A 72,089-nucleotide genomic window follows, 5' to 3' on the forward strand; every position below is an offset into this window, starting at 1 on the left:
TTACGTAGACGTTCAACTGACGGTTGAGTTGTGTTTCCAACTATATACCTGTATAAAAAACACAAGGCGAGCTCTATAATTCATATAACCCTGCATAGAACAAAACCGTATTCGTTGTCCGAAATGAATGGGTCAAAATTTTGACAATTTGTCCGAATCCTTTTTTGACCCATTTCAACACGTCTACTTTCTATTGTTCTTAAAAATGATATTTTTGTGATGTGACTTAACCCAGTATATAAACTACACATAAAGTGCAAAGTGCAATAATATTAATAATATATTAAACACCCACAATAAGTTTATGTTTTAATAATGATTAGAAATGGTATTGTCCATCATTATAATGTATTATTCCTTACTGGTGTGTGAAAAGTATATAAGACATGCGCATAGGTTAACTCACCGAGTGTAAAGTGATCCATTTATTAATAGTGATGATTTAACCGGTAGATTTATTAAGGCCCCGGGGCTCATAAACTGATAATAGACAATAGCATTGTTCCTAGATACAGACAGGACCAACTGGATGCCTATTTATAAATCCTCGCTCAATCTTCAATTGTTCCCTCGGCTTCAAATAGAATCTCTTTGATAAAGCAAAGAATCGCTGCACAGATCAAAGCCGGGTTAATAGCATTACCGTGATGTCATCGTCCCGCACCGGGTATATGCTCATGTCCTGTTTTCTATAAATGTGGGGTTTTTTTTCTGTAAGTTGGTATTTAACTTATCCCCAAAGTACCTCTCTTGTATTGATAGAATTTTTCTTTAGGGGCTGTGGATGACCTCACAATCTGTATGTATTTAGCTAGTAAGATCGGCAGGGCTAATAGCCAACATTATCCGGTGTTTTGGACCTCAGGAGAACCTATATGAGAAGACTTTCAATACACACATTAACAAGCTGACCACAGGTAGTTGTGTCCCAGCTGGGGTGCTAGTTGCCCATTTCTGTCTTGTTTTAAATATTTTTGCATAAATTACACAGAATTACATAACTATCAATAGGTCATAAAGCAGGTCTTTGTTGAGCCCTGACAAAATAACACATCCAACACCCTGTCTCCCTCATAACATACAAGGGGGGTTTTCAGCCCTTAACCCATCCAGTTGTCATGATATCTCTCCAGTTTTATCGTAAGATCCCTCAAATCCCATATCACTATGACTGTCTCCGTTTCCCAAATACCACAACAGCCCCCCCTATCCCCTATCAGTTTATCCCGTTGACTCTTTATCCTCTCCTTGGCTTCAGTCTATACTGCGCTATCCAGGTTGCCATTCGCAACATGCCACCACTTTGCAATTTAATATATTTCACTTGGTTAATTCTATTGTTCTAGGCTACCATAAATGCCAGCCCCCAATTCTCTCAAATCCAAGAGGTACGGATGCCTAGAAAACCTTTGAATAAAATTTAGTAACATTGACCTACCGATAATATTAATTCAATTGGGTCATTTAACGTCTGAACCCTACCAAGGTCGATTCAATATGTTAGAGATGATAGCCACCACTAGCTAGGATGCGGCATCAAAGGTTTGTCTTTGGGAAGTTCGCTGGCAACATAAACTTCAGGTGAATTTTAACCCCATCCATTTCTTTCCATGTATCGTTTATGACGCTTATAGTAGTGGTTGGTGGGGGATAATTCAAGTGTTTATCTTGAGGGGTGGCTTGTCTGGTGGTGCAGAGAGGTGACCTTCTCTAACCGCCATACATTTCATAACTGAACACCATGAAAAAGAAGTTTGTGTGTAGAATATAAAAAAATATAAAAAATATATGCAGATCGCTCTGACAAAACGTCATTGATCATGGAGACTCTCCAGGGGAAGCCTGAAGACTTGAGATGTTTGGAGAGGCACTAATTGAGCAGACTATGCAAGTCATTCAGAACATGACATTACGGCTTACCCTTTACAGAGAGGTGCCTATTATACTAACACAATGCATGCTGATGACAATGCGCTAGATCATATATCATCCCTTCATGTTCTTCCAGACCCCGGACTATGTGGCAGACATACAAACGAGCAAAGTTAAACCCTTCTATATTGGAAAAGAAAATCACATGCTTGGTGAACATAGAGGATTTTTTCCCGTGTGGGCACCATGGTAACCTGGGCCATGTTCTGGTAGATGTGTATACACACGTGTAACATTCCCAGTATCATACACACATGCATATAAATATACACACACACACACACACACAAATACACTATGTTATACATTCAAAGACACGCACGGTCACTCGCAGTATCTGTGCTATTTACACTCATTTTGGCAAGGAAGCTTAAATCGGACCACAAATCCTTTTCTGGATATAATTTCTAATTACAGTAATATTCACATATTCTATTGACCCAAATGCTGGTTTTTGTACCCGCAAAATATGACATCGACTGTTTAAAGCCCGGTGAGCCCGTTCCGAAGTGGATAACCTTTATGCTTCAACACAACCCGCATATCAGGGGGCTCGAATCAGGGGGTCACAATACAAAGATCTAAAACTCCTTCTCAAGCTATACTACATTTCATCTTTCCAGCGCATTTAGGTCTCACCAGTTGGCCTCTGTATCTACCAATCCCTAAATCTCCTTCGACGATGTGTCCATGGTGCTCATAAGATACCTATGTGGATTCTATCTCCAGGGATTACACTCCATAAAAGCTGGCCCATGCAGACTGCTGGCATTGTTGTGTCCTACTGTTTTTCCATGACTTGATGGGCTTATAAAAGCGGACCTATAACAGGGACCTTATCTCTTTGACAGTTTTGGGAGCGAATCAAAAGTGTAGAACAACTGAGTGCTGAGTGTACATTCCTAACACGGCCGCACCAACATCAGACCTTAAGTTGCATCGGTGACGACACCATGCTGGACTCCCGTGTGTCAAAAAGGAAAATGTACCGTGAGAGAAGATGCTTTCCAATGATTTATCTACTGGAACGGAATCAATAGGGACCGGACGATTGAAGGCGTAAAGACTCATTGTAGAACAGCGGATGATAGCGGAGAGTATTCAGGCCACGGAGATGGTTGGGAGGCTGGGGAAGCCGCAGTAATTAAGCAATTATGGGTGGATTATTGTAACACAACTTGGGCTGATAGACTTTTCTCAGTAGGTGGAGGTGAAAAGGGAGATGTGTGTTTTCAGAGGACCTTTGGATGGAACTGGGTAGAGCATTGACCATGCTGGAGGGAGGTAATTTGAGGAAAAACATTAAAAAAAAGCAGAAGAACCATAAGGAAGTGTCTGGAGACAAGAGCAGAGATGTAGATAGGAGCAGGCATGGCAAGTGCTTTGTACATTACAGCCGTACCAGTCCAAAAGAAAATGGTGTCTTCAGATGAAGTTGGTACATTTGTGTTTTTTAAGTACTGTATAGTCACATAATCCTGAAGTATCGTTGCAGACACTGGAATCCACTAGGACTGACAAAGAGGGATGGGGTTGTATGAGGGATGAGTAAGAGAAGTAATACAGATTTATGTGAGGGCAGCTGAAGGTTTTGATAAATAAAATGTGGCATGATTAGGACACACATTACGGTGACGGACCATGAAGAGCGGGACAGAAAGTTACTGCCAGGGGGCCAGATCCCAGTAGATAGATGAAGCCATAGGTGGATACACAGAGGTAGTCCAGGATGACAGGCAGGTACACAGAACAGGTAGACAGCCAATGCCGGGGTTGGGTACACGGAGAAGGTAATAGAAAACAAAAAAAACACCTTCACGTGAAATAAATTAGTAGGTGAAATAATGTGGTAAGAAATAATAAATATACCCCTACACGTTCTGCAGCTCCCTGGAACAACACTCCTCACAAGTGTACAGCAACAGAATATCAGAAAGAGGGGCGCATAAACATGTGGACAAAAATAACAACACAATAGTGTAATACAATAATATGTAGTGATGTGATAAATGATATATTGCACTCACAAAAATGATAAGTAAAGAAGGCCCTTAGTCAGGAACAGTCAGCTACCTTACAGAGAGCAAATCAGAGAGTCTGGAGTCAGCAACAGAAAACTCCAAGACAAGAGTGATAGTATTCTGCATCTTAGGGCTTTTAAATTATGGCACGAGCCTCCCCTGTATCTCCCACTAGTGGACACCACAGGAGCTTCCCATGTTCTGCCCCAACATGGCGGCGCATAAGACGATCGGGTAAGCGAATATACCGCGTGTCTCTCGTGGTACTATTGAGAGCTAACTGTATACTAACTGTAGCCTGCCGTGAACAAAGTGTACGTGTGCAGGACCCTTACTTGGATTATTAAATGACATGAACATTTCTGAGAACGTAAACCATTACATTATACAGAAGTCTCTTACTGGTGCTTGCAGGACCTCTAGTGATCACGTACTGAACGACATGCACTCTGAAGCTGTATTATTATTATTATTATTATTATTATTATTGTAACAAGCTTACAAAACATTCAAAATATACTCTCTGAACATCCACATTATAAGCCACTGATACAATATATCCATGTGAACCAAAATAGAGCAGAACCATATCCCAAATATAATATAATATAATATAATGCCCAAGCCTCATAGAACATAAATCTGAGCCATATTTTCTACCCAACGTAAGACTTTAAATAATTCCTGGTCTCAAGTACAGCACAGCCATTGTCTATTTCATACTGGCTTAAATTCTCCCATTGCATTAAATTCTACCCCTTCTGCTGGATAACCTTTCCACTTGTCCACCACCCTCTTAGCGAAGTATTCCTTACATGACTTTTGATATTTTCTCTTGATATTTATTTTTTTTTTAACAGATTTTCCACGTCTGATGTGAACGCTTGAAGAAAAGTAAAAAGTACAGAATACCCATATGAGTTTATTCCGAGCTTACATTATAAATTAGACTGCAGGCTGATCTTCAAGGAGGACCCCACCGGGGGTATTTTCAGACCACGAAGGTGTCGGTCCAAGAGAAGAATGTTGGGATTGGAATGAAACAACGCACAATATGAACAACTTTACATTCATCGGTATTTGTGAGAGGGTCGCTTTCAAACAGCAATGGCATGGAAACATTATTCCAGACAGAGTACGGACGTCTATGCCCTATGCATTGGTCTTCGTAATGTTTTAAAATATACCCATCACACAAAGTGTCACGGTCTCGGAATTTACGTTAAAGTACTTTGTGAGTAACCGTAACCTTCTGTGTATTTTAATAAGCATTCTTCCAAAATGGGGAAAAACATAATAAAGACATAATTCCTGACACTGATTGGCTGCTTGAGGAAAACAGTCCCATTGAAATCAATAGGAGAACTTTCTGTGCCCTTGGGGGTCTTAAAGGACCCCGTGTTAGGTCTTCTCTGCTGCGCTAAGGCAGTATTTCACAAGCACGGAGATGCGTTTGGCTTTGGATTCATTACATACCTCCCAAGGGCTTTCGTCCCAGATGTCCCTTTTTCCTCCCCGATGTCCCTCTGTTATCTCTATTATCCATTGACCGGGTAGCCCTGGGTTTCTGCAGCCCTGAGCGTTACCATAATGTGTACACAAGGTGCAGGAAATGGTTCTAAATAACATTTTTCTTCTTGTAAATGTCCTGACTGGTCACCAAAATAACTATCTAAAGGTTACAAAGTCACATAAAAAGTGTTGGAACCCCCCCCCCCCCGAAACCAAAGTGCCCCTCTTTGGCCATTTAAACTGTTGGGAATAAGAGTCACTGCCCCTAGCGTCTTATGGCGTCACCAATGCCTACCTCTGGGTACAAACGCAAAGACACATGTGCTAAATAATCGCCTACAATGACGCAATTCAAGCCACATTATAACTAGAAATATTTCACGCTATATTTACTTGAAGTTGTACCTTACACCTGACTGGTTTACAGTATAAAACATTCAGAACAGTCCGGGCAACCGCATAGCGACGCGAATCATGAGGGAATGCACACACCGCTCGCGCTGATTGGCAGGCTAGTGGCCCCCTCACCCTCCTTGATTGCACAGTCACGGTGAATCGTGCCTTTACCCCAAAAGCCAATCAGTGCCCGTTATCCGTCTATGCCCTTTCCGCGTTTCAAACCTCGTTTTTGCTGACCAATCAGAACTGGCTTTTCATGGGCGGCAACGCCTCCTTGTAGTAAGACTTTCTGCACAGGTTGTATCGATTCGAGGGTCCCGGGAAGAGATTACCGAGCGGTTTGCTGTGAGAGATTCTGAGGTAAGAAGAGAGTCACATGATCATTGGGACATTATTATTATTATTATTATTATTTTATTATATGACAGACTTTATGGAATCAATTATGCGATTGGTAGGCAGGGTGCACCTTTACAGCTCCATGCTTTCCCATTACATGTGTTGTAGTGCAGTTAATATAAGGAACCCCTTCATATAGATCCATTGATGCACTTTTTAACTCCTAAGATTACTTTTAAAGGGAATTAACTTGTGGAATTCCACTAATCAAAGCACAATTTGATATTAATGGTGTTTTATATACACACAGTGTATGCATATATGCCTGCCTGTGTACGTATGTAAGTAAGTATATTATCTTTTCTTTTTATAGCGCCAACAAGTAACGCAGCGCTATATGTGTAACCGGCAATAATTTCACTTTTCAAACTTGCGCTGTAACTACTGATGTCCCGACAGCAGCATCTGTGATCATAAAGGGGTAGTAATTCCAGCCATTTGTTGAATGAATACATTGAATTGTGATCCATTTAAGATCCCGCTGGAAAAATCCCAACCAGAAACGGATCACGGACGCTTCTGACAGATGACGGACACACTAGGTCATAATACTGAACCAAGAAATTAAAGCTCTTGTGTTGACCCTAAGAAGCTTAAGGTCCTTTCCCAATAGAAGCTTTAACAGCTGAAAAATGTTATTCCATCATATTAAGCATTTTTGTATCTGTATGTCGTTTTTATTCATTGTACAGCGCTGTGGAATATGAGGGCGGTATATGACTCAATAAATAATAATATTAGACTTGTGCATTCCCATTGTATACTTTTTGTGGTTGTTGGGATGCCGTATCCTTGCTATAGGCAAACTACCTTACTGAAACGTTTCGGGGAAAGAAGACGTTATGAATAGCCTATGTATCATTATTTATAAACGCTCAGTATTTGTTATATTAACTGGAACAAAATATGTAAATAATAAACACACAGCTAGTATCTAGATGCTTGTAATCCAGACAAATACATTGTAATGCCGTTTATACAGAAAAATAAGTTCGGTCTCCAAAGACTCAATCAAAGTCGGTGAAGGTGGAGTATTTACTAAGATGCCAGAAAAAAATGGAGTTCCCTTTAATGACGAGGTTAGGTAGCTTAGACTAGCGTGTAAGCAGAAGTGATCATTCATACACTGCCAATGACCAAAAAGCAACAATTAAGCTTTATTTCCATGTCTTTTCCTGTAGATGAGTTACTGCACGCTGTCCTATGCTTGCACACGCTTATACCATGTTGTCCGCTTCTCCCAGTTGACTTGAGAACATGATGTCTGATGCATGATGTCTGATGCATGATGTCTGATGCAGATGGTCCCGCGTTATTGCTTATAGGAGAGCTATGATAAGAGTATAAATTGAACGAGATTATTACCAGCAGGGTTCGGACTCCTATTCCTTGTGGTGTTTTGGATACCGTGCATGGTAATTTGTGCGTTCCTGGTTACTCAAAATTAATGTATGTAAAATACCTATGAAAGACCAAGTAGCCGTACAGGATGAGTTGCTCGTGAGACTCGTATATGACATGAGTAGATTATACACCACTGTTATAACTGTCTCCGGTTATAGACGTGGCTCCTACTCCAAATGTGTGCAGGCTTTTATGGAACGTTATCTGTTATTGCCGATTAAATGCTTAAGATATGTAATAAAGCTCGACTTAGAAAACATTCTCGCTCGGTACCCACTGAGTTAAGCTCCAAATATTTCTAGGTTTTTGTGTCCACGTTTAATCTCGCCCTCGGCTTCCCTCGCGGGTCTCCTTACATGACATAAAAGTGAGAGACCAAGTTCTTTGCATAAAAAAGTACTTCTCATCCTGTAGACAGAGCTGTTTTCTAACTGGAATCGCTCACCCTCCAGTTCCCAAGATTTTCATAACCAGTGTCTGGAAGATGTATATCTATCGTGAACATAAACCACCACACCTGGAATTTGGGTGGCCTATCAGATAACATGTGGCCCAGTTATGGGAGGAAGAGTAGGAAGAGTTGTATTCAGAAGAGTAGAGTATGGATTTTGTAAACCAGCCACTCTTTCCTAAACATCTTGGATAGAGAGTATACATTTACCTGTGTTTAATAATAATAATAATAATAATAATAATAATATCTTAGCCGGGGGGCAGCCAGGAACAGGTTTTATAGCACAGGTATAGGTTGATATTTGTCGTCAATATAGAAGCATACAGTTTGATGGCAAATAAGCATACCTGGGAACTCTCGGGGTTTGACCCGGAGATCTCTGAGTGAAGCACCGCTTTTCCGGGTCTTGACACGCCTCTTTTAAATTGGGGGTGTTTCCTGCTGACATCAGTGGGCCCGCCCACCGGCATCACGGGCCCGCCCACCGGCGTCATTGGCCCGCCCACCGGCGTCATTGGCCCGCCCACCGGCGTCACGGGCCCGCCCACCGGGGCAGTCCTGGCCACATTCCGCAAGGGAAGGCTCCGGGTAGCCGGAGTGAAGAAGTTCCCAGGTATGTAGATAAGAACCATTTGGCCCTTCTAGTCTGCCCATTTTTCCTGATGCAAAGACTCCGACCTTAATCAGTCGTTGATCTCGTCTTGGGTTCGGGATAAACATGCATGCGACAGGCATAAAACTAATACCCTCACTGTATGAGCCTCTACCGCTTTTGATGGGAGGCAGTTCCATTTATCTACCTTTTAATCTACCATTACAACCTCCTTACATACATCTAAACCTCTGAGCCCCCAGTTTTAGACTATGGACTCTGGAGCAGGTTTTATGCTAATGACCTGCGATGGTCCTTACTGGAGCCTAGAACCGGCCTGCGTGAGTTTTTCTGAGCCGCTGCAGGGCTCTGACATTTGGGTCGATGCTGCGCACAGCCTGCCTGGCTGATCCTTTTTGTTGCTAACACCAGCTTTGTTAACCAACCTTCGGATCTTCTGCCTTTTGAATGCTTGTTTTCATCCATTGTTTGACCGCTGTTCGGATTTATGACTCTCGGCTGGTTGCCTGAAGAAACACATCCAGTTCATATGTTATTCTACGGCCCCTGTGCATAGAAACCTAGAATAACCAGTCTGCCCATTTGTCCTGATCTAGAGACTCGTGTGTGTGTGTGTGTGTGTGTATATATATATATATATATATATATATATATAATTAAATGCAAACACATATATCCCACTTCCCGCCCCCGCCTACCTCTCGCAGCTTTCCCTCTGGCTGCTCGCACTCCATGTGCAGGCTCCCGTCCCCAATACGCTCCTGTCTCCCCGTGATGGTTCAAAATAGATTAGAAAGGGCCCTTACGACCAGGATCGGTGCGGCGCTTTCTAAACAATTTTAAACCGGTATGAGGAGACAGGAAGAAGGGGTCGCAACGGGCCCCTGTAGTTACGCCAGTAAAATGAAAGTATGGCGTTTCACTTGGGGGGCGTAGCAGGATGGAGGGGAGCCATGCCCCCCCTCTGGCCCCCACCGGCCGACGAAACTGGACCCTCTAGTTTTAGACCATTCTCCTATGAAATAAACTTCTCTCGTGTACTTTTTCTATCACTTTTTTTGCATCACCTCTTTCCTTTCTTCCAAGCTATAAAGATGTTTTTTTTAACTCATTTTAATCTTACCTTTATCATAGATGACTGCACTTATTGTACCTCCCCATCATTATGCTTTAAACTATTAAGCACTATAAATAAAAGTATAGGTCTAGAACTTGACCAAGAGACTTCACGTAGAAGCCTATACCATAGCCTCTCATAATGCATTTCTACTGATCGCTTATAACGTGTTTCTCCTGTGACTGATCGCTTTTAATGTGTTTCTCCCGTGACTGATCGCTGATAACGTGTTTCTCCTGTGACTAATCGCTTTTAATGTGTTTCTCCCGTGACTGATCGCTGATAACGTGTTTCTCCTGTGACTAATCGCTTTTAATGTGTTTCTCCCGTGACTGATCGCTGATAACGTGTTTCTCCCGTGACTGATCGCTGATAACGTGTCTCTCCTGTAACTGATCGCTGATAACGTGTTTCTCCTGTGACTGATCGCTGATAACGTGTTTCTCCCGTGACGGATCGCTGATAACGTGTTTCTCCCGTGACTGATCGCTGATAACGTGTTTCTCCCGTGACTGATCGCTGATAACGAGTTTCTCCTATAACTGATCGCTTATAACGAGTTTCTCCTGTAACTGATCGCTGATAACGTGTTTCTCCTGTAACTGATCGCTGATAACGAGTTTCTCCTGTAACTGATCGCTGATAACGTGTTTCTCCCGTGACTGATCGCTGATAACGAGTTTCTCCTGTAACTGATCGCTGATAACGAGTTTCTCCTGTACCTGATCACTTATAACGAGTTTCTCCTGTACCTGATCGCTTATAACGAGTTTCTCCTGTACCTGATCGCTTATAACGAGTTTCTCCTGTACCTGATCGCTTATAACGAGTTTCTCCTGTACCTGATCGCTTATAACGAGTTTCTCCTGTGACTGATCGCTGATAACGAGTTTCTCCTGTACCTGATCGCTGATAACGTGTTTCTCCTGTAACTGATCACGGGAAATTTTATTGCATTTTCTCGCAAGCCGAGCATACGCAACCTTTGCACTTGCATCATTTTAATGTTTTATCTTATTTATTTATTGTGAATAAGGCCAAATATTCTTTGATTTATGTTGGGGTATCCAGATGTGTTACAATGTTTCTAATGCTGAATTTAGTTACAAAAGTATTAATTCACTCTCTCATCCTTTCAGCCTATTTTCTCCTGGTTTATGACTTCATCCCAACTGGTCTACATGGACTAAGTCTCTCCCCGGCCCTAAACCTCTGCATTGCCCTCCGATCTATTCTCTCCCCTTCTAATCTGTCTGACGTTGTTTGTTTTAATCCATATTGCTGAATTTGATGTCCCGTTACTGATAGTTATTAAGCATCCAGTATAACGGTGCTATAAAAGAAATGTAAGCAAATAAGTAACCTACAACTTCTGCGTTTTAACTTACAAATCATTTACTATACCTCCTACTGCTCCGCTTAGAATCAAATGATAAAAGCTGAGAACCTGTGGTATCATACCATCCACTGACATGTTTTTTGGTTGGCACAATAATTCCTGAAGCTGCTTTCTCACTTTTCTGCACCTTGTGGGTGTTTTTAGAGCTTTAGAAACCACCTTGAATTATTTTTGCTTCTGCTTTAGGTCTCCCTGCATCTTTTTTGAAAATGGCTGCTCTCTGGACTGACGTCTTCGCTGACCCACAGATCCTTGAAGAGTTGAGGCCCGTAGCCATCGACAAAGCTCTTCTTCAGGGAGTCCTCATGAGGACGAAGGATGACCCCAATTCATCAGAAGTAAGTGTGGCAAGAAGACCGTCTTCGCTGTTCTGTTTTGCAGGCATGACCTGGGATACGTGGCTGAGGACATCGTGGCAGGCCTTCAACCACCGTCCGCTGTCTTGCCCTGGACTTTGGGACAGACATCTCATTAACCACAAATGTCATCTAATGGAGCCTCTTGTGACAAATGCAGAACCAAATAGGCAGACGAATCTTACACTCTGTGAGAAGCATTTTTTTTTTTTTTATGTATCAGACTACTCTGTTTTTGTAATTAAAGTGTTAGCTTTAATTGAGTACGAGGCTGAATAATGTGAGGCCTGCGCTGTGGGACAGGAAAATATGGGCCAAATGGTCGTTGTGCTCCTATATTTACAGCACTTTGGCCCTTTAAAGAGTTTATTTAGTATTTAATGCTGGTCTCTTGTATTTTTGCCCCCCCCCCAGGTGGTGAATTTTGCCCCATTTACACTGCTTCCCTCTCCTGTGCCCAAAGCTCTCTTCGACCAAGCCAAGTCTGTCCAAGAGGATTTCAACCTCCTGGTTGATCGCATTAGCCAGGACGCCTTATTCTTGGAACAGACTCTTTCCAGGTTTGTAGTCCAGCTACTGGTAAAGTATTCTGGGTGATTGAGTACAGCTCCCTGCTTGGTCAGCCAGAGGTTGGCGGAAGACGGGAGAAGTCTAGTTTGGTGGAGAATGAGATGTTATCTTGTGATTACTTTGAATGCCGTAAAGGGACAGTCTAATGTCCCATACAACTCGTCCAAGTATGTGTCAGTAAAGTGAATGACGGTCGTTTCTAACTGATTACTGTTTGATTCACCGGAGTTAAAGGAAATACAGGTACATTTTAATCAGAGTAGGGCATCGTTGACTCCAAACAATTGGCATTGTCACCATCCCAAGATTGGTTATATGGAATATATTGCACTCCAATGTGTTCTGGACACACATGTAAAATTTATTTTTATCAGCAACCCCTGGGTCAATGCTGGGTTCGTAAATATTGGAGTCGGGTTTATACTAAATTATGTCTGATTTTAATTGCAGCACCATGAAGGTGGATGACTTCATAAAAAGACTTTTTGAGATCTACAGACATGTTCAGGATGAAGGGTTGGTTCAGGTACAGTGATATTTAATTTTAAATTTTAATTTAGATCGCTCCAGTGCTCTGCCGCAGAATGAATATATTCCAGATATATCGATGCCGGCGGTTACAGACAGGACCGGGGGTCTGGTGTAGAGGTTGTAAAACAGTTCCCAGCACGGTGGCTCTCGGGGTAAAACAATGGGAAATTCAAAAAAGGCCCATTCTAGCAAATATGATTTCCTTCGTCTGTTTTTTCCCCATTTTGGCTCGTATTACATGTAGAAAGGAAGATTGTTCTGTATTTGTAAGAGGAGGTACCTTGATTTTATATATTTCAGTGCCCCCAGCATACCGGTATAGATCAAAATGTATTTTGATTATAAAATTGATCTGTAACAAAGATTTTATATCTTTTTAAAACCAGCGCTGCAAATGTCTTGCATAGTGTTTCTTAGTTGTGTTAAGAGAAATTTTGCTTTAAAAAGTTAGTAACGAAGTTCAAAGTCATCCTGGTTAAAAAAGCTTCACAACTCAACTTCATTAACTCAACACCAGAATGCAGATAAATAATCAACAGGTTTAAATATTCATACAGGAGTAGGGACACTCCAGCCATATGTTTAATGCGTCGTCCCTTTAACATTTCTTGTGGTCTGTTTTGCAAATCACGGGGGGATTCTGCAGAATCCTCCAAATGCAATTGCCCCTTTCCCAAGTTAAATGCCCCGCAGGGAGTGCACTCGGCCGAATGCATCTCTCTCCTGTCAGATTGAGTGCTAGCTCTGTAGAACACTGAGTACAGTGGTCTGTTTAGACCCCACTGCCCATGTGTAAAGTTTTCCCATTAATTTCAATGGAAACCCTTTCCTCACACTGATTGGCTTCCTTAGCTGTCAATCAGTGAACATACTCCCATTGATTTCAGGTTTAGGGTACTTTAATATGCATTCCTTTATAGTGGGGTGTCGGGAACATTAGATCATCACACGCTTTTCAAAAAGGCTACGTATTGAAACATGGAAACTCCGGTGTTGTCCTTCTTGCTCAGAAGGCATAATTTAATTTTTTCCCCCTTTTTCCAGTCTGTGTTTTTAGGCATTAATCGCTCCGATTACATGTTTGACCGCCGAGAAAATGGGACATCATTGAAGCAAATAGAGATTAACACAATCGCGGCCAGCTTTGGGGGTCTGACCTCGAGGACCCCTGCAGTACATCAGTAAGAAACTGAGAATCCAGCTCCCCCCCGGATGTATTATGAAAACCTGTCACACGTAGCATCTCTTTCAAAGGCTGTGTGTCCAGAGCACCTTATATACAAAGGGTTATGATTCATATTTGATCTCAAAATAGGTCTAAAAGAGGATGATACAACTAAAACATGAATACCGTGTTACAGTGCAGATTGGCATCATTAAAATGCAATTTTATCAAATAGCAAGGAATTTAAATTTTTTTTCATAAGAATTGCTAGAAGATGCTGTAGAGTGGGACCTTTTGGAGGAAAGGGTGGGAGATGCATAGATTAGTGTCTCGGCAGAGGGGGTAGAGGAATTCTTGAATCGTTGCTGATGACATCAGTGATGACATCAGCAGGCTACGCTTTACTTGTTTTTATCTGGGTTGAACTACTAGCCTCCTGATACTCAGCTACTTGTTCTTTAGTTCACCTACAGCTGTCGGACTGCACTGCCCCAATCTCCTGAAGAACTAAATATTAATTTAGAAACAAGAATTCTTTTAATTATGGAACACGCAAACAAAATGAACCAGTTGGTTATTTTCTGTGATCATAGTCCCGTATTAGCATTAAAATGTTTCTGGTCATCAACTGCGTCTGCACGTTCCCATTAATCCCCGTGTCTCTTTTGTTCAGACATGTATTGAATACCTTGGGTAAGACGGAAGAGGCGTCTAAAATACTTCCGAACAATCCGTCGTTTGGGATCACCAGCGGTATTGCAAAAGCCTGGGAACTCTATGGCTCTGAAAAGTAGGTGGAATCAAAAGTCCTAAGGGAACTTTGCATGTTTGCCCCCCCCCCCAATGTTCAGGGGTTGACGGGCCTATGATACATTACTCTGTTCGTGGTATAGAAAGGTGTGGCACAAGGTATATCTGCCCTCTTGTCACCCGCTTTTCTTTTAATTCCTGCTTTTAATGGCCATCTTGCCGCCATACAATGATGTCATCGTCTGGGATAATACAATGGAGAGGAGTAGATCTTATTGGTACATCTATGAACTTTGACATACCAGTCTGTCATCCATATTATGCAGTTCTTAATGTATATGTGTATATTTTTTATTGTTCTCTTGGCATCTCCTATTTTATTACTGCAAAAATTACTAAAAAGGTAATCAACATTTTCAACACTTCTCTGCAAAGCCATTTGTTGTGGTCGTCTAATTAGGTCTTTGGTCTAATTGCCGTAATGTTATTTTCCTTCACGCAGGGCTGTTGTCATGTTTTTGGTTGAAACCACGCAGAGAAACATATTTGATCACCGATATATTGAAAATGAGCTTTGGAACAGGTACGTTTATCGTATTAGGATTAAGGGTTTCATGAGAGGTCTCTGTTGTAATTTTGCAAATGTATCTTTGATCTGATTGGAAAATATATTTAGAATGATGAAGTGATCATACAAAAGAGGCATCATTGGTTATGATTATTCTTTCAGTCTCCTATGGACGTATTTGTACGTCCTAAAAAAGCGTTCAAGAAAGGCCTTTTGGACGTACATATACGTCCTGACTTTTTCGCAGATGCAGGGACCTATCCCTGCCGCTACACTGGAAATCGGGCTGTCTTTTGATAGCCTGGACTCCCTCCTGTCAGCAGAAGCCAGCATCGATTGAACATTGAATTTGATGGCAGAATTATTCTGGCAATCTGGTCGGACCATTTTTCCTGATGCAAGACTTGGCCCTCGATCTTGGTCTAAGATTCAGGATAGATTTATCTCCATCCCATGCATGTTTAAATTATCTCACTGTATTTATTTCTACCGCTCTTGATGGGAGGCTGTTCCATTGATCTACCACCTTTTCTGAAAAGCTAAACTTGATTTAAAAAAAAAAGAAAATAGTTTTAAGCTTATAACCTCTTGTTAAATTACTTTTAAGTATATAAATGTTCCTATCACATCTCTTCTTTCCTCCAAGCCGTACGTATTGAGATCCCCTTTAGTCTTCTCTGATATTTTTGCTCTGCAAACCATTTACAATTTCAGTAGCGCTCCTCTGAACTCTCTCCAAAATATCTTTATCCTTCTCCACAACTGTACATAATACGCTAGGAGAGCCCTTAAAGTGGATCTGTCTCTTCTCACATTCCGCCGTTTCCAGTTCTATATAATGTGATTTACGTGTTAAGATTTAGGATTGGAAGTTAATTCTTGGATACCTGGTTCCCTTCAGTAAATTTTAATTGAATCTCTCTAAAGCGCTCGCATTTAAAGTGGTTTTAGTAAATAACCAGAGTAAAACAGTGACGCCCTTTGGCGTCTGAATAGGTTATTGGAATTGCCTAATAATCCCCAGCAGTGAGCTATTTCACCCATTAATATTTTACAGGAATATCCGGGTCATCAGGAGGCGTCTAAGAGATGTGTTTGAGAGAGGATCTTTAAATGCAGAGAGGTGCCTCTTCGTGTGAGTATACCCGCTCGTCTCAGGGGCCTTCCCATGGAATATTCAGTTGACTTAAGCTGAACAACTCAAAGCTTTATTTAATATGTCTAGAAAGTAGACGCTTCCCTGGGGTACCATTTTCTTGCATTCTTAACCTGCGTTATTTGTTAGCTTGTTTCTGTAAGTTGAATTGTTATGTTATATACTACTTATGTCCTGTCCACAGCGCTGCAGAATATGATGGCGCTGTATAAAACAATAAATAATGTGAACACAGAGTATGCTAGTGTTTTATACGTCTTAAGATTGTAAGCTTGCGAGCCGAGTCTCTCCACCTAATGTATCGGTTTGTCTTAGTCTGGCAATTCTCGTCTCGTCAGACCCCTTGTATATATGTATTGTATTAAGCGCTGCGTAGATTCTTGGCGCCATATAAATAAAAGATGATGATAATAATAATAATAATTAATAATAATATCCCCTGAAGCCTGAGTTTGCAGGAGAAGGCGAACGCTGGGAAAAGCCCGCAGTTTCTCGGATAAATCGCTTTCATTGCTGGGTTGGCATTGACTTTTGTTTCTCTTGTAGAGATGGATACGAGGTTGCAGTGGCTTATTTCAGAACTGGATACATGCCCCAAGATTACAATGAGCAGGTCTGTGTTGGCATCACTAAACAAATAGACCCTGTAGCTTGAAATAACGTAGTGTGCATGATGGCAATTCGGTGTTACCCCAGTGCAGGCATTACGTACCCAACGCGTTTTGGATGGAAAAGGTATTATCTTTTAATCGCTGGAAAGGGATACCTGGCAGTTGTAATGCAAGATGCCTCTTGTACTGAAACCCATATAATGATAATAATAATGATAATAATAAGCAACAGACGTGTATCCATTTTGTATTTTTAGTGGATCCAAATGTTCTATTCCTCGGATTTCAGAATGGTGATAAACGCACAATTATTTTAAAATTAAAATCGCAGGAACACCTTTCGTATTAGTTTGTACCTTGCGTTTTTGCACCCACTCTCTCTCATTGCCGTTAAATATGGAGAAATATCTTTTTGGGGTTTCGCAGTAAGTGCTATTTTGTATCGCTGTATCCTTAGCAAATATGTTTAGTGTCTTTATCAAACAGTATTGTGGCCAAGAGTCTATCGGACTGGACCTGGTTAGTATTTTATAAGCCGATAATGCTAATGGGAGGCTTCACGCCGTAATCAGACTTGTGTACGCCTTGTAGGATTGGGAAGCCCGTCTCCTGATGGAGAGATCCAAAGCTGTGAAGTGCCCGGATATTGCCACTCAGCTGGTTGGCACAAAAAAGGTCCAGCAGGAACTAAGCCGCCCGCTTACTCTGGAGAAATTCCTACCGGATCAACCGGAAGCAGTTGCCCGGATAAGAGAGACCTTTGCGGGGTTGTACACGTTGGATATTGTACGTATATAATGATTTAAGCCGCAGCACGGAAGTGTTCTCTGAAGGCCGTCGTTTGCTCCTAACTTTGGGTTGTATATTAGGACGCCCTAAAATAATGTCTCAGGTGCAGCCCTCAGGTAGATATAGACGCGTCCACCTGCTATTGAGATATAACTATATTACAGTAATAATTGCCATCGGGTAAGAATCATGTATGGGCCATCTACCTGTCGGCTGCCCCTCATTACTAACCTTGGGTAACGCAGAAGATCGAGTGTGAGCTGCACTGAAGGACTTTGCCCAAAGTAAGAGAAGGGGAGAGGGAGAGGAGACAAGTGTGTCAGTGAGTGAGAGTGTGATTGAGTGTGTGTGGATGTGTTATTGCGTAACGCGGTGTGTGCATTGTTATCTGACGTTGGTGTGTTTGTGTTACTGTATGGTGTTGGCGTGTGTGTATCGGCACAGTGTGTATGGTGTTAGGATGAGTGTGTGAGTGTGTATATTCGATGGTGGCGTGTGAGGCTGGAGGTAAAATATTTGGCTCGCTGCACAAAGCACAGCTCCTATTGGGCTTTAGCCTCAGATATTTCTGGAAGTATCTATATAAATGTAGATTGTAATTTTTTTTAGGAAGAGCGTAAGTGCAATAGCCTTGTCTAAGTAAGTCATTGTTGGTGTAAATGATAAATTGGTAGATGAATGATCTAAAAGAAGAAATATATATTAAAGTGGCGGGGATCGTAATTGATTGTAATCAGATAAATAAGGTAAATGTTGCTTATGGTTTTGTGACGCTGTGTTTTTTTTTTGTGAAATCCAACTTGTTTTTTCCTCTTGCATTTTGTCGTGTAAAATTTGTTGTCGTGTAAAATTTGTTGTCTTTTATAAAATAACGTTGTAGGGTGAAGAAGGAGATAAAACAGTGAAAATCGCTCTTTCGGACCCGGAACAGTTTGTGCTGAAGCCACAGAGAGAAGGTGGAGGTGAGTTTGGGGTATCTTATTTAACTTATATTAAATACCATGAAGGATTTATCAAGACAAACATGGATAACTTCGTATACAGACGCAATATTAGAGGCTTATTATTTGCCACTAATGTCAGCGTAGGTAAAGTTAGCGCGCCCCCTAAGTGTTTGAACTTTAATGTTATTTGGCATGCAGATAAGTAAAAAACCTAAACTTTGGTGAATCGTTGGTAGGACTTTCTTATGGTAGACAGACGGTTATTCTTCTGTGTTTCTCGGTGTCATTACCTGCTTTTACACAATATACTTTTATTAAGAGATTATCAACCCCTTAAGACCCAGAAAAAACAAAAGCACAGGTGCCAACCATCAAACTATTGTGTAAAATATGTTTTTTTGGCTTCTTCTCGTCCTAAGGGAACAATATCTACGGTGAGGAGATAAGAGAAGTGCTGGAAAAGGTTAAAGACAGCGTTGAGCGGACCTCCTATATTCTGATGGATAAAATCAAACCGCAGCCTGTAAAGAATTGCCTCCTGAAGGCCAATGGCCGGTTGCAGGTTTCCGAGTGCATCAGCGAGCTGGGCATGTTTGGCGTCTATGTGAGGTGAGTGTACCGGCGAGTGTGTGAATGAGACAAAGTTATCGTTCTTTTCAGTGGGGTTCCCTTCTATGCAGCGCCGTAACGCTGTGCCGGCCTTCCCACCGCGTACCGATAAAGGTGTTTCCCAGGTAGGATCCGGTTCCTATTAGGTACCCCTGGGGCATTCGTACCACTTGCTGAAACCTGCTGATGTAAAGGCTTCTCCTGCTTTGTGTTTTTTAATCCTATTATTATGTCGATTATTGGCGTCTATGAAAGGGAGTCTTGTCATCCATTTCTGATCACTCTTCTGGTTCAGGGTCATGTGACCTCGCCTTGCTCGGGTACTCATTTTGCCCCCTAGCTTGTCATTAGCCGTGTTCATTTAGCAAATGTAATTACATCAAATAACTTGTAAGAATGATAAATCTGTTTAGCTGTGGAGTATCTGCGTGTTGCTATTAACCCCGTGTATGACTTTGACCGCGTTTTGTGTAACGCGGCTGAATCTGCTCTCCGTTTAGGCACGGCAAAGAAACGGTCCTTAACGAAGGAGTCGGGCATCTTCTTCGGACCAAGGCTACAGAGCATGCGGACGGCGGCGTGGCAGCCGGAGTGGCCGTTCTGGACAACCCTTACCTTGTGTAACATTGGACTGGCTCGTGAACTTGCAAACGCTCCATGTGCCTATAATCCCCACGCTGGACCTTAAATGAAGTGAGAAGGGAGGCCCTGAACGTTATATGAAACCATTGATTAGAGTCTTTTATAGCTTCAGAGCTTGGAGTGCAGGATCGGTGGCGTGTAAGTAAGAGCCCCTGTGTAAGTAATACTTTCCTTGTGCGGGGTCGCTATTATTTCCCAACCGTACCTGGCGAATTTAGCCCATGTAGTAATTCCATAACTATGTGATCCATAATCCTCTTTTCCATAGCATTATTTTAGATAACTATACTATTTATTTTTTTCCCACCAAAATAACACACTTGACGGAAAATCTAAACATTTCTAGGCTTGATGGAGAATTAGTTTGACCGATCAGTCATTTATTTTATGGATAACCAAAAGATGGAATAAGATATTTTTGATCTTCTGTAAAAATAATTTGGATCTACTAATTTTATGTACCAGCGGCAATGCACGCCATGATGCTTAATGGACAATCCTTCATTAATAAGTGAATTTAAGGTGAATTCAGTCTATCCCCAGACGCTGCTATTATATATTTCAGATATGCTGCTGTCCCTGTGCTTTTAATACCCCCTTTAGGATAAATTATAATATATGGGTAAGCATGGGTCTGGCAATGACGATGATAAATATCTTTTTGTTTCTTATATGATTGGGTAGCTGTTTAGGAACTGAACTTAAAGTAATTAATCCTGTTAAACTTGAAACATAGCCTTAAAGTTCTGCATCTCGTTTTGGTGCCATTCGGAAAACATTCCCAGTATTTAAGTTTTACGATATTAGCCCAAAACCGTAACCGGTCGCTCGGTAGCCGAGAGCAACTGAGAAGATTTACCTTAGGACTGAACTGATATTTAAGTCTTTACAATATGTTTAATATTTTCAAGGGCTGGAAATCTAACCTTCTTTCTCCAAATGCACAATGATTTTATGTCTCTTTTGAATTTATTGTTCAGAAAAATGATATCTTTAAATATATTTTAAAATGTGTGTATTTTAATGATTTATTTTATTGGCAGTGACTTTATGGAGTTTATCCTTTTAATCTACAAGCACTATATGAAATGCAAGGACAATTTGTAGAACAGGTGCCCCCCCCCCCCCTTAATTTCTGGCATCATGTGGCACACTATACCATTGCATCATTCTGCATGGCCTCGTGGTGATGTCATAAACAGAGGACAGCCCACATTTCTCTACGATTTGGCTTGGAATTGTGTAAGCAAACCTTGCTTTAATGTAGAACGTAAGAAATAATACACGGGTTAAACAACAGTGTCCCTTTAATCCATCACTAGAAATCTCTAAGCAATCCGTGTAACAGCCAAGCCGATTGGAGAAAATACAGATTAAAAAGCAGACAAAAATAATCAGATTGCCCAATTCATCCGTAGGCATCATTCAAATAAATGTGAAATTCAAAGTACATGAATGAAAACAATTTATTACATTTGACTAACAGACATACGTGGGAAACCAGGTGCGTTTGATATTTTAGGACTGATCAACGCAAGTTTTCATGTCGTTAATTAGGAATCGAAACCAGAACAATAATTATTTATCTGAAGCCACAACAGGCCCCAATTTGTTAATCCCGCACGAAGCACAGGTAGATTAAAACATGGTGACTGCAGCCCGTACTCAAGGACAAATGTTAATCATCTACTCCCTAGGGCAGGAACGTTCTGGCAGCTCTTGAGTCTTGGTATGAGAGTACCTAGAACGCTAGTAATAGACACATATCCGCTGACATGTTCCGTTTTAACAACGTACAATTAGAGTGTTTTACATAGAACTGTTTTTAAAAAAAGGGAAAAAAAGTAGTTACCTATTTTTGGGGTAGTCGGTAATTTAGGTTGGAAAAATACCCCTCAAATTCAACCCTTCTACCTCTATCCAAAATGGCCGTACCAATAGTCCCTGAAGGATGGTTGTCTTATTAAGAGGCAGTGCTTCATTCTAGAAGAGTGTTAGAACAATTAACTATCCTTAAGGGACAAATGGTGCCGGTCCGTCTCTTGTTAAATATTAAGGCCAGCTTGCAAGAGGCTACAGGAAACCTCTTGATGCTCTTGTTTCATCAGTAGGTCTCTGGTTGCATATAGAATACAGGGCCTTTTGTATTATACTTCTATACAGTTTACAGGTCATAATTTAAGAGCTGCTGGTCTTGCTGTATTTAAAAGATATCTTACGATCCTAGGACTCTTATATACACTCTCACTACTGTTTAGAAGTTTGGGGTCACTTCACTGTTTCTGAAATTCCTCGCTGTAACATAATTGCAATTAATTAACCTTTTGAGCTGAAACTTGGATCAGCGGACACAACGTGCCATTGGAACACAAAGTAATCACAAACTTTGGAGCGGTACTCTCTGTGTGTATTTTCTGCCCACTGACTGCTTTATAGGAATAATGCCCTTAAGTCGTACAGCTTCGTTTATCTTCATAGCTTCTGGATAGGTATTTTTTTTTCTTTCCTGGTTCTATTAACAAAACAAGACAATCTGAACAGTTCAGTAGTATGCAGTCCTCCGGGGTCCCGGCCAGATAAATAAAACCGAGGAGCTGGAGGTAGATGCCATTGTTTAGCGTAAAAGACTGAGATAAAACACCAGATTCAAATATCCAATCCGTTTGCGTATATATTTTTCATTTTGAAAAGTTTGGAGTGTTTTTGGTTTTTTTTTTACACAAAATACAGTAAATTAACCTCCTCCTGGCAACATATTTGTTACAATGCTATTAGAAACATTAAAATAAAAGTTTATCTACTAAGATATACTTCCAGTTACATCGAGGGCATTTGCTAGAGAAAGGATACACAGTCTGCGGAAGACTCTGCTTAACATGGGCTAAAGGTAGGGTTTTGGTAATAAATTTAGATCTAATCTCCAACTCGCTCGTGTAGATTTCAGTAAGTAAGTCTCCATGGCCAAGTTTCTGTGAGTTGCCTCCAAGTTGATTAGCTTTGAATAAAACCCACCAATGGAAAGGCCAAGTTGTCCTTTAGAAGCATTAGTGAATACCCCAATATTAGCATTATCATCTTTTATATACCCGATTTATACCTGTGTCGCTTTTCTAGACAGCAAATTCATAACTTGATGAGACACAACAGGACACCATAGCAGTCACAAGACACGACAGGCATAATTGTAACAAATAACACACAATATCCCTTATTACGAAGTATATGGCTTAATGTTTCCGCTGTTGGGTTAACGCGGCGTTCTGTTTACCGTTGCCGGCGTTGGGCTCTAGTCCACGATCTGGCATCTGTTCTCAAATAGTTGATGTATGACTGATGTATCTGCAAGGGTAGAAATATCACCCAAGTCGTGGTCGTTCTTGGCAATTTTTCTTAATACCCGTCTCATGATTTTACCTGCAATGACAAGGGAAAAAAAAAAAAAAACGCACAGGGTGAAGAACGCCGCCTTACGTACACCGCTGATGTGATATAAATGATGAATGTCGCTGTGCAAACACGGAGAACGTATGGGGTTTTATTGACTAAACTGTGGGTTCTTGATGTGCTGAAAGATTTAGGCCACGGATATTATTGATGCATCACATAAAGGGCCTGCACGGCAGAGGTCCTCGTCGCTGCTATTCCAGTCTATTGCCAAAAGAAGAGAATAAAACCTTAGCTCTTACCTGATCGTGTTTTTGGAAGACCAGGAGCGTTTTGGATATAATCTGGAGTGGCAATGGGTCCAATCTTCTCCCTTACTGGAGAATAAAACACAACGAGTAATGTAATACGGTCCGCACTGCGGGGTTCGGGGTTCTGCCGGTGACCGCTTTGCTCTACGGATTTTATTTCAGACGGGCACCAGATGGTGAAATAATTACCTAGTATCTTGAGTTGGTCAGTCAGCGTTTTTGTGAACTCGTGTCCGTCCCGTAACGTCACGAAACAATATAGACATTCCCCTTTGACGGGATGAGGATGGCTTACTACTGCCGCCTCTGCCACCGAGGCGTGCTCAACGAGCGCCGACTCCACTTCGGCCGTGCTCAACAAATGGCCTGCGATCGGGGAGAAATCAGAAACTGAAGACAGAGATAACAAATCTATCTAATTACGCCCAAAACAACAAAGGGCAATGTTATGCTCACACTGAACTACTTTGTGAGACAGAGATGGTGTCCGCAAGGGGGGGCACGTTCCACTACCCCCCCCCCCATTACATGCTCTCGCTGCATTCAGGTGACATCAGTGCCGCACAGAAATGCCTTTTAACCCTCTATACGCCACTCTGCCTCCTGAAATGCCTTATACCTCCCTATATGCCATTTAACCCCTAAATATCAGAGTAGCATATAGAGGTATAAGGCATTTGTGGAGGCAGAGTGGCACATAGGGGGTCAAAAGGCATCATGGAGCACAGTGGCATTTAGAGGGTTAAAAGGCATATCATGGGGCACAGTGGCATATAGGGGGTATAAGGCATTTCTGGGGCAGTTGTGCATAACTGGGGGGGCAGGTTGGAAAATAAAAGGAAACAAAATAAATATTTTTCTCAATCATAGCTTTTATTTTAAAAAAAAAAAATAGTTTACATGAATTAACATTTACTGGTAAAACTTTTTTCCCCTATAGGGTCGTCTTATATTCAGGCTTTTTTTTATTTTTTTTTTTTTATAATTAATATTCAGATTTGGGGGGGGGGGGGTCGTCTTATAATCGAGCAAATACGGTAATAACATTACCCGGAAGGGGACTTACCGGAAACATTAAGCATGTCATCGATGCGGCCGGTGATCCAGTAGTATCCATCCTTGTCCCTCCTACAACCTGAAGATAAGTCATCTTAGCTGGCTTTATGAAGACTTAAGTACACGCCGTCAATCGACAGGAATTCTACTTCCATACGCGTCGGGCAAGTAAACGTTTTAATTGAACTGTGTATGAAAGTCATTCTATGTTCTAGTGGAGACGGGCCTGGATTTAATCAGCTACCAAGGCTCAAGGAAATAATGTTCGCAAAACATACTTAATAAACTTGTTAAGTTAAAATGCTCATAACTATTTATTTTATGTCCCTTTACCGCTGGAAAGTAATGAGTTTACCGTCTCCTGTTACATAATATCCAGGGAACTTCTTGAAGTAGGTGGTTTCAAACCGCTGGCGATTCCCATACACCGTGCGCATAATTGCTGGCCAGGGCTGTTTGAAAACCTGCAAGATAAGGGGTATATAGGTGTGTTTTATGGCACATATAGATCTATACATACGCTATATGACCGAACGCATGTGGGTGTTTCAGCCACATCCATTCCTAGCAGGTGCATAAAACCAAGCACATAGGCGCGATGGTCAGACGGCCACGTACTTTTGGTCATATGGTGTATATTACACATTGCATGCAGCAGGATTTCTTGAATTATAATGACTAACGTGATATCGAGACACATAAGGCAGAGGCAGGGGAAAATGTGGAACAGAGGAAAGAAACGGGCACAGACTTAAAAAAATAACTAATATGGGTGTATCGGCAAGGCACGCTCCTTTGATACTGAGGTTTACAATGAACACCCAACATGCATCTCATATTATCATTAATTACGCAAAAACAGCATAGATCTCAGTCGGACCTCGTAGTTTTTGCTGTTTAATCATCATTCCTCATGGACTCGCACGCACCGGGCATGCTGGAAGATTGCTAATAAGCTATAAGAAGCTTTATGTACCACTATGAACACATCGGAACATATATTGTATATATCGTGATGCCCCAATCGTTATCAAGACCAGAATAACGAATTGGTTTCCCATCCTTACCAAATATCCTTCGGCTTCTCCCTCCAGCTCTTCCCCGGACTCGTTGAGAATAGCAGGCACAACACCGAAAAACGGGAACGTCTTGATAAAATAAAAGGAGACATAAAGATGCGTTATGTTATAAAACATTAAACGAGCAGCCAGTGTGGAAGTTGGATGTACGCTGGGATATAAATCACCTTTCAGCTGCAGATAATAAAGTGAAAATCTTCAGTTACGTTTATCATAAAACGGCCATTTGGCGTGTTACATAAATAACACAACACGTACGCACATTTAATGCAATATTTTTAACGTATATAAGTAAAAAAATACACAAACTAAGGCCGAGGCTGGCATGGATCTTACATGGCACAGACGCTGCCAGTCTCAATGCCTATGCACATGCGGTGGGTAAGAGGGGGGAAAGCCTTCTGTATGATGCGATATGTGAGTTTAGTTAAATGTAGCATATTAGAGCTTACAGCTGACCCCGGCTTGGTGACTGTGGCTCCTGGGAGAGGAGTCAAGACGTGACCTCCCTGCACATAAGAACAGAGAAAAACATGTTTGCAGAAATTACAATTTTCTATTTAAAAAAAAAAAAAAAAAGGGCTCCCTCTAATTCTCTTTTTCATAGGATGTGCCCCGGCCCTCTCTGCCTCCTCCTGCCCCCTCTTGCATCCTCCTGCCCCCTCTTGCATCCTCCTGCCCCCTCTTGCATCCTCCTGCCCCCTCTTGGCTCACGGCGCATCCCCATGGCCTCTCTGTCACCATGCGCCCTCTGTCTGCTGCACTGTAGACCGTGGTCGTGTTCTCCTGCCTAAACCGTCACATTGTCCATTTGACACCCTGTCTTACTGTTTCCTACAACACTTAATTGTACCTAATATAACGACTGCTTCTTACAGCTTTCCCCTCTCACCTGCCCACTACAAGCTACTACTTACCGTCTCCGTTTGCCAAAACGTATCCACAATCGGACATCTCTTCTCTCCCACGACGTTGTAATACCAGAGCCAGGCTTCAGGATTAATCGGCTCGCCGACTGTTCCTAATATCTTCAGGGACTTTCTGCTATGCCTGCCAAAGAGAACCCACGGGGGTCATCGCTTCTATGTCTATACATCACAAGTATCTCCACCTGTTTACATTTGCAGCTCCAGTCTTTCCAATACGCAACATTGTATCTCCACTTTCAAATAAATAAATATAGAACATAAGGATGTGTTTATTAAAACAATTCTATGAAACATTTTGATTACATTTAATAAGAATGCATTAATTAGGAGTATTCTGGATTTTTTACAATCCTTTGCTTTAAGTGATAGGGAAAGTTCTAGAACAGAGTGGAAAATGTGAAAGATTCTCTTATTGACAGCACGATGTGGCTCCGTCCACCAAGTACCTTTTGACCGGTTCCTCCCCGTATTTCATCAGCAGGCGGATGGCGGTGGGGGCCGTGTAGAATTTGCTCACGTTATACTTATCGATGATCTGCCACATCCTGGAAATGTCTGGGTAGATGGGAAGACCTTCAAACTGGAAAAATAAGAGGCGCTGGGTCATCAAAGTCCATACTCCGAGAGCTTCTTCTCTTGGATCTCTCAAAAGAGCATTCGTCTTTCCCTTAACCTAAATCTTTCTTTTTACAGCATTGGGATTGGGTCTGGCTGGCGGCTACGATTTCAGTGTTTGCCATTTTCTTATTTTGTAAGACCCGACAGACGACTTGTTTGTTCGAATCGTCGGCAGGGAAGATCTTTCCTTCACATTTGCCGAAGGGATGCTATCAGTGAATCCCCATCCCAACGTAGGCCTAATGCGGAGTCCGTAAAACTTACTAAAACACTGGTTGCTCCGTTGGCCAGCGGTCCATAGGTGAGGTACGAGTGTCCTGTGATCCAGCCGATGTCAGCCGTGCACCAGTACACGTCATCCCCATGATAATCAAACACATACTTAAAAGTGGTGGCTGTGAATATCATGTATCCTCCTACCGTGTGAACGACTCCCTGTAAAAGAGCAAATAGGGGTTAATGAGAACGACCCGCGCAGGGACACCTCAATGAGCAGAAAGCGACGGTACTCCACAGACTTAAGGGTAACAACCTGCAGTAGTCAGTGTCCGGCCTATTCACTAAGGAAGAATTAGAACAAAAATAGAATTGAGATCTTGTTTTAAGGTTTGCAAGTTCAACTCACATTTCTTTCAATGATAGCTCAAACCATAAAGGGAGCTATCATGCGTTACTGAGCATACTTAAGTATGCTGCCTGCCTTTACAGAAGGGGCAGGAGGAAAATGACATGGATTTACTTTTCTAACTCCCATACGAACACACGCTGGTTTCCAGTTGTAAAATCCACTGGATCTGATGTACGATTCACTCCGAATTGAATTAAAAAAAGTATATAACACATTTTTGAGACTGGACTGTCCTCCTGTGACCATTTAGTACATCGTCCACTAAAGGCGATGCTGGCAAGAACGACGACAACAATCCTGGACAACTCCCGGAGGATAAATAAAGCTCGGCGGTGAATTCAACGGGCATCTCCATCAATGACTTCCCACGAAGCAGATGCTAAACCCCAACAAGCTGCATCGGGACTTTCCTTCAAGTTTATTCTGAGCTCAAACTACTGAAAATCAATAATACCCCAGACGTACGCCATTAATATATAATATAATATATAATATAAAATATTAATTTATTTATTAATAAAAGCCGCTGACCTTTCACACAGCTTTGTTTCTTTCATAAAAGCACAAAATATCATGACTATTAATTATTTATAACAATATCGGACTGTTCCAAGACGTTTTCTCATGGTACCTACAGCACGAAAATCACTAATTCGGGGTAGGCAGCTTGCACACAAGAAAACATTCATTAAAAACATGACATTTAAATGTATTTTTCTTTATAACAGATATTTTTTACAATGTTGTTTGAAAAAGAAAACAGATTACATCATCAACCTCTCTGAAGTCATTCAAATAATTATTGACTGAATGACTGATCGTTTCGGTGAGTTTCGGTTACCTTGGGCTTCCCAGTAGAACCGCTGGTGTAAAGAATGAAAAGTTCATCCTCGGCGTCGCACCACTCAGGCTCGCACTCCGTGCTGGCATCCTTCACCAGGTCGTGCCACCAAAGGTCCCTGGATGGGTTCCATGACGTCTGCAGAAAGAGAAGATAACATTTTGATCGCTTTTAATGGCTTAGCCAGCCCATAGAGTAACACAGAGTAACACAGAGTAACAATTACACCACGGTTTTGTCTGCCTTCACATTCAGCCGTTTTTTAACGGTATTTACTGGGTTTCGACCTAATCTTAGGGCTCAGCAGCCCCTCCTGCCCCACAGATGCCTCATCATCGGTGTTCAGAGAAGACTTTTAAGTCTTAAGAAAATTAGAGAGGTATTAACTTCTTAATGTCCTAAATGCTTAGTAACGAAGTCACTCATTGTAACAATTTACCAATAATTGAAATCCGGACTGCTACTGGAAATATTCCAGTTTGATGATAAACCCAAACCGCCACCAGACAAGACTACGTTCACCGGCCAAGGGGAACCCAAACAGTTCCACATTCCGAAAATGATCCTTTCGATACTCACGTTTCACTCGTGGGCAGGGCCGGCCCAAGGCAAAATGCCGCCTGGGGCGAATTTTAAAATGCTGCCCCCCTCCCTTATCTACCCTTCCTCTCCCTCCGTCCCTGCCACCCCCCCCCATTATCTACCTTTCCTCTCCCTCCGTCCCTGCCGCCCCCCCCCCCCCCCTTGTACTTACCTTTCAGCAGTCCTGCGGCGAGTCTCCCTGTTCGGTCTCGGTGCCGGCTTGTAATGCTGAGCGCCGGCCCTCAGCATTACAAGCCGGCACCGAGACCGAACAGGAAGACTCGCCGCAGAGAGAGAGAGAGGGGCGCCGAGCGCGTACTGACAGCTTGGTAAGCGAAAACCACTCGGCGCCCCTTTCTCTCTTTCGCTTTAAAAAAAAAAAAAGGGCTTGGGGCGGCAAAGGTTGCCCCACTCGGCTCCATTGTCGGGCCGGCCCTGCTCGTGGGGATAAATGGGAGTTTTGCGTAGGACAGCACTTTTTTCCCCCAAATTCAGACAATAAATAATAACGACGGTATGTGAGGAAATGAAAACGGGGTGTGTGACATCACACAAAAACGATCGTACTTTCCAACGCATGTCCACCAAGACTCAAGGCATCTGACGGAAGAATTTGTGCCGCGCTGCGATCCGGTAAGTGTAGAATAATAAAGAATAATATTTAAAGAAAACCACGCCGACATTCCCCCCGTTATAGACACACGCCGGACGTAGACAGACAGACAGTCAGTCGCTGTGCAGTTAGTTAGACACCACAGATTAGAAAGAGGACAGCGGGGAGGTAATACCTGCGTGGGATTTCTCTTTGCTTTTTCTTGCTTTTTTCCCTGTTAAAAACCCAGACACACAGATGCGTTCAGACCAAAAAGGAAAAAAAAAAAACTCATTTTACATGCCTACCCCCAAAATCAGCTTCCTGGCGTGAAACGATCCATTTTATTAGGACCGAGAAACGGGATTAAAATGAATTATTACACAATTTTCGAAGGACTATTGAGTGCTTGTACCGAGGTCACATCCCATGTGCCGTGACGGAGGAAAATGCGGAATCGTGACGTCAGGCACCCTATGGATTATGAATTCACTGAATTATACGGGAAACTTCCATTTAATCCAATAATTAACACTAAACTGATGTGTTTTTAACGGGAAATAGCATACATTGGATCAGGAGACGGACCCTGGGGGTCTTGGTCAATGAAATGCTTCTTGTGCTAAGTCACCCATGGCTTGCGGATGGTAAGGAGAACCCTGTTTTGGCATAAAGGGTTAATCCGGTACGAGAGGCTAAGCCGCTGACTTCAGTTATACGGATACAGTTAGGAATACAAAAGGAAAATGTGAATTTGATGACATCATTTCATGAACCCAACGTAAGCCTTTTTGAGGTAGAGGATCCCCCCCCCCTTTTTACCTGCACATCCGCACACAGCCTCTTGCAGGGGGGCGACGTTTTCTTCATTCCGTCGCACGTTACTTCATCTCTTCCCAAGTGCTTCAGCACAATGCATCTCTCCACGTGATAATTCCTACAAGGGTAACAGGACGGCCGGATTAACGCCGGAGGCCAGCAGCGCAGCGAGAGCACCAGATGCCAAGAGTCGTCTTAATCTTCAGCTCCGTTATGTCCGCGCTTTACATTTTTGGCCACTTACTTCTCTGCGCATTTCTTGAGAGCTTCGTCGGCAATCTGCTTCAAGTTAATCAGCTTGTCTCCGCGGAAAAAGCCATCTACAAAAAAAAAATAAAGGAAGGCAGAGAATTATCCGCTGCTTGCGTGAGGAGCACCGGTCAGATGCCACCGGCTTCCCAGGACGAAACGGGCAACAGAACCCAAAACAAACAAACTGCCGCGTCAAAAAACGTTAAAGAAATACTAAAACCTCCTCAGGAACAATAGTTTAATCAGATAAACGTTTGTTTCATTCATATTTTTGTAGGGAATGCTCAATCGTCACGTGACTCACAAGCAGATGGTGATTGGCTGTTGCCATAAATTGAAAAGACTTCGTCTTGTTGTTTGACAGGGGTGTCCAACCTGCTGCCCTCCAGCTGCTGCAGGACTACATCTCCCATGCTCCTCAGCCAGCCCCTTAGCTGAGCATAAGAGCATTATGGGAGATGTAGTCCTGCAGCAGCTGGAGGGTCGCAGGTTGGACGCCCCTGATCGATGATCAGGGAAACCCATTAAATTAGCAAAAAGCTTCGTGTCTGAAGGAGACGAGCGTTACCTGCCGTGATGAGGAGCGAGCAGTTGGAGTCCAGGATCCGTTCACACAGAGACTCGGCAGAGAAGCCTGCAAACTGACAGCAGAAGACACAACGTCAGACTACAGCGTGCGGCAACGAACCCAGACTCAAAAGGCAGATCTAGGAAGACGTTATTACTGGCTGGGGGATATCCCTCGGCATCCCAACTCAAACCATCGTGAGACCTGCCAGAAGAAACGTACAGCGAGGGCCAAGTACTGCTTTTATTAACAACCCAATGCGATAATCACCCCACAGTCCTCCAGCTACATTATGCACATTTTGGTCCAAGGAAGGACATTAAAACATCCGATGACATCATAAGCTGCGCTTTGTATAGAATTAGTTGAAGGATGACGTCTTACCACTATGGAATGGATAGCTCCGATCCTGGCGCAAGCCAGCATAGCCACTACCAGCTCGATCACCATGGGCATATAGATGGACACGCGGTCGCCCTTCGTGACTCCTGGAACACAAGGGACAATTCGGGATACGCATCAGCGACTGGGAATGAGGACCCCATCGTTTACTTGCTGAACCCACTTTTCCAGCATCAAATGATCCATCTTTACCCCTCCTCCATCAGACGCCTCCTAAGCCTTCTCACCAACGCATCACCCCGCACTCCTCCCTGACATCACGTATTTATTTGGGGTTCACCTCTAACCGTAACTCTCCTTACGATTCCCTCAGACTTCTCCCCAGCTGTACAGACCCCCTCGCTTCACAGATCTATTAGAAAGAACTGCAACAGAGGGCTGGGGAGAGGAGATTTCCAAGGCCAGTGCATACAGAAGCTAAACGCACACACATTATATACATTATATACATTATATTATATTATATACATTATATATTATATATATTATATACATTATATTATATTATATACATTATATATTATATACATTATATACATTATATTATATTATATACCGGCAAATACGTGAAAACCAAACGAAAAATATAGATTGTAAGCTCACGAGAGCGGGGGTCTCTTCTCCTTCGATGTTAACGTTCTATAAACTCTCCCCGTACCCTCAATAAAATTACGAATACAGTGGAGTTTGGTAAATTTCATTTTATGTGGATATCCCCAGGGGAAGAAGCTTTATATAAATATCAATAAAGTCAACTTTTCCTGAAGACCTCATGACAAAAATCCCTGACCTGGGCCTGCAGCCAAAGGCATTGAGCCGGAATATCGGTAGCTATTAATACAGCGATAGGTGATCTGATCGTGTGATCAGGGCCGGCCTTAGGGGTGTGCGACCTGTGCGACCGCACGGGGCGCCATGGTTGCAGGGGCGCCTGACCGGGACTTAGATTAAAGCATCGGGGTTTTTTTTGTGTTTTTTTTAAAACTTTATTTAACATCATTCATGTTAAATAAAGTTTAAAAAAAAAAAAAACGATGCTTAAATCTAAGTCCCGGTCAGGGGCGCCGAGCGGTTGCTCGTGAAGTTCTCGGCAACCGCTCGGCGCCCCTTACTCTCCGTGACTCCGTCGCTGTGCCGGCATCTCATGTTGAGCGCCGGACTATTCCGGCTCTCAACATGAAATGCCGGCACCGCGGCAGAGCGAGAAGACGATGCCTCCCGCTCTCACCGCAGGACTCCGGCAACAAGGTGGGGGGGGGGTGTAGTTTGAAGGGGCAGAGGTGTAGTTTGAAGGGGCAGAGGTGTAGTTTGAAGGGGCAGAGGTGTAGTTTGAAGGGGCAGAGGTGTAGTTTGAAGGGGCAGAGGGGGGGGTGTAGTTTGAAGGGGCAGACGGGAAGGGGTAGTTTGAGGGGCGGTAGTTTGAAGGGGCATGGGGGGGTAGTTTGAAGGGGCAGAGAGGGGGGGTAGTGAGGGGGGGGCGCCAGAGGAGTAGTCCGCACAGGGCGCCACAACGCCTAAGGCCAGCTCTGCGTGTGATCTACTATCGGGTTAGTTCGTGATTTAGGTTGAGATGCCCATCGAGCTGAACCCTTCTCCCTATCCGTCCTCCTTCGAGCGACGGTCGTGTCCTTTACCTTGGCTTCGCAGGACATTCGCAAACCGGCAGACCTTCTTCAGGAGTTGGGAGTAGGTGACGGACGTGGATTCTCCAGGTTCGTTGCCCTCCCTACAACAAAAAGAAAAGGTTTAAAGCCGTAGAGGCGGCTCGGTCCGTTTCCATTCAAAGCCCGAGAGGTTCCTTTAGATTAAAAATCCACGTTTTCTTCGCGTTTATTCTTTTTTTCTTGCCGCTGGCTCTTTTCAGGCGATGGCGTCGGTCACGGAAGCGTTGGGGTACAATGTGACGGCAGCGTATTAACCCATTCATTACGCCATCCCCCCCAAACGATCCAATGAATGAAGGAGGAACGACATTACGTTAAAGGGGCCGTTTAATGCCCCCGACAGCCCCACTGAAGAAGAACGTACTCTGTTAGTACTTTAATATAAAGTCTTCAAAACGGAGCTCCCCTTCTCCTCTGTGGTCCAACAATCCTTGCCACTGATTGGCTGCTTCAAGAATTCCCACTGAAGTCAATGGCAGGGCTTTCCGCGCATGTGCACAGCGGTCTGAACAGATCCCGAACCCTGGAGTCCGTATATAACGCCAGTATATAACACACAGGGAGACGTGTTTGCGTGAAGAATAGCTGGGGCAAGAGAAGGGGTAATTCCTTATGCAGAAACCCCCCATGCATTTAAAAAAAAGGCACAAGGGCAATTTAAAAGGACTTCCCAACTATGCATGAAGAGACGTACGAAGAGACTACGCACGAAGAGACGTACGACGAGACTACGCATGAAGAGACGTACGACGAGACTACGCACGAAGAGACGTACGACGAGACTACGCATGAAGAGACGTACGACGAGACTACGCACGAAGAGACGTCCGACGAGACTACGCACGAAGAGACGTACGACGAGACTACGCACGAAGAGACGTCCGATGAGACTACGCACGAAGAGACGTACGATGAGACTACGCATGAAGAGACGTACGACGAGACTACGCACGAAGAGACGTCCGATGAGACTACGTATGAAGAGACATACGATGAGACTACGCACGAAGAGACGTCCGATGAGACTACGCATGAAGAGACGTCCGACGAGACTACGCACGAAGAGACATACGATGAGACTACGCATAAAGAGACATACGATGGCTGGAATACCCCGGGGGAATATTTTATTAGCTGAGATGTGTAAACACGTCTGTGCGCCGTAAACATAAAGTTACTTTTCTCCAGATGTTTACTTTACAGAACGTTCTATGTTTTTAGACATAAAAGGGCCATAACGGGCTAGACCGGAATAAACGTAAACGGGAAGATGCGATGTAAACATTTACTTGGCCGGTTTGGTAAACACCTGGAGAAAACTTCAGGTTACCTTTCTAGGCATTTTGCCCACTATCAGCCGGAACGCGACAGACGTAGAGAATTACAGGACACTCGGGGCTCTTCGTGGAGGACGCCGAAAGCTGAGTTTTCTTTACAAACACAAAAACTCATTGTTTAGGTCCCACGAGCACCGACAGGGATTCCTGAGAACTCCGACACCTGACTGCCCTCCAAACCAAGGTCGCTCCGGATTGTTCTGCACTTTATGTTTTGGGACAACAAAAAAAATAGCAAAAAAAACAGAACAAGGGCGCGAGCTGCTGAAAGAATATCCGTGGCTGCGACGTTCGGTGCGGCCCTCGGACCCCACAGACAGATTATATTTGGGGCGCGCGCTGGACCGGTGTATGAAGGATATGATGTATTACGCTCTCCAGCACCACGCCACATTATTTCATATTTCAGGTGCTGCCGTTCCTTTAAGGCAGGAGGATTGTAAAATCGATCCGGTTCAGTGACTTGGTCAGAGGGCCGACTGTACTATGCCTTTCAGAAACATAGAATATGATGGCAGATCGGCCCCCATTCGGCCCCCCGTCTAGTCTGCCCATTGTTCCTGACGTAAAGACTCAGACCTTAATCAGTCCTTGGTCTGCTCTTTCATTCTGTATAGCTTCATACCTACCCCATGCAAGTTTAAGTTCTGTTTTACCCTCTGCCACTTCCGCTGGGAGGACATTCCTTTTATATACCACCTTCTCAGTGAGCAAAACGTTCTTACATCATATCTATGACCCTCTAGTTTTAGATTACGACCCCCTGTTCTAATAAGAAAGCAATTAGCATTTGGACCATGTCAAGATCTTCTTTCTGTTGGCTGCTGCAGTCTGAGATCTCTGAGCTCTTCCAATATTTCTACTCAAATTAAATAACACCTCTTTCCTAACGAAGTCCCCCTTTTTAAAGCCCATTGGCCTCGGTCTGTGTAACGGGCGGCCGTGCTGGAACGCCACCAGAAACCCAACGCGATTACATACTAGCAGACCGAGGTAATCAAATCAGAGGCCTCCATCAAGGCCTGAGGAAGCGATAGCTGATTGAATATGACAGATGTATGATGTCACGCGGATGACACACAGTCGTTCCCATTAGGGCGATTAATAGAATGTTTGGGAACAGAGAGGCAAAGCAAGCGCGCTCAAGGACGATGTCGCTCTGTGAGTAAGCGCTGCTTGCAGGCAACCCTCCACTAAAATAAGGAATGACAAAAATGGACACAAAATATTTTACCAGAATTCCTAAAACACAACGTTTCAAACGTGGCAACTTATATGTAAATAAGGCAACCGCTTTGAAGCAGGAGGCCTGACAAGGTCCCATCAGATCACAAACAATTTCTGGACAGGAATTATTGTTTTTCAATCTACACTTCTCCCAATTGTCACAATTCTCATGGGGCAGTCCTGGTGCCCCCACCAGCAAAAGGAGGCTCCACGCGGGGAGAACGTCTGTAAAAAGTCTTGTTGTGGAGCATCTACCATTTTCCGCAAAATGTCTAGAGCTGGACGTCCGACTTCAAAGGAGATTCGACCAAAAAAAGGACAATTTGGGCACCTGAGCTACTGCAAGTTTTGAGGGGCATCATTGGTGTCTGATGTACCAATAGAGACAGCTGAAATACCCCAGAAAAATGACCATTTCTGGGTTATTCCTCAACCCTACAGGTTCTACAGTCATTCCAGGCTTCTGTAACCCACCGGAACTTACAACACCTAGAACCAAAAGAAGGACTTCATTTCATAGAATCCAAGGGTGACCAATGTTTGTTGAACCTGCACGAGAAGTTATGGCCTACAACCGAGTTCCTACAAACACAAATCCATCATCAGTAAAGACCTACGGAAGATCTTCCAAGAACGGAACTTCAGAGGTCCAGCAGACCAGAACAATCTCTCCAAACCAAGCAAGTAAAAGTTATTTGTTACAATGAAAGAACGCGATGCTCACCAGTAGAAGGCCACCTTGTCCCCCAGCTTCTTCTCATGGATGATTCTGTCCAGGACGTTGTAGCAGATGTTGGTGACGCCGCCTTTCATCCACTCGATGAAAATCTTCCCCTTAGTTACGTCAAAGTTGTATCTCAGAAGCGGCTGCGGGGGGGGGACTCTCCAGTAGAAGTCATTCGCGATTTCACCCCAAAACGCTGCATAAGGAACAGGAAAGAAAACGATGATCAGCGATCACCTTTGCCAGGAACGAAGACTTCATCTCGCTGCCTCGGAGCCGAGAAAACCCTCTACATTTAATCCCGAGTCTGACCGCAAATTCCCAACGTTGGCCCGTAGGAGATGCCTGCAGATCCATCGTTTAAAGGAGCAGATTTTGTGGCAAAATCTGCCCACCCAGAGAACCCGCGGCCCATCCAGAGAACCTGCGGCCCACCCAGAGAACCACACGGCCCACCCAGAGCACCCGCGGTCCACCCAGAGCGCCCGCGGCCCACCCAGAGCGCCCGCGGCCCACCCAGAGAACCCCGCGGCCCACCCAGAGAACCCGCAGCCGTGCTACTAAGTTCTATTAGGAGATAAGAACCATCCGGCTCATCCGGTTCTTCCTGATATTAAAGCTCAGACGTTAATCGGTCCTCGGTCTCCGGTTAGACTGAGGAGTCAGATTCCTTTATTGTATTAACCTCTACCACTTCTGCTAGGAGACAGTTCCACTTATCTACTGCGCTCTCAGTAAAGTAAAAATCACTACATTACATGAAAGCCTTTGACCCTCTAATTTTAGATTCTAACCTCTTGTCCTAACTTTATTCACTGAAGTGCAGCCGAGGGGTGAATTATGGGGGACCTTAAGTGAGTAAATGCCAGGCTCTCCCGTGGCAGTGCGTGCGTTATGTCACCGCTCATCTTCGCGATCCGCCTCTCGGGAGAGGCGGCAGGTCAATGAAATGCCGGCACCGGCCGTTAGACGAGACGCCCGCAGCCGCTCACCGTTGGGTTCCTGCACCGACCGCTCGTGCAGCTCTTTGTACTTCTCGTGAGAATCGATGTGAGCGCCCGCCGAGACCTCTGGGGCAGGAGGGCAAACATCTGGAGAGGACATCGCAGCCGCGCGACAGCTGGAAGAGTCAGAAAAGAGGAAGAACTGAAACCGAGCCGGCGTCAGCACCTCGGACGACATCACAACATTCTGACATCATCACACAACTGGACACAAAATGTCACACAGAACGCAACACCTGGGGAGGGACATGCAAGGGGTTAACGATAACACAAACAGAGAGCGCGTGCAATAAACAGAGATCCGGAAAGATCCAGAACTCACATATCCAGAAATCGGGGGGGGGGGGGGGGTGATCTATTCCAATATAACGCGGAAAAATCCCATTCAAAGGCAGAGGGGAGGAAAAAAAAGGGGATTTCCTGCTTCAGGAGCCAAAAGTGGATGGAAGTTATTGCGTTAATCGCAGCCACTGCCAGACACGCTGAGGAGCTACAGGTACAGCACCGTACACACGGGCATCAAAGGGCTCGGAGTCAACCAATCCAAAGAGGGGAAACTCCAGCCTGATCGGTGCTTAAAACGGGGCTAAAAGAGACAAAAAAAAGAATAAAAGGCGCAGGAGGAGCGCCGGGGGAGAGCCGCGGGATGCCAGGTCACGGAGTGTCCTCTGGGAGAGACTGCTGCGACCTGCTGCGCACAGGAGCTGCCCCTCCCCCCACACGGTGTGACCCGAGGCAGGAGGGACCTTGCGCTGGGCGGAAGGCACAGGAAGGACTACGGCTGCCGCCGACACCCGCCCCAAGACGGCCCCAAGACTGCTCCCAGCTGCCCTCTGCCGGCTGGAGGGCGAACTGCACCGCATCGGTAACTGCAGCGCGTTATGGATCGGGTGCTGTTCCAAGGAGCTAACACTCCACTAGTAAGCAGGCCTGCACCTTGCACTAAATACCCCATAGTGACTTCCACGTATTCCACGTGTGATTGTCACTTGAAGGGTTAAATGCCCAAGCTTTCTGGGGCAAATAGCGGCCGTCTGGACTCTTCTTTGGGGTAAATGTTTGGTAAAAGCCCCGGCAATCACCGGATTCTCCAGGCTCCGCCCAGTCCGGGTTTATTTATTTGTAAACAGAGTGTAGCAGAGTTGTGGTTTTTTTTATTTGTTTTGTTTGTAACGTTTTATTTATTATTTTTCATGGATATTGCGGAAAGAAACGTATTCGGCGGGGTGCTCGTTATTTCAATGGGCAGCCCCGTGCGCTGTATACAGTAATGGATGCCGGCGTTGGGATTGCGTAATGTACCCGGCAGCCTCGCCGAAGAAGAATATATATTCATTTTGTTGGTATTTAAGCTAATGTTGGTTTTTGGCATCATTCCAGCGCCATTTCATTAATTATCTCTCTCTGCATTAAAAGCCGGCCCCCGGGGGCCGTTCAAAAATTTATGGCTGAAAACCATTAAGAAAATGAAATCCGTCCTCGTAAAAGAAACGCGCATTGATTTTACTGTAACCGGCGCCGCGTTCTGAATTTAAAGAGACCATTAAAGTGATCGAGAACCTCAGGCATTTAAACCGGTCGTCCGAGAGGGCATTTGAAGGGCGTTGGGTTTGACGACGCTGATTACATCTTCTCTCTATTACAGGTTTAACCCCTTAATGACAAAGGCCGTATATGTACGGGCTCAAAATGTATTGTTTTCAATGGGTTTAGGGAGCGCCCATTGTCCTTAACGGGTTAATAGAACTGCATCTTTACAAATATCCGCTAAGTTATGGCAAGTTCTCCCGTCTGAGGTTTGTCATGGATCCCTATACCCAGGGATCGGAGGATTGCCCCCCCCCCCCTCGAAGCTCAGCCACCATGCCTGGATCCACCTGCCCCATCGTTCTCTGGTTATTTTTTATTTTATCTCCTTCTTTAGGGAATTATATTTGCAAACGTTTTAGATTCAGTTTTTGTCCATAGACGTTTGGGAGCCAGATGTGGCTTGGCGTGACCTGACCCAGTGGCCAAGTGCGGCCGAGGGACACTCCGGCTAACACTCCTCGTCTTGAGCCAAGACGAGCCCAAACCAGTTTGCCCAGTTCATCGTCTACTCGAGTTTTCAGTTCCCAGTCTCAGATTATTTCTGTCTCACTGGTGGGCCACGGACCTGATTATTTGCCTCCAGTGGCCTTTGTATCATAAATTTGATTGCCTATGGCCCCCCCACCCATAGGCAATAGTGATGACGAAGCTCGGTTTTGTTATTTTAAGAATACGACGCGTTTCATTTCTGCAGTTATTCCATCTGAATATCGAGAATCTATGCTGCCGCCCGGCACCCGCCACCCTTCCTCGTCAGCTCTGAACTTCAATTGGATTCATTACAGCATCCAATCCGCAGCCTTTACTGCACTCATACTCACGAGGTCAGCGGCCGCTATAATTTGTGATGTCATGAGATTGAGAACATCTCACCGCTTCTGCCAGCCAATGGAGGAGAGGAGAGGAGAGCGCTCGCTCATCTGGGTGTTCTTAATACCGAGCAGTATAGCCATTCGTGTAACTACTAAATTATGCACCCTCGGCGGGGTTAATCTGCCCCCGCAATACTCATTCCCAATCACCAATGCACTGACGTTTTACCCTGAGACCCTGCCAAGGGGCAGATCCCCCTTTCATTCACATCCCATTATCATTGCTATTGCTGCGGGTGCATGAGACCCAGGCATTCTATAACCAAGGCGCTCAGCGGGGCCACAAAACGCATGACTACAGGAGAGATAGAGAATGTGTCTGCGCATGCAAATACGTGAAAGCATATGGTGTTAAAGTGTGTGTGTATCTGTGTGTATTTGTGTGTATGTATGTGTATGGTGTTAAAGTGTGTGTGTATCTGTGTGTATTTGTGTGTATGTATGTGTATGGTGTTAAAGTGTGTGTGTGTATTTGTGTGTATGGTGTTAAAGTGTGTGTATCTGTGTGTATTTGTGTGTATGTACGTGTATGGTGTTAAAGTGTGTGTATCTGTGTGTATTTGTGTGTATGTATGTGTATGTGTATGGTGTTAGTGTGTGTATCTGTGTGTATCTGTGTGTATTTGTGTGTATGGTGTTAAAGTGTGTGTATCTGTGTGTATTTGTGTGTATGTACGTGTATGGTGTTAAAGTGTGTGTATCTGTGTGTATTTGTGTGTATGTATGTGTACGTGTATGGTGTTAGTGTGTGTATCTGTGTGTATTTGTGTGTATGGTGTTAAAGTGTGTGTCTCTGTGTGTATGTATGTGTATGGTGTTAAAGTGTGTGTGTATCTGTGTGTATTTGTGTGTATGTATGTGTATGGTGTTAAAGTGTGTGTGTATCTGTGTGTATTTGTGTGTATGTATGTGTATGGTGTTAAAGTGTGTGTGTATCTGTGTGTATTTGTGTGTATGTATGTGTACGTGTATGGTGTTAGTGTGTGTATCTGTGTGTATTTGTGTGTATGGTGTTAAAGTGTGTGTGTCTCTGTGTGTATGTATGTGTATGGTGTTAAAGTGTGTGTGTATTTGTGTGTATGTATGTGTATGGTGTTAAAGTGTGTGTGTATCTGTGTGTATTTGTGTGTATGTATGTGTATGGTGTTAAAGTGTGTGTGTGTATTTGTGTGTATGGTGTTAAAGTGTGTGTATCTGTGTGTATTTGTGTGTATGTACGTGTATGGTGTTAAAGTGTGTGTATCTGTGTGTATTTGTGTGTATGTATGTGTATGGTGTTAAAGTGTGTGTGTATTTGTGTGTATGTATGTGTATGGTGTTAAAGTGTGTGTATAGCAGATATTATCGGTGATGGGGTAATTTAGCAAGTATTCTGAAAGTCATGTGACCGAGACGTTTTCATTTCTGATTGGGATTCCTGATGATTTTGCGGTTTAATTGTTAGCTTCTCTGACGCTGAGTTTCTTCAGTCCAGCGATGCCCTCTAGTGGCTAATACCAAAAATACAGCTGTCCACGGAGCGAGTAAAGCAAATAAACCTTAGCAGATCTGTCACTTTATTCTTTGAAGGGTTAATCTTATGAAACAATAACAATAGTTTTTGGGAAGTTTTATGATTCAATGACAACAGGTTATCCGTGCGAGCCGGTCACACAATTATACAGATATACAGAATTACGGATGCGGCAGTTAAGGTCTCGTCTAGGATCCAGGAGCCTAATGCCTAAAACCCCCTGCTGTATTAGCCTCTAACACTTCTGCTGGGAGTCAGTTCCATTTATCTCCCTCCCTCTCGGTAAAGTAAAAACAAAACAAATTCGTTGTATAAATTGACACAATCCCAGAATACAGACCCTTATTCATACTTTTGTGATTGTGACGCCTTTATACCCAACGTCCATTAAATGTAACTCCATACCGTGGCAGCATCGCTTCATGGGTGTCGGGTCATCATTTTACACCGTGCACCGTTTGCCGTGAGATGCACTAAAGCGGCTTTGCCTAATATATCGGTTTTATCAGACGCTTTGAATGCACGGACTGTAAGAAGCGCCGAGTACATTGTTGGCACTAAATAAATAAAATAATAAGTTTGCCCCACGCCCTTTTTCAGCCTTTTCTATTGGATGGGGTTTATACAGCAGAATACTGTAAGGTTTTTTTCCCAGTCAAATTAGTAAAAAAAAATAAAAAAAAATAAAGTAATAGTTTCATATTCAGGTAACCATGGAAACATTCTGTGTGATACAAAAATATTTAGAGGAATATATTGCATTTTAATTGTGTGCTGTATCTAGCCTGTGTTCACTGATGTATGGCTGCTGTCTGTCTCCATGGCAACTACTTCACTTGTTTCTATAGCAACAGGCGAGCTCTCTGGGTACCAGTAATAACGGCTATGAAATGTCTTGTTTTTTTAACATACAGATTGGACTATTTATACTAATACAGGCTTTGCTGTAATATATACCGTATATATATATATATATATATATATTACACAGGAAATTGTATATACCTAGTTTTAGTCCGCATGTAACTTAGTTACTTATATTAATCTTTTATTAGGTTCTAGATAACTGGATGAATAAATATTTGCCATTCCACATAAACCGGTTTTACTCCGAGAGTCTATAATAATATCCATCAATAACGCGACTGCCACGTCTTTCAGTAGCCGCAGATCCGTCTGTGGACTTATATTTTCTGAAGGTCAAAGCGGGGTCCATGGTGATTTCTGCCTATGGCCCCTCACTCGATGTATGACTTTTTGAAGGCACGGAGCCTACAGCAATCTAGTTTTTTTTATTGGGGTGTAAAGGCGAAGCCTGAAGTACGTGAGACCAAGGACGTAACGTTTGAGGGTTTTTACAGGAGGAAAAAAAAAAAGGCAAACTAAATGGGTTCTTATCTGCTGTCAAATTGTGTTTTTAAACAAAAAACCACAAAAAACAACATATCTGTTCACAAGAGCTTCCTTTTAATGTCTCCGTTGGTCCGAGAAATTATTTATTTTTTTTCCGGGAAGCCTCAAAACGAGAAAGTAAATATCGGTGGTTATTTGTAACTCACAGAACGCAGGAAGTCCCCTCCTTTCCTTTTCGCTATCGTGGAGCCTGAGAAGTAATGAACGTCACGGCAAATACACGGGGAGAGTTTGTCACGCAAACTACACGGCGAGGCGGACTAAACGTCACTCCACCGGGGCCTTCATTAACATTAAGCCGGTAATACATCCGGAATAAAACTTTTACCCAAACCAAGACCGTCCGGCTTACCTTCCTCTTTTTTTTGTGGGGTTTATTAATTATTCAATAGAAACTTAATTAGAAAAACGGTTTCTAATCGGTCCGTTAATGAACAGCATATACAATTCCAGGTACGCAGCGAAATAACGCAGCTGGTTGGATTAGCGGAAGAATCATGCACTCTCGCGTGTGAGAATGAGATCTCATTCACACTCATATTGTCCGATTCTAGATGGAGGACTCCAAATCTTGAAAGCACATTTCTTGCAAATGAGAAGCGACCATTTAAAATAACTAAATAAATATCTATAATTAATAACAAAGGACTAACACGCTGCAGAATATACACTCATACTTTATACGTATAAATCCTCACCGGTTAAGATAACATTTCGCAAATGTGACTTCTTGCTCCGCATGGAATCCAACCATCCAAAGTATATTTGATTATGAAATAATAAGCGAGACTACATTTATTTATTCTTTTTAAATTTTAATTTAAGGAAATTGAATCCAAACTGACAAACAGTTACAAGGACATAACTGTAACAAAATGTATGAAAAAGATAACATTTTAAACTTAAAGCATCTGAAAAGACATCTGTAAGCCCGTCACTTGCAACAACTTTATTACATTTATTATCTAAATGAATGCAATGAAAGGGTTATTCGGATTAGAATATATCATCCTTTTCTTGAACAATTTTTGAAACAGGCAGACGGCCGGTAAGAATGAACTTTGTTGTTTTTTTACATTTGTTTTTTTGATTGCACTTCAATTTAATTAAATCGCAATTTAAGAAAGACAAATTTCGTTTATATATATATACAAATTCACAAATTGTTAAAAGTCATTGGTATAAAGGAGAAAGAATCTAAAAGTTTGAACATTGCAGTTAAAAAAAGGTGGAAAATGATGAAAAAAAGCATTAAAAAAAACCCAATAAAAACAGATATTTACATAAAAAGTTCTAGATTCACAAACCTCATATAGTAAGTTCTAGGTCATGCAAAAAAAAAAAAAAAAGGTGACTTTTTTAAATCGTGTTTAAACTTCGTACTTCGTAAAAATGACGCAAAACGGCCTAAGTCCCTCTAGTTATTAAGAACGGCTCTAAACCAGAAACGAAAAAAACAAAAACATTTTAAAAAAATGCGTTAAGAAATAAATATATTTTTAAATAAAAATGTGTTTAACGGTTATAACGACACGAACAATTAGGAATGTTTCCAATGTAAAATATATAATTGAACGTCTTAGAGGCCAAATTCATATTAACCCCTTAATGACAACACCCGTACATGCATTGTTTTCCATGGGTTTAGGGACCGCCCATTGTCCTTAAGGGGTTAAGAGCTGATGCCATTAGGATTTTTATACCAAGTAGAAGTGACAACATCAACAGAGCCATAGTCCACAGTATAGCGGCTATTAAACCAGTCTTCACCCCCCCCCGTTATATATACAGTTCCACGCGGTGACAGGCAGGGTGCAAAGTGTTATGGGGGCTGCGACGCGCATCCTCGAGCCAGCAATATAGAGGAGGCTCCATTATAGGGGTAATAGAGAGGGGCAATTTAACATGGAGGAAGTGCTGAATGAGAATCCCCTACAATAACAAGAACGAGGGGGGCACAACGGCAGTGTTCTGTGTAACGAGGGTCCGCAAAGGGGGTACAGAATAAGTGATTTATCCTTCTTCATATGTGTTCTGTGCATCGCAGCAATCTGCAGCCCGGGTAATATTAGTTTTATTGCTTCAGTAAGTAATTAGTTTCATTATTTTACATATTTATATGAACAGTTTATCATAGCATATCAGGGTACCTTCCAAAAAAACACGTGTCACCTAAACAGCGCAACGAATAGAGCAGGGGAGGGGCGCCTCCTGAAATCGAATGAACCGAACCCGTCAATAATCCAGCTCTAAAACATTACAGAGGAGGCGAAAGTCACGTAATGGGAATACCGGGCGGACAGAAGTGGTCTTGGTGTAATGAACATATATATATAAAAAAAAAATAAAAAAAAATATAAAGTTTATAAAAAACAAACAAACCAGAATGCAAGTAGATTTAATAAAATTATTAAACACTTAAAAAAAACAGTGCATTTTACAATGAAAGAAAACGTACTCTCTAAGTAAGGAAGTTGTAAATGTATAGATGCACAAGATATACAAAAAGATTCGTCTACGTAACCGAATGGTTTTTATTTTTATTTACAAAAATGTTTTACGACAGCTGTGTTTTCTGGTATTTTGGCTGAAATTTCATTGTGATCACTCCCATTCCCATAAACCTCCAATAAGAGAATGCGATATCACTCCAACATCAGCCGACGACCGGCACTCCATCCATCCACCCATCAATCAATGTCAAGAGCCAGCCCTACAAACAGCTGTAATATGAATTAAAATAACTATTTAATAGTGGCTGAAAACGCTGAAGTCCGATACACAAAAAAGAAAATAAAACGAATATAAACCCCCCGTTTTTGTTTTTTTTTACTAAATAAATAATGTTGAATATTATAAGCCAGTGTTTAAGGTCAACGTCAAGTCTGTTAAATATTTTTTCTCTATACAGAAAACAAATTCATTTAGCTTTGCTCCCTTGGCGTTTGCCTTTTTTTTGCCTAATTTTTGCGCGATATTCACTTTAATAAGAAACTGGCCGCCATTTTGGTTGAATTGTCCGTTTGAAACGCTGGCACGTGGCTAGCTGTACAGCTGGGGTATCGGCTTTGCGGTTACCGCTGGGTTTAGGGCCGGCATTGAGGTTTATTCGTGAAACCATTAACAAGGTCCGATACCAATATTCATTGTATTGTAAGTCGCTGTTTAGTTGATAAACCCCGGTGCCCTTGAAGAACGTACTGTAATATCAGTACAGGCTACACATCGAGCTCATGAACAAACCTATACATATATATATATATATATATATATATATATATATATATATATAAAAACATATACTTGGTGTCAAAGGGCTAAGTGCTGGAGTGCTAGTAACTGTTAGGTTACTAAGTGATATGATATTCATCGTGAATCGGTGCGCAGAATATTTCAATTATTAAATATTATAATAATTCTAACAAAACACATATATTGTAAAGAGAGTAAGAGAATTGGAACATCTTCGTGTGTAAACGCGTACGGCCGTGTGCGTGTCTTTAGAAACACATATACTCAGGTATAAATCACGTTGGTCGATTCAGGTCCGGATTCAGGCGCTGCGTTGTACTTGGGGTCCATTTGCTGCCGCCTTGGGTTGGTTTACCAGGAGAGATCTCTTCCCTGCCGGGAACGGTCGTTTCGCAGACCGCGATGGACGGCGTGGACCCACCGAGGCCTCATCAGTTGCACAAAGGACTGGCTTTCTCCTCGGGCTGGCTTGGCTCCGGATGGAGGTGGCATTTCAGGTGGGCTTGGCGGGCGTGGGGTCGGGACGGCCTGGAAAAGCAAGATGTGGGCGCCTGGGAGGTGCAGTCGCAAGCGTAGTCCTGCGGGCAGAGATAGGAGAGAAGGAAATAGAGATGGCTTTAATACATCATAAAACTCAAACGCTACGGGACAATGATGCGATCTCTACCGTTCAGACAAGAAATCCTTTATCTTAACATGAAATGCCTTTATCCTGTAACGTTAAAGGACGCCTGTAAAGAATAAAAAGACCCCCCGTCTGGCAACGTCATTAGAAAGAAATAAGATCAAAGAAAAAAATATATATAGTAAAAGGAAAACTGAATTTAATTTGAATTTCAAACTTGGAAACCGTTAAATCTACTGAAGTTGAAGGCAAATTAAAATCTAAAGGATGCAGGCAGCTTCTATGACCCTGAAGCGAAACGTCGTGGAGCAGCTGCCACTCGGTGGATCTTTTGATCACCATTTGTTTGTGAACCGAGACGCTTAAACAACGGAAATTCCTGACGGTACACGGATAAAGATATTATTAACCGGGATGAATGATTTATTTGAGAGTATTTATACCGCATGTTTAACTCCGTGTATGTCTGCAGCTTTCTGCGTTTTTGTTTCTTTCACACATCGGTATATTGACGACACGGCTCCTAATTTCACTACGGGCAGCTCTGGCCCGAGATCCTTAGTGACCGTCTTATAACATCTCAAAAGGTTTGGCGTGCATTACTAACCATTACTAACCCAGCTAAATGACGACCAATGGGTATTTAGGAATGGCGATCAACCTCCACATAATCATCAACTGTATTAGGATACCATGAAGACCAGCCCAGGAGTCCATATTGTAACAGTTTGTTAGGAAAGATAACTGGAAACAAATCCTTAAGTGTACCCATTATGGCGCCATTACTTTTTCCCTGCCATGCAAACGCCATTGTAAGGATTCGGGGCTTCTGCATGAACTACGTTCCAGACACATCGAGGGACATTATTTGTGCCCACGCTACACAATAAAATAGAACTTTCGCTCATGGGGTCATTAAGCAGCATCGAACGACACATCTGTGAAGTGAGTTCCATAAGTAAAAGCCAATATATTAAAGAGAATTTCCTCTCCAATAGGTCTTGTGGTACCGTTAACATGCAATACCCTTTGAAGTATAATGTATGTGACAAACGAAACACAGATTACCATGAGAAATAACTTACTGCGTTAGCAGCGGTTGGAATGACGTCATTGTCCTTTGAATGCCCGTCTTTGCTACCTTGGGTTAAAACCTGAGGTTTCTGTTCATCATTCTGATGTTGCCTTGACGTCTTTCTGCTCAGTAGTTTAGATACATTGTGGGATGGGTGGCAGACGGCTGAAGAACAATGGTCATGGTTATCAGGCCTTTTGTTATTGTCATCCAAGTCCTTCTTGTCAGCCAGAGTATTGGAGCTCTGACCTGACCGTCCGCAGACATTTCTAAAGAATTCCTGTACAATGCCATACTTGGGGGCATCTGCTTTGTTTCTGTTTTCAGGGAGACTTGTTTTGTACAAGGATTCTGTGCTGCCGGCATGATCCACCACATTAAACAGGCTGGATGATCCATCGTTAACGTTGCTTAAGACAGGGCTATCTCGAGTTGTGGTGGACCTTGCCCACGCTGAACCATTTTTTTGGCTCTGGTGAAGGTTCCACAAGCTTCGGTCCTTGGAGCCATCCAGTTTTGAAGAGGATCTTCTCTGCAGCTTTGGGGAGCCATACTTGGGAGAACAACATGGCCGTTCAACCCGAGAGTGGACTTTATCCAAAGAGGTTGAAATGTGTTTGCTTCTCGTAGACAACAGAGCAGAACCCCTTGGTGACCAACTCTTTGTATGAAGACTTGTCCTTGGTATATCTGTTTGAAGACCAACGCTTACCATTTGGACAGTCTGAATACCTACACTGGAGAGTCCCGCGGTTTGGCTTGATGTATTTTTCAGTTTCCTTTCCTGAGAGCTAGAACGGATTGCCTGTCTAACGCAATTAGTGATCTCCTTCATGTCATCGCTCATGTTTCCCGATATCTCAAAATCCTCCAGTGAAGGGGGGAAGCCAGGAACGGCCGAAGAGGCGTCTTTTACAACATCATTTTCCAATAAATCCTTGTGCTTTTTTGAGAAATTACACAGCCACTGGCTACATGTATTCCCAGAAAAGTGGTCAGACGTTTCTAGTTCATTAGGCTTGGCCATCGTGAACAAGAAGCCAGGTTCCACCACAAGTTTTTCTTTGTTTTGAACTAAAGGAATATCCCACCTCCTCATAACTGGCGGGCTGTAGTAAATCCGAATACCCGTCTTGTCCGGGGCAGTGTAACTTCGCTGTACATGCTTCTGTCCAGGTTCCGGGTTCTGTCCACCTGCAGTCTTGACCATTGAATAATCCCAAGATGAGATACTCTGGTCATTCTTTAGAAGGTGCTCAAACAGGTCCTTCTCTTTACTGAGATACGTACAATGACTCTTATTAACGTCCGAGTCAATGCAACCATTGGTAAGCAGCCCAGAAGCCAGTAGACATCTACTCTCTTTGCTATTCTCGGTTTTGGATGTTTTGCCAGAGAGATAAGGGGATCCGTCGAGTAAACTTTCAAATTCAGACATAGAAGATACAGACTTGGCCCTGGAGAATAACATAAATGTTCAAAATTTAGAAATGAAATACAGACATGGCGCAATATCGGGTAGTTGATTAGACATAAATACTCTGTTCTATATGTATTGGTAACCACTGAACAAAATGTAAAGTACCTCTGTTATTAATTAGTAATTAGCAAAGAAAATGCAAAGTCAGTGAAGTGGAATAGCAGGTGACGGGACAAGCCTTACCTTTTTAAGCCAGTGTGGCTTACGTCCGTGTCACAGTCTATATCTTTGTCTTGTAGTTTGTCATTGAGGGCCTAGAAAAAAAAAACAACAAGATTCCATGATTAGTAATTACAGAAACATTATCAGTTCCATGCTCACATTTGCAATCAAAATCAATTAGAATTAACGATTTTTATTCTGTTGTTATTCGAATTCCTATAATTCTAATCTCCGGCTGCCAGAGAGGAGGATCCGGGTCCCCTGCAGCGCTGCGGGGGATCTGGATCTTAGTCTTATAGTCTGACCTCTATTTGAGGTGGGATTATAAGACGAGGTGTATTTTTTTAGAGCATTGACGACGATTTTCATTATCGATTAGTTGTTGCAGCCCTAGAAACATGGCGTCCGGAATGCATGAGTTTTTCACGGCAATGGCTGTCTATGTGCCTTTAACTGTAACATCAAAGGGGCCTGCATCTTAAACAGACACATTAATTATTCATCTGGAGTTTACACAAAGCAGCGACATAGCAACCGAACACTAAATACAGGCGTTTTGAAAAAAAAAAAAAGTAACTGCGGAGACCTTTAGAGAGTCCAAAAAATAGGAAGCTTTTTGGCTTTCCATCACTGGGTTGGAATGGGTTAACTAGGATAGCAGCTGATTGAAGCTATAGAGTTACCGCGACCCCCCTTTAAAAGCGGCAGCTGCTTAAAAAAAAAAAAAAGTGTGGGATTCGCTATCGCACTCCCATGACAATTATCTCTGGTTGCCCTCAACAAGTGTCGGATTTTTCCACAGGGCACTCGGGATCCGGAACGGCCAGAAGAATCTAAATAAAACCCGGAGAATCGATGAATCACGGACAGCGAGCAGCGGAACAGCCACAACCAGCTGTAGGCAGCCCAGTGGGAAGCACGTAACGGGATGGAAGGCACACTTTGCCCCGACCGCTGAATACGGAGCTTCGACCAATGTCTCTGTCTTTCATACCAATAAATTTTTTTTAAAAATAAAGTTTATTATGGGATTCGTGCAAACGAGCAACTGTAACCCAGATGTACCCAGCCAGACCAAACGCATCGCTTTCATCTTGACATACGAAGCAGACATGCTATTCTACCTCCTTCCAGCAGCTGCTCCTCTTCTCGGGGACCATCCTCAGCCAGGATTCTTCTTGCTGGGGGGAGAAAACATGTTTTAGGCACACGCAGAAATCAGGGTGTTTACCACCCAAAGTGCTGCACTCTTCACCACCATGAATCCCATACTCTGTGCAGCCGTTTAGTTACAGATCATGAGGTCCTCTATACCGGTCACCTGAACCTCTCTCCCCTCTACGCACACATCCAAGGAACGGAGCGCAGCTTCACTATTCTTATCTTTCTAGAAGTGTTTTATTATTTGTATTCCTCGTCACCCACTAAGTGTTGATGTGGAGTAGGGGATCAATGTGGCCAGAGGGAAACGGAGTCTGCTCTGGCGGAAGAGCAACGCAAGGTTGGAAGGTCTAAGTCTGCCAACCTTAGAAACATATTTAGGAATCTAGTTTTAGAGCAAGAAGACAAAAGGGTTCCGTGCACTTTGGGTGTACGGTCATCGATTATCGTTTACAGCCAGCTGTACCACAGAGACAAATTAGGCATCTGTCTACGGCGTTGAGCTGGTGGAGGATCTAGCGGTTCTTTTACTTTGCTCTGGAGACCAGACCACTTCTACCGCTATTATGTATAAACCGGAATTAAACTTTCCTTGGTCTTGAAGGACCAAATCCCAGTGATTTTTTTTTTCTTCTTTTGGAAGGGCCATGTCAGCCCCCTATAATAAACAAGTTAAGGACTCAATGGAATCCTTCCGCTTTAATTATACATGCGCAGAGCCATCCCAGCCCTTCTCCCGGGAAGGTGAAATTATACATCTGGAGTCCAGCGCGGCGTGAAGAGGCTCTGATTAACAACGGATCCCTGGCAAAGACTTTGATTTTTAAGAAGCCGAGGCTGAGCAGGCTAAAAGACGACAATTGTCTCCCAATAAGACTCTGAGTGAACAGAGACTCTCGGGATAATTATGCAGCGTGAAAGGCCCCGTTTTCAGAACTGAAAATTCCTCTCGATCTACAAAATTAATTTCTAATTATAAACCAGCGAAATAATTAGGTGTAAAAGGTTTCATTGTGCTAATTTTGCCTCTGGGACGAGAGCGGATAAGGATAGAACGGCGCTGTACGTCACATGCCTTCCTCTGCAATCACACAGAGAGTTTATATATCTCCGCAGACAGAGAATTTAAATTCCAACAGCGCTGGCTGCAGGATTTACATAAATTGGGCTTTTTGGAACTATCACAAAAAATGTAAGCCAGAAAAAATTAGGTTATTGCTGGGCAGAAAATCTCCAGAGACACAGCAAGCTGGGGGCGAGAGAGAGGGGGCGAGAGAGAGAGGGGCGAGAGAGAGAGAGAGAGAGAGAGAGAGAGAAAGGGGGGCGAGAGAGAGAGAGAGAGAGAAAGGGGGCGAGAGAGAGAGAGAGAAAGGGGGGCGAGAGAGAGAGAGAGAAAGGGGGGCGAGAGAGAGAGCGAGAGCGAAAGAAAGGGGGAGAGAGAAAGCGAAAAAAAGCGAAAAGTCTTGGGGGGAGGCCTCTGTAAGTCAAGGAGAGGCGCGCTGATCTCCGTGGACACAAACACCAAGTTCAATGAATGGCAACCACAACCTTCACAGAGAATGGGACGGAAAAACCCAAATCCTGGTGTTAACTATTTCAGTTCATGTGGAATAAACACGCCAGCACCTTTTTCAGTTTCATCTGCAGCTCCTTTATTTGCTGTTCTGCCAGCTTTCGATCGTTCTGAAAGCGCCCCAGCAGCTCCTGCTTCTCCTGGGCCCAGTTCTTCTCGCCGACCTGCAGCTGTTTGGTGAGGTCCATGACGGCGCTGTACGACTCGGCCAGGAGATGCTGGTGCTCTTCCCGCTCTCTCTTCAAGGACGCTTTAAGGTCGGACGGCGCTCTCTCTGTGCCATGCTTCCCGGAATCCAGCTACGAGACAGCAACATCCATTCCCGTTAAATCCCGCAGCATCGACAGCCACAAGGAGAAATATCTAGACAATCATTTGCTTAATAACAAAAACAAAGCCTTCTAACGCGGATTTCTAAGGGATAGCTTATACTATATCACACGCAACGCGAGCCAAACTTCCAACATTCCATCTATAAAGAAACAAATCCCAGCGCTCGTTTCTCTAATTACACTCTCTCTGACCTCTCACTTCTCCAGAAGCTATGAACGTTCACACATTTCCACCGCAGAAAAGCTGTTATTTTTCTCATCTTACTTATTGTATTTCACGTGAATTCTAGAGAGGCTGTCACGGTTTGCATCTCGATGCAGCTCATTGCAATTTATTTTGGAACGAGGACGGCCCTGCTTGCCACCACCAACTGGACCCTGGACCCCCGCACTTTTAGAAGCGATATGGTAATTTCTGGGGATAATCACACTTTTACCCTTTTTATTTGTAGTTTTTACATGTGATTGGAAATGTTCAGCACATTTCTAGTTTCTGCTCTATAAATCGTTGCGAGATTAAGCAATCTATTGGTGGAGTGAAGCCAACCTGCGCAACGCCAAAGTAATAACGCCTTTTAACCTCTTATTCGGATGGAATTGCATGGTTGACCACGTCCATTTTTAAATGGGCTGCTCTGATCTCTTGCTTATATGCAGCTGTAATCATATCAGACTTCTCCCAAAACCAGAATATATTATTAACCTCCGTCGTTTCTGGAACAGATGTCCTCTGCCATCAGATGTCTTGGCTGCGATCCATAACCTTTTATTTTAGTAATGATTTTGGAAAGACAATCAGTCCCTTCCAACGTTTCAGTTACAATGATTGGGAAACGTCCCTCAAAAAGATGTCATTCGGTCTTCTGATTCCAAAAAATATCACTTATTTTGTCCCATCTACCCATCCGCTTCTAGCGGTTTATTTGCATTCATGACTAAGCCTGGCGGTTTGTAAATAATTATAATTTGAAAGTATTTTGGACACCTGTATAATTAGCAAGTTGTCCGTTTCGCTGCGCTCATCACAAAGCATTACACAAGGAAAAGCCAGCTGTGACTCTGGCCGTCGGCTGACCTTGAGGTCGGTCCTCTCCATTTCCCAAGCGGCCTTCGCCTTGGCAAACTGCTGCTGAAGCTCGTTCATCCCTCGTCGCTCATCCTGTAGCTCGTTGCAAAGCTCCCTCAGGATTCCCTTAACATCGGCGAGTGTCTTCATGGACTCAACAGGCTGGGGAAAAAAAAACACATTCAGGATTAAGAATTTACCAAAACAACTTTTCTGACGCCGTTTATGCCGCCAGGGCTGATATGTATTATGGTGAACAGTAGTAATTGTCCCTCAACCCTAGTGAAGAGACCTCAGATGTCTCAGTATGTAATCTCTTATATTATCACTTATATGTAATGGCAGAAATGGCCCTGGAACTTTAAGGCCAGCGGGGATAGTACGTGTGTATACATTATATACCCTACTAGAAGACCACCCTACTAGAAGACCACCCTACTAGAAGATAGCATTCATATTTTACTGACCATGTTCTGCGGCCAGTTCCCTCCATCCGGTGTCTTGTAGTCCGTGGCCGGGGGATTTAACTCTTCCTCCTCGATCAGCATGTATAGCTCTTTCATGCTGCTGACCTGATGAACAGAACGGAACGTTACGGAAAATATAGCTTTTAAACAAAAATGCCATAAAATACAACATATTGGATACGTGGTCCCGCGGTGCCACACTACATTACAAAATACGTTACAAAATTCAGGGGGTTAAACTTTGTTAAGCTCCATGTTTTCCCCCTTAGGAGGAATGACCCTTTAACCCATTAAATACCAGCATTATTAGATCACTTGGCTTGCGGCTTCAGGCCGGTCCCGCACATCGTCTTTATAACACACAGTTTAATAAATTCCTGGCAGTGCTGGGCATACAGCGCGCGAGCGAGCGAGAGCGAGCGAGAGAGAGCGAGAGAGAGCGCGAGAGAGCGCGAGAGAGCGCGAGAGAGCGAGAGAGAGCGAGAGAGAGCGAGAGAGAGCGCGAGAGAGCGAGAGAGAGCGCGAGAGAGCGCGAGCGTCACATGCCGAGAATGATCCAGAACAGCTGCTGTCACAAAGAGAATGCCTCGGGGCAGACCTGCTATCCAAACCCATTAACTCCGCACCGCGTGCGAGAAACGCCCCGGCCAAATACATCGGATCAGCTACTCCGCTGACAGCGTCCATGACGGATAGTATGCGCTCAACCACATAACAGACATAAAGAAAGCTATACGGCCACGCAGCATCCAGCAAGTCGCGTTCAAAGTGCGCAAGATTTATTAGCACTTCTAAATGCGTTACAGAATAATTCCCAGCGTTTAATACGATGTCATTAGTCTGCGGCACTCCTGCTTAACATCGTTCACAGGTTATGCGTACAACTAATCTCACGATCCTAACTGCTTCTTATATACAAAGCGATCAGACAATTAATGCACAGAGAGCAACCAGAACCCCACAACACACGCTCCATACATCACACTGCCACCAGAACCCCGCAACACACGCTCCATACATCACACTGCCACCAGAACCCCGCAACACACGCTCCATACATCACACTGCCACCAGAACCCCGCAACACACGCTCCATACATCACACTGCCATCAGAACCCCGCAACACACGCTCCATACATCACACTGCCATCAGAACCCCGCAACACACGCTCCATACATCACGCTGCCATCAGAACCCCGCAACACACGCTCCATACATCACACTGCCATCAGAACCCCGCAACACACGCTCCATACATCACGCTGCCATCAGAACCCCGCAACACACGCTCCATACATCACACTGCCATCAGAACCCCGCAACACACGCTCCATACATCACACTGCCATCAGAACCCCGCAACACACGCTCCATACATCACACTGCCATCAGAACCCCGCAACACACGCTCCATACATCACACTGCCATCAGAACCCCGCAACACACACTCCATACATCACACTGCCATCAGAACCCCGCAACACACGCTCCATACATCACACTGCCATCAGAACCCCGCAACACACGCTCCATACATCACACTGCCATCAGAACCCCACAACACACGCTCCATACATCACACTGCCATCAGAACCCCGCAACACACGCTCCATACATCACACTGCCATCAGAACCCCGCAACACATGCTCCATACATCACACTGCCATCAGAACCCCGCAACACACGCTCCATACATCACACTGCCATCAGAACCCCGCAACACACGCTCCATACATCACACTGCCATCAGAACCCCGCAACACACGCTCCATACATCACACTGCCATCAGAACCCCGCAACACACGCTCCATACATCACACTGCCATCAGAACCCCGCAACACACGCTCCATACATCACACTGCCATCAGAACCCCGCAACACACGCTCCATACATCACACTGCCATCAGAACCCTGCAACACACGCTCCATACATCACACTGCCACCAGAACCCCAAAACACACGCTCCATACATCACACTGCCATCAGAACCCCGCAACACACACTCCATACATCACACTGCCATCAGAACCCCACAACACACGCTCCATACATCACACTGCCATCAGAACCCCGCAACACACGCTCCATACATCACACTGCCACCAGAACCCCGCAACACACGCTCCATACATCACACTGCCACCAGAACCCCAAAACACACACTCTATACATCACACTGCCATCAGAACCCTGCAACACACGCTCCATACATCACACTGCCATCAGAACCCCGCAACACACGCTCCATACATCACACTGCCATCAGAACCCCACAACACACACTCCATACATCACACTGCCATCAGAACCCCGCAACACACGCTCCATACATCACACTGCCACCAGAACCCCGCAACACACGCTCCATACATCACACTGCCACCAGAACCCCGCAACACACGCTCCATACATCACACTGCCATCAGAACCCCGCAACACACACTCCATACATCACACTGCCATCAGAACCCCGCAACACACGCTCCATACATCACACTGCCACCAGAACCCCGCAACACACGCTCCATACATCACACTGCCACCAGAACCCCGCAACACACGCTCCATACATCACACTGCCATCAGAACCCCGCAACACACGCTCCATACATCACGCTGCCATCAGAACCCCGCAACACACGCTCCATACATCACACTGCCATCAGAACCCCGCAACACACGCTCCATACATCACGCTGCCATCAGAACCCCGCAACACACGCTCCATACATCACACTGCCATCAGAACCCCGCAACACACGCTCCATACATCACACTGCCATCAGAACCCCGCAACACACGCTCCATACATCACACTGCCATCAGAACCCCGCAACACACGCTCCATACATCACACTGCCATCAGAACCCCGCAACACACACTCCATACATCACACTGCCATCAGAACCCCGCAACACACGCTCCATACATCACACTGCCATCAGAACCCCGCAACACACGCTCCATACATCACACTGCCATCAGAACCCCACAACACACGCTCCATACATCACACTGCCATCAGAACCCCGCAACACACGCTCCATACATCACACTGCCATCAGAACCCCGCAACACATGCTCCATACATCACACTGCCATCAGAACCCCGCAACACACGCTCCATACATCACACTGCCATCAGAACCCCGCAACACACGCTCCATACATCACACTGCCATCAGAACCCCGCAACACACGCTCCATACATCACACTGCCATCAGAACCCCGCAACACATGCTCCATACATCACACTGCCATCAGAACCCCGCAACACACGCTCCATACATCACACTGCCATCAGAACCCCGCAACACACGCTCCATACATCACACTGCCATCAGAACCCTGCAACACACGCTCCATACATCACACTGCCACCAGAACCCCAAAACACACGCTCCATACATCACACTGCCATCAGAACCCCGCAACACACACTCCATACATCACACTGCCATCAGAACCCCACAACACACGCTCCATACATCACACTGCCATCAGAACCCCGCAACACACGCTCCATACATCACACTGCCACCAGAACCCCGCAACACACGCTCCATACATCACACTGCCACCAGAACCCCAAAACACACACTCTATACATCACACTGCCATCAGAACCCTGCAACACACGCTCCATACATCACACTGCCATCAGAACCCCGCAACACACGCTCCATACATCACACTGCCATCAGAACCCCACAACACACACTCCATACATCACACTGCCATCAGAACCCCGCAACACACGCTCCATACATCACACTGCCACCAGAACCCCGCAACACACGCTCCATACATCACACTGCCACCAGAACCCCAAAACACACGCTCCATACATCACACTGCCATCAGAACCCTGCAACACACGCTCCATACATCACACTGCCATCAGAACCCCGCAACACACGCTCCATACATCACACTGCCATCAGAACCCCACAACACACACTCCATACATCACACTGCCATCAGAACCCCGCAACACACGCTCCATACATCACACTGCCACCAGAACCCCGCAACACACGCTCCATACATCACACTGCCACCAGAACCCCAAAACACACGCTCCATACATCACACTGCCATCAGAACCCTGCAACACACGCTCCATACATCACACTGCCATCAGAACCCCGCAACACACGCTCCATACATCACACTGCCACACACTCCATACATCACACTGCCACCAGAGATGCAACCTGTCAAATCAACAACATTGTTAATCGTAGCTTGTGTAAAATAGTATGGGGTATATTAAGATAATTCAGTTGTAAAAAAAAAGGAATTAGCGTTGTCTGCATGACACGAACCTCCAGAAAGTCCTCTCCCTCATTCTGTAGGACTCTGCCTTGTCTACAACGCTGCAAGAACCACTTGAGCTTCATAAAGAGCACTAGGAGGCTTTGCTTGAACTGTTGGGTCTCCTGTATCAATACATTCTTCTCTTGGCTCCAGAACTTCTGCTCAAGCCTTTTCTGAAGGGCCAGGCTCTGGAGCTGAAAGTCACGTCTCAGGAGCTGCTTCTGGTGATCTTCTTTCAGCTGAAAAGAAAAGGTAACAATAATACCAGCTCTCCATTCCCCCAAAAAGACAAAAACATTGGATGATTCACTCCAACCATGGATGTTACGACCAGATTCCCCCCATTATGTACTTCCTTACACCACAGCAAACCCTCATCTTCTGCCCCTTTCCCTTCCCTAACCCTATAATGATTTCTGGTTTTAATATTTGAAATGTAATGTTCTTTTTTATTGTTTGACTTATCTCTCTCCTAAAACTCAACTCTACTGGCACCTCCGATTTACGGGAAAGCTCTACTGAAACTTCATGTACCAAACCGGTCACTTTGAAGATATGAACCGTGTTTAGTTTCTGTAGGACAGATATCAGACGAGTGCTGACCTGGGCAATCCTGCGCTTTACGGCCTCCTCGTCTTCTTTGCGGAGCCGTCTTTCCTGCGATAGCTGCTCCTGCAGCCCTTGCATCGTCTCGTTGGCATCGGAAAGCACCAGTTGCAAATCCTTGATCTGCACGGAAGAAAAAAAAACCAAAAAAAAAACATCTTGACACCGGTTTTGCAGCTACAATGAAACTATGAGTGACCTTTGCATGTTTACAGGTTGAACACCTATACAGGTTTCAATGAAAAAATAACCGTTTTTACTATATAATAATAAAATAAATCATCCTCTCTCCTTCTGCAACATAGTGAGATGCGTTTAATTAAAGGACGGCCAGAGTTCACCACCAATGATAATTCTGGGTAAGATGATTCAAGAATTATTACCAGGGTACTCAATCAGGTGGGGCCAGATCTTAGAAACAAGCCCTGGCCACATGGACGGAGCGTCGGGGTCACTCCCTGGTTCAATAAAAATAGTCGGTGGACATTAGCCGCAAACTGCTGAAACTCCAAACTAGAATTCTCCCAAAGTCAGCGAATGGGGAGAGCGGAGGGCAGGTAGAGTAGACTGAAATCCAACATAACAGGGTACGATATTTACATGGCTTTAGGATATGCATTGCCATACGATACACGATATATCATATTTATATGTATAATAAACACTGTACACGCTGTAAAAAATATATCATGCCTTAAATTATACAATATGAGATTTAATCTCCCATACGCTATGCAAATCTCTCCACCGCATGACACAGGGGTTTAGAACATTGTACAATACAGGGTGTCCAATCTGCCGCCTACAACGGGTAATAAAAAAATCAAACTCCTCCCAACACGTGATAAAAGCATGATTTTCATGCATAAAACATTAAACCGAATCTCGTAAACAGAGAATATCATTATAGATTGTTGGCTCGGAAGAGAGGGGCCCTCTTGTTGTTCGCTACCGGTATTTCTGGTAACTACTGTTATTTTCAGTCTATTGTCAATTGTGATGTTATTGTTAACGAACCCACTATTACAATGGTACTACAGTATCTGCTGGCGCTCTACACATAAATGTAACATAGAATGTGGAGTTTCAGGAAATATACACAACCCCTCAATCCTGAAAGAAACGCAAAGCCATCCGTGACCTTCACTTTACAAGGGCATGCGGAGTGCATATTGCATCCATTCTGGGACTCCGTTGGATTGTAATGTGTTGCAAGCTTCTGGCAGCCAGTGAGTTAAAAAGTGTTGCCATGCAGATTGGTCCACACAGGCGGTAGAAAGTAGAATGGAAACAGAGTTGCCAGGCAACCATGGAAAATGTTGCTAAGCAGCCAAACACCATTGCCTAAAATGATACCCGATTCTACGTATTGATGTTCAGTCTGGCTTTTATCATTAAGCTCAGATGTTCGGTCTGCTAAGTCGATCTAATACCACCTAGCAAATGGCATATCTGTGTAGCTCTCCATCTCAAGAGGCTTGGGGAGTTTACCCCCACATATTTGCTACCTGGTAAGGTACTAACATAATCCTTTAAACTTGAGTTACTGATGGTCCTTGTCCATCCACTCTTCCAGTGGAAGACCGACCCATATAGTCCCAGTAGAAGTCATCCCGTCGCATTCTAAACTGCATTCTTTGTATATCACAAAACAAAATACGTTGAAACACCTACCTCTGCTGCGTAAGACTCGTTATCTTCAGACTGGTAAGTCTTGTAACCTTTGGTTTGGTCAAAGCCATGGTCACCATCATCCTTCCTCCAATAAGACTCGTCCTTCTCTCGACCGTTCCTACACTCAGGCTGCTGCATGCGTGGGCAAGTTAATGAAGAACAGAACAAGAAAGGCCAGGGAAGGGAGTAAAAGGGAAGAATCAAATAAATAAAAAATAATAAAAAATAAATACATGGATCTCAAACAATTAAAAAAAAAAAAAAAAGACAAAAAAGAAAAATGAAAACAAAACATTACAGAATGAAAAAAAGGAGGAAAAGAAAGAAGAGTTTGGAGACGGAGGAGTAGGACAAGGTGGAGAGGAAAACAAAACACGTAATGAGTAGACACGCGGGCTGGGGGTTTGTTAGGGAAAAAAAGACAGGAAGAAAAAGAGAAGGGAAGAAGATGTGCAAACACCGGTTATGGTGCCCATGCAGTGAACGGGGGTGTGAGGGAGCAGGAGGGTAAAGGGGGCAATTAGCTTTAAGAACCTAGCATCATGCAGGAAAATAGAACTCTGGGTATAAAGAGCGTGCCATTTAATGACCTCATTTGGTCATATTGATGAGGAAAAAGTGTGGGTGAATCAGCAGAAAATCCCATTGGTTTCTTCTGCCATTTAGAACTTTGACCCAGAATTGTCCCTTATACATATGGATGCTCTCCAGTAATAGGAACCCTAAATGTATCTATACATTCTTAAAGTTTGTGAGTGTAGAGCTGGTATTGGGTGCCAGGAAAGGAGTAGCAGCTTATATTAACCTTTTACCCTATCTAAACTTTGAGTAGACAAGCTGGCCCTCCATTGAGGAGCAAATAAATAACGCCTGAGAAGGGGAGATGCACTTAATAGTCGACTGCTGTTGTCACAGAGTAAAACAATAGTCAATTAGATTAAGTCATAGTTTATTATATTTAGCTTAAATGTCATTTTCTGGGAGAGGAGATCGGTTTCTTAGAATGGCAGAGATCTCCTGTCCTGAAATTCTCCTACTGCTCACCATTACAAAGACTGGCGGAACCGATCAACAACAATCAGTAACTTAAAACGGCAAAGATACCTTCGGCATTCATCATCGTATACACATACGGTGGGTTTTTACACACATATTGCATATTTTATATAGTGTGTGTGTGGGAAGGGCAGTTAGAAGGGGAGCAAGGTTAGGAAAAAAGTGAAGGTGTCTTTAAATCTATACTGTCTATCACAATAATAGATGAAAAGTTATTGACTAAGACCTTCATGCTACAAAATGGAAACGGAGAACATTAAAGATCAAAGTGATCAAATCGTTCTGTTCTCCCACTTTCACCTCCGCCTTTCTTTGAAGCAGCCCTCTCCATTATTCATTGTTCTCTCTTCATTCTTTCGATTAGTCTGCCTAATTTCCTCAACTTCCCTCCGAGCAAGTGCCCCTGATTGTCGTCACACATGTTAAAATAATCTATGTTCCTTTGACAAAATGCCCCTGGGGCGGGGACATATGCCCCGCTTCCCCCTGTCTGCGCAACATGTGATTGTGTAGGTCAAACACACTCGTTGAGTACGCTCTTGATATTCGTGTCCATATCTGCATCAATAATATTAGTTCTGAAGAGATCAGCCCATGTGGTGGCCCAAACAGTACTGCTGGCTACAGCCCCAACAGCCCAGAATCTTTCTATATACCGGGTCCTAACAACTGGAACCAGTCTTCATTTGTGTCGATCTGACTCTTAATTCTAGTCGTCGTGTTCCACAAATGTAACCGATAAGGGAGCAGACCTTCCAAAGACCCTCATTCTCAATACCAATAGTCTCCCGGGATCGCAGTACAACGCGCCACACTCTACAAGTGGAACAGATTCGCGAGGCACAGATTGCTTTAACCCCGACGATAAGGCTGTGTTTACAGAACAGACATCTGCCGCCGGATCTGTATTGAGAAGATTAAGCTCCCGAATGCTTCCAAACAGTTCAATATGGCAAGAGAAGGACTCAATATGCCTAGTTAGGATTATACGTAAATACCACCAGACAGACGGGGGTAGAACGACAGGACAGGCTTAGTGAATAATACAATCTGGCCCTGGGATCACAGGATCCTGGCAAATGTCTGGACACTGGATTCAAAGACACGGCTCCCCAATATCACTCTGTATCCAATCAAACCGCAAGTTCATAGAAGATTAAACGGATCATCGTTTTGGCTTTGATTGACAGTTCAGCTAGCGTGGACCATAATTCCCATGAAACACAACCGTCGACTTTGCATTTAAAGCGCCGTTCTGGGGCAATCACTATAGCAACCAGCAGAATGTCCCTGTTGAGTGCTCTGAATTTAGCACATTGCACCACAAAGACGCTATTGTTCACAGACCTGGGTTTAGAGCGGGGAAGGAGGAGCAGCGAGGCTTTAGTTATAAACCTCAGATGTGGAACACGGAATTAACCATTTGAATTCCTAAGAGGCGCTCTGCCCCTCCCAACTAGGGAGAGGAACGAGGATGCAGCACGTCATCATGGTGGCCATATCTACCACGCTATGGTTTCTAATATATATAATATATATGCGTCTGTAAATAAAATGGCAGGAGTGTTGAAGATCATTTTATTCTATAGATGTTACAGTGAAAATATTTCATAAGCTGCGTTGCTATTATTTTTATTACGCTGACAAGCTCAGAAGGTCACCAGGACCTCAGTTTTACTTTCAACGGCTACCATTTTTTCTTATTCGCTGCTGAATAACCGTTTGGTAACAAGAGGCTGAATCTGGGCGAGGTTTAATTCTAAACATTCAACTCAAACTCCCAGTCATTTAACACGCGGTGCCCTCACAAGTAACACCGTATCCAAATGCCATTAACCATTTCATTTCCAATGGGCAGTCGGGCAACACATTCCTTAAATCTATGTTCTAGGCACCACCACTAATCCCGAGGTCTGAACGTGCGCCGCTCCTCCTGTCCCTTCATAGCTTGGTTGGGAAAACTCCTACAATAACCACTCACGTTCCTGCACTACAGCCGCCATAAACGGTTGCGTCTATGTTCCGTATAAAGCATCCTCTAACTTAATCAGTGACGGCAGAGAGGTATACGGTGTCACCCATCATGACTCAACTCAAAGCACGTAGTACGGGTCTCCAAACGCTTCCGCAAAAAGAAAACAATGCAGTCATCCTCCTAACGGTCAGCGGTCTCAACCCCGATTGGGAGAAAGCTAAAGCGTTCACGTGAGCAGCAAACACAATTAGAAAGTTTGAGCGAAGGAGCAGGGTAGGTGACTGGGGTTTTGCTCAGCCGTGCGCTCTCAGGTAAAGCCGCTATTATCCAGAGCCGCTTAAAGCTCTACCGAGCCGACGTCAACGGGGACTTATTCTGCAGCCGCGTTCGCAGGAGACGTTTCACACCGGTGGAACAAAGCGAACGTTTAATGAATACCCAAGGCGCTGATTTTCCATCATCACTTAGGTCAACTTTTTTCCCCTTAAAGAAACATGTCAAATACACATAAATAAAACAAATGGGATTAAATAAGCCGTGTGAGGCAGATGAACCTAGAACACAAATCTTTCGATTATCCGTCTGATCTTTCCAACCATGAAGAACAAAGAGGCCGTAGCTCCTCTGTGCCAGGCAGGCGGTGTGATTAGTTCTGACTGCCGTGAACAGCCTGGGGGCAGAACGGGCCGGGTGAATGGGCTGAGACGCTATTACCCCAGAACATGGATTTTACTGCTGAGCCGAGTTAACTATACATTATACAGGGTCAGCCAAGCGCTTTCTGCAGCAGAAGCTCATTTGGGTTGGGCCTTCATCATGTATATTGGACACAGATACTGCTTGTTCCGGAAGGCTCCTGGATATTTAAATGGATCAGGGTCTCTCGGTAAAGATATTCCGGTTGAATGCATCACATGTTGTATCACGGACCCCCAGGTGAAGATTTAGCCGTTTCCCATCCTTTCCGATTATGTGTGTGTTATACTGTTTGATCTGATCCACTTTGACAGTTGTAACTTATTGGCAGCCAGACCACACGCTTACTGTTTCCTCCCCTTAATAATAGCGCGGCAGATGGGCAGCCTCTCCCTGTATAGAGTGCATTAACACATTAACCTTGTTTTATCGGCATGTTTCTTGCCGGGTATATGCGTACATCAGAATACTAAGTGATGCCGATGTCAACTCCAAAAGAAACGTCTGACACATAATCGAATTGATATACAAAAGTCCGTGCGCCTGCTGTCTACTTGAATATTAAACGACAAAGTGACACAATGGACCATATTTAAAAAGCAGATTTGGGGCAGTCACCACGGAAACAAACACTCAGCCTGTAATGCATCACTCTTTACAACTATAGTTCCCTGATGATGTCTACTCCAGACAAGGCGGCCATCAAGGGGTTTCAGCTGGGGGGCCCATCTCTGGCAGGGCCCTGGAGCCCCCACATCCCTACCTTGGCTCCCCACTGACCCACATGTTGAGTTATTAATATTATGGACCATGAGGGCTCTAAGTTGACACAGGACCTGACATTTTGGATGGTGGACTTGACCTCAGATGCCACCACTGACCCAATAACAGGTCCAACGCAGCCGTACAGCACCATGATTGTTTCAACACAACTCATTTCCAGAAGGCTATTGGCACACATTCCACACGTACCAAAACATCAGATAATTCACTTCAGGGACTAACCCTTTATAGTCTGCTCAGTAATCAATGACTGGGGCTAAAAACAAATGTCCTCTTGAGGGCAACAACCTGACTAGGGCATATTTCTCTTCCACCGTTGGTTTAAAATTGAGCATAAAGTCGATATTATCAAATCCCATGATACAGAATGCGTTGTTCTAAAGATGTTCTAAAGATAAAGAGCAAAAATAAGCACTCTCTGAGCACAGAGTCCTATCTTTTCTGTGATTACCATGCAGCAGGTTACTTATTAGTATTTAGCTGAAAGGGGGGGTAAAAGTAGGTTAAGGTTGTTTTTTTTAAAGGGTAAGACAATGCAAATAAAGAAATTATTGTTGTGGGAGAGATAGGGATTCTGTGTGGCAATGTCCATGACACTCACCTGCAAGCTTGAGCCACGATCTCTTTTAGATGAATCGTTTGCATCCAAAGAAGTGGAGTCTGAAGCCACCGATAAAGTATCCGTCTGTTCTTTAGAACAGTCTCCTAGGGTATCTACTTTCTTCGAAAAGCAATTCAGCTCTTGTTGTAATCCCACAAGACTAGTAAAAATGGCGCCGCACAGCTTGGAGTCATTCGTTACCTCACTGTTATCTATGGCCTCTCTCAAAAGAAGGTCTCCACAGTCTTTTTCTGTACAGAGTTTGATACGCGAGGGGAACCCATTTGAATCAGATGTTAAGACCTCAATGGCCTTGCTTATCAACTCAGCTTGTGTCCCAAGGCCATGAAGCGACTCAAGTTCTTTAATCGTTAGTGACCTGGACGGAGAGCTGTGACCAGAATCCGGAGATTTGAAGTTACCTGACCGCTCCTTGGATTCAGAGCAGTCTGTTTCTACACCTATGGGCCCTTCCCGCCAAAGAGGTGTAGGGACACACTGCGCTGAATCGCCAGCTTCCGCGTCCGTTTCCATTAAAGGTTTTTTGGTCTGACAAGAGGCCAGATCGTAGCGCTGAAGGTTTGAAAGGAGTACCCGGTTCTCATACTGGAGTTTCTTCACCTTGCCGCTAAGATCACTGATCTGCATCTTGGCAGTGGTAAGTTCTTCCTGAGAAGGCTCGCTGATGACAGAGCAGCTATCCTCAGACAGGGTTATGTCTAGGTCATGGTCTGACTTATACTTATTCAGCTCATTCATTAGGAGCTTGTTTTGGTCCTCCATCTCCATCAATGATCTCCTGAGAAGTTCTGCTTCTTCTTCTACGAACTGCAAATGCCTCCTAAGTTCAACAAAATTATCTCCAGACTCCCCAGGTAAAAATGCCAATCTGCCATCTGGACCTAGAAGCTCACGGTCACCATGTACTTTCATCTCATCCATCTCCGCTCTTAAACCTCTGTTCTCAATTTCTAGCTCCACAATCCTCCGGCTTAAGATGTTGGCTTCCTCTTCCACCAGCTTAAGGTGGACTTTCAGCTCTGCCTCCCTGGAGTGTGGGGAATTGGCCAACTCTTCAATGGACAAAGAGCTGTCAAGTTCTCCGAACATGGACCTATATTTAATCAACTCCTCTTTCATACTGTCATTGTCTTTCGCCAATTTTGTAAGCTTTTTACACATTAAAGCCGACTCTTCTTTAGCAAAGTACAACTGGCATTTAATATCAGCACTGTCCTCCTGCAACCACAGAAAACATTTCGTTAGATGCCTCTTCATTCAATTGGCAGTAAATATTAAATGTGATGTTACGAAATAACGCCCGGCCAGTGCTTCTCACACATATTACCAACGAAACCTTGGTGTGTGTATATATAAAAAGGCTTCGTGATCAAGAGGGGAACCAAGCAATCGCGTTCTGATCACAGAGTATGCAGGGGAGCAGAGAAGACCCACTAAAAATTTGGAAACCAACCTAAATTTTAAATAGAAAAAAATATATCTTTTTTACTAAACGAAAGTAGTTTTGTACCGTGAACTATTATTTCATTTTTATGGACTTTTATCATAATAGTTTCTAAATATAGTTTTTTGGGTTTTTTTTACATTAAAACAAGTTTGCAATTAAGTATCTACTACAAAGCAAGTGGTGAACGGCTATTTCTCCGATTAACATAAAATTAAGAAAATAAAATGACTTCAAAAAACAAACAAAAAAAACATCCAATGCTGGCGATTATAAACCTGGTAAATACGACCGAGAAGAGAAAACAGAGCTACTTTGTAAGCACTAAAACTTATAACAAATGCCGTCTCTCCGAAACGATGTGGTAGTCACTTGCACTAACGATCTAACCGTGGCGTGTGCCTCGGGATTGAAACGTATCCGTGTTACACGGCTTTACATACTATACGTCCAGTAACATTATAGCAGACAGCATTTGTCCTTCTTTCCCCCGGATCCATGTAAATTCATTCTCCCCCAGATGCCTTTGCACTGTAATCAACGAACATTCTAAAACCCCCTTTTCATGTTTCTTAACGAAGGCAGAGGCATTAATCAAAGCACCATTGAAATGCAGATTGTGAAGCAGAAGATTGAATGCTAATGATTCTAGATAAATGAACATATTCAGGAATTTAGAAACATTATTTCTCTCGATTCAACAAAAGAAACACAGTAAGCAAAATCTAATGGCGTCTTACAAAAACGGATTTACGTGCACCCAAATCTAAAGAAAGTGAAAAGAAAACACATTCAGAGCGGTTGGGTGCTTTAAATCTAATTGGGATGTAAAGGAATGGTTAGACTCCAATGGAAAAGAGGAGTAAGTATGGCTTGTAAGCTTTATTAGTCTTTGTATACATGTGCTTGTTACTACCTTTATACCTCCTGCCTGCAACAAAAAAAAAAAGCATAAAAAAAAAATAAAAAAATAAAAAGTATGGCTTTGGTCCATCAAAGCATCCATTGAACCAGTAGATTCTGGAATAATTTGGTAAAAAGTTCTTATTGGTCGATTTCATGTATTTAAGCCAAAGCCTTTGGAGGATATGACTTGCTCAGAATTAAGCGGCATTTATTTTCTGGGATAAAGTGTATTCTGAGACTACTTTTCAGCGCGGTTAGTTTTGTGACGTGGCGCAGCGTGTAACACGACCCATTCCAAGAATTAAGACAACCCAGAGCTTTGTCCCGCTGGGTGTTAAGGGGGAATTATTACACACGACACGGTATTTGTGCACAATGTATCCCTAGAGCCAAAATGAAGCATGGTGCTACGGACAAACATCGACCAGTATAGACGGTATATGCTTTATGGTGCCGTAGTCAGCATTTGATAAGTTCCAAACATCAAACAACCCATGGGCCAGCCAATGTTACCGATGGCACCTAATTCTTTTTTAGTACTTGATACATAACTTTATGAATGGAGTTCTCATTAAGTGTTCATTCGAAAACCCTTGTAACAACCGGTTGTATGACGCGTGGCTGCTTGTTACACCATTTATTACACAATGTTATACATGGGCATACAGTATTTAATGCTTGCCCTATAAAGCACAGTGTATACATTAGCCCACCATATCCCGGGGCTCAAACCGTATTTAGATGCACCGCACCTTTGCATGATGTATTATAAGATGTAGCATTTTGAATTATTTAACTTTTTAATATGTTTTCAAGTGTCAGCATTCCCAGTACTGACCAAAGACTGATAATTTGTTTCAGGAAAAAGCATTCTGGGATTGCATTTGTTGATTAAAACTTGTATTGATTACAATACATATAATACAGATACCGATTATCTTAACATCTGGTGGTGGCAGATTTAAACATCGTCATACCTGTAGAGGGGGCTTCCTATCCATCTTTCCCGAGGAGCGGCCTCGCTTCTTCAAAGAGTTCTGCAAAGAAAGAGAAGAACGGGTTAGCCGAACGTCCTAGAGACGGCAGCTCGTATGGCAAACAGAGCAAGAAGTTAAGGACCTTGATATCACGCCTCATCGGAGATGTTCCTTTTCTATATTAATCTGTACTTTGGTATTTTTGGGCTGCATTACATTTCTTTATAAAGCGCCTGCAGGCTCAGTAGCGCTGTTACAATCAGTGGGATAATTTCAAGTAACACCAAGCAATAGGACAATATTCAGACTGCTCGGCGTAAAGACGATATATGGTTAAACGATACACCGCCCATAATACAAAGTATTAAAACAATTATGTAATCACAATTTTTGTCATTAGTCTGTTACAAATGTAACGATGGTGTGAAACATTGTTTAGTAGCTCAACACATACAACAGTTAAAATACCATGATAAAATTCTTATGGTATTCCTATTTGGGAGAGTTGCGCCGTACGTAGGTTGTCCCTGTTCGTCGTGCAGAATGTCTTTATTTATTTATAACAAAATCCTTTTTGGATCAGTGCTAGACTCTGGGAGGCTACCAACTTCTCCAACGGGCAACTCGTATCATAACGTGAGCCTCTGGCCGGCTTTCCCACCTCAGCCCAAAAAACACCAAGCTAGCATGGAAAGAGGGAAAAGGGTGTTGGTCTATTAACAGGGATGATACTGCAATACAGTGCCCATTGTTCTCGGTCGCGCAGGCAGATCACAGTTTAGCAGGAGTGTGGAAAATTGCTGCAGCCCAATTACGTTCCTGCTGGAGGCAACTATAGAGAAAGGAACATTTTATAGCCAAGTCAAGAGAAAAATATAAATGCTATACCGTGCCTGGTCTCATTAGCAACACGCTAAATAATATGTTTAATACGAGATTATTTATCACCTGGGAGTCCGGAACAAAAGGTACAAATAGAACAAAAAAGCGCTGCGGTCCTGAGGGTGATACAAGGAGCCTTGAGGACTTGCATAAGAAAAAACGGTAAAGCAGAAAGGAGACGTTTCTTAACTAGAACCATAGGCTTTAAATACTGTTTAAACAGGATAACCCAGCATGGGTTCGATATGAACTCCTGGCTCATCTGAATCGAGGCGCAAACAGCTAAAACACCTTCTCCCCTTACGTCTATCACTTTTTAAGGACGGGAACAAGGGTCCGCCATATTGGGTGGACGAGTCCCGCTTGGCAGCAGCTCAGTGATCCTGGTCTGTACCGAGTGTCAGAGTTTAATAAAATGAAAACTCCGGACTATAGGTTGAAAAGGAATAGCCAGGGTGCAAATATAAATACAACCCCTGGATGTATAGCGCAACAGATGTTATAGCATAAGAGGCCATAAATCTTAGAACATATTATATAGTTGAGTCGCCAGGTAAAGCCTAGCCTTGCTTCACTGGGTCAGTTTCTTCTTTCTCCGCGACACCCGCTGCCCTCCCACTAAAGGTTGTGACCCTAGGTGTTCTAGGTGGGACCTTCGGTATATTATATATATATATATATATATATATATATATATATATATATAAAAACACATTTTTATCATAGAACCTTCTAACACACAACTGATATATTTCATTATTAGCTCTGTTTGACAGGTCTACTTTAAGTAATAACCTTCATCAGGAAGGACCGAGTGTAATCCCTAACCCCACCCTGTAAATTAACTGTGGATCGAAGGATAATACTGTATTTTCCTATAGAAAAAAGAGCAATTAAGTTCTTACTCGCTGATTTTTGAAGCTATTACACGGTGTAAACTGAGGCACGCTGAGGCTTGTGGTCTATTCTCCTGCGCATGGACTCTCGCACCGACGTATGGATATTGGTTGATCATCACCAGGGACTCTCCTCTCGCTGTAAGGGAGGCTTTGAGTTGGCTCAGCCTACAGCAATTCCTCAAAAGGCCAACTCTCTGTACTCTAACACGTCTTATATTTCACAAATCCTCCCCAAAAAAGCCTGGATTTCTGCCGCATTACAAGCACTGAGCATTTCTGAATGTTCTCTTTGTTTACTTCAAAATTGTGGACAAACATGAATTTTTGGCCCCCGATAAGAACCTTTTAAGATCTATTCCAGCTGGGTATGATGTAATCGCTTGAATTTTTTCTAGCCTCAAACCAACTAATCCACCCAAAAGAAAGATTTAACAAAAAAAAGAATTAACTGAAAAATCAGTATGGTATGGGTCACCTAATATTGTGATGTCACGGTCTGGTCTAATGACTAGGAACAAAAATGGATATTGCTGGAGAACACCCACCTTGGTTCCTAGACATGATGTGAATCCAGACTAATCAGATAAGCCTAGGAAGAACAATGCTTGCCCAGTAATCGAGCCCCACTTTGTGTATTTGTAGCCCGTTACCTCTTTCATCTTTTCCATCTCGTTTTGCAGAACTTGTTTTGCCAAATCTG

At 43.6% G+C, this 72,089-nt stretch overlaps 3 protein-coding genes across 3 annotated transcripts in view; 1 reads left to right on the forward strand and 2 right to left on the reverse strand.

Annotated features, from left to right (window-relative positions):
- Window positions 1-11,459: 11,459 nt before the first annotated feature.
- On the forward strand, window positions 11,460-19,923 carry LOC149274174 (glutathione synthetase-like). The gene is made up of 12 exons (XM_089505751.1): window positions 11,460-11,588; window positions 12,021-12,166; window positions 12,627-12,702; window positions 13,752-13,888; window positions 14,546-14,662; window positions 15,125-15,205; window positions 16,248-16,325; window positions 16,893-16,959; window positions 17,549-17,743; window positions 18,627-18,708; window positions 19,110-19,299; window positions 19,800-19,923. The coding sequence occupies exons 1-12, from the start codon at window positions 11,460-11,462 to the stop codon at window positions 19,921-19,923; spliced, it is 1,422 nt and encodes a 473-aa protein (XP_089361877.1).
- A 3,304-nt stretch (window positions 19,924-23,227) lies between these two features.
- On the reverse strand, window positions 23,228-38,058 carry LOC149274175 (acetyl-coenzyme A synthetase, cytoplasmic-like). The gene is made up of 19 exons (XM_089505766.1): window positions 37,947-38,058; window positions 36,955-37,150; window positions 33,637-33,728; window positions 31,985-32,088; window positions 31,601-31,673; window positions 31,025-31,100; window positions 30,784-30,898; window positions 30,158-30,196; window positions 28,788-28,925; window positions 27,583-27,753; window positions 27,147-27,280; window positions 26,689-26,821; window positions 26,224-26,280; window positions 25,760-25,840; window positions 25,048-25,156; window positions 24,703-24,771; window positions 23,826-24,002; window positions 23,628-23,702; window positions 23,228-23,355 (listed from the first exon to the last, which is right to left on the reverse strand). The coding sequence occupies exons 1-19, from the start codon at window positions 38,056-38,058 to the stop codon at window positions 23,228-23,230; spliced, it is 2,079 nt and encodes a 692-aa protein (XP_089361892.1).
- An 8,971-nt stretch (window positions 38,059-47,029) lies between these two features.
- LOC149274176 (microtubule cross-linking factor 2-like) overlaps window positions 47,030-72,089 on the reverse strand; it is a 30,033-nt gene continuing 4,973 nt past the window's right edge. The window contains exons 2-13 of the mRNA XM_089505767.1: window positions 72,040-72,089; window positions 69,609-69,668; window positions 66,261-67,499; window positions 61,150-61,281; window positions 59,473-59,598; window positions 58,878-59,108; window positions 54,540-54,644; window positions 54,082-54,234; window positions 52,728-52,973; window positions 49,962-50,032; window positions 48,309-49,755; window positions 47,030-47,176 (exon numbers count right to left, since the gene is read on the reverse strand). The exon at window positions 72,040-72,089 is cut by the window's right edge and continues 109 nt beyond it. Coding sequence (XP_089361893.1) covers window positions 47,030-47,176; window positions 48,309-49,755; window positions 49,962-50,032; window positions 52,728-52,973; window positions 54,082-54,234; window positions 54,540-54,644; window positions 58,878-59,108; window positions 59,473-59,598; window positions 61,150-61,281; window positions 66,261-67,499; window positions 69,609-69,668; window positions 72,040-72,089 — 4,007 coding nt within the window. The remainder of the gene's footprint in view (window positions 47,177-48,308; window positions 49,756-49,961; window positions 50,033-52,727; window positions 52,974-54,081; window positions 54,235-54,539; window positions 54,645-58,877; window positions 59,109-59,472; window positions 59,599-61,149; window positions 61,282-66,260; window positions 67,500-69,608; window positions 69,669-72,039) is intronic.

This window comes from Sceloporus occidentalis, unplaced genomic scaffold (assembly GCF_023333645.1).
Source record: "Sceloporus occidentalis isolate IW3139 unplaced genomic scaffold, rSceOcc1.0.p SCAF_345, whole genome shotgun sequence".
NCBI classification, from domain to species: Eukaryota; Metazoa; Chordata; class Lepidosauria; order Squamata; family Phrynosomatidae; genus Sceloporus; species Sceloporus occidentalis.

Bases quoted from the DNA above. Each gene is read 5' to 3' on its own strand.
- LOC149274174 (XM_089505751.1), top strand. From the start codon at position 11,460: ATGGCTGCTCTCTGGACTGACGTCTTCGCTGACCCACAGATCCTTGAA. The intron at 12,167-12,626 runs GTTTGTAGTCCA...TTTTAATTGCAG, and splicing joins TTGGAACAGACTCTTTCCAG to CACCATGAAGGTGGATGACT. The intron at 15,206-16,247 runs GTACGTTTATCG...AATATTTTACAG, and splicing joins GAAAATGAGCTTTGGAACAG to GAATATCCGGGTCATCAGGA.
- LOC149274175 (XM_089505766.1), bottom strand. From the start codon at position 38,058: ATGTCCTCTCCAGATGTTTGCCCTCCTGCCCCAGAGGTCTCGGCGGGC. The intron at 31,101-31,600 runs GTAACGCTCGTC...TTTTTTTTGTAG, and splicing joins CTCGCTCCTCATCACGGCAG to ATGGCTTTTTCCGCGGAGAC. The intron at 30,197-30,783 runs GTAAAAAGGGGG...GGTTTTTAACAG, and splicing joins GGCTGTGTGCGGATGTGCAG to GGAAAAAAGCAAGAAAAAGC.